The following is a 68,881-nucleotide window of genomic DNA, read 5'->3' on the forward strand; positions in this document are numbered from 1 at the left end:
AAAAAAAAAAATCACATCATATATTTTCTCACGAACTAACACCTAATACATATAAATGTTACAGATGTGAACCCACAAAAGAAAAATTATTTTTATAAGTCCAATCTCTGTGAAAAAACACTTTAAACTAAAATTTAAAATGTATTAAGTTAATATAAAAGAATGCACCTTTATGATTTCTAAAGAAAGAGATCAAGCCAAATCTTGGAAAAAAATTCAATCATGCTAAAAAAATACACACTTTAAAAAAAAGTTTTTCTTTTTTTTTTAATGTACTGATATCAAAATTGACAACTCGCTCGAAATGTGTTTGGATGTGATATTTGAAAAAGAAATTTTGTTTTCATTAAAATTTTAAAAAGATTAAAAATAAATTTACTTATTTGAGTAAAGAATATGTGTGTAATCGAGTCGAGTCAAGTTGATACAGTGAAAAATTCGAGTTCGAATTCGACTTTCAACTCGTCACTTGATACTCGGTTTAAACTAGATCGAGTTTTATTTTTTTAGCTCGAGTTTGATTTGTGATTAAATCGAATTGCTCAAACTCGTTTAATTAAGCTCGATTAATATATAAAAATAAGTTTAATTTTTATACTTGATAAAAGCTCGATTATTTGTATTCGAGCTCGAGCTTGAATTCGATATATTTTATTAATTAAAATAATAAAAAAATTAAGTATAAAAGCTCGATTAAGTTCGTAAACTACTCAAGTCGGGTATAAGAATACTCAAACTCGACTCGATCGATGAGTCAAATTACTCGAATTAGACTCGATAATAATCGAATCAAATTCAAGTTTTATTCGAATCGAATCCAAGTAATTTAAACGTATTAATATATCATTTACACTCATAATAAAAAAATAATTTTCTAAATTTTTTTAAAATTTTGTATCTATTTAATGCACAAAATCACTACAAAATAGAAAACTCAAATTTAAAATAATATTTTATTTAATTCTAATGTTTATTATATTATTAATAATATCTATATATTTTTACAAATATAACGTTATCAATATTACATATTTTATTTATACGTATATAATTTTTATTTTTAATAATATTATTATTTTATAATTATTTTTTATCTCGTCAAATTTTGATAGATTAAATTTTTGTAAAAAAATATTTGTATAAATAAAATAATGACAAATATTAATATTTTAAAATATCTTTATTTTTTAAATTTCTCTATCCAAGAGGTTTGATTTCATAAATAAAAGATCTAGATTTGGGCCATAAATGCTCTAACGTGGGGTTCAAATATTGTTAATTGATAGCGTCATTTGCCACAATGGTAAAGTCAATAGGACCAATCAGTTGGTGAACCCTCACACCAAATGTTAGTTTGAGTGAGTTATCAAACCCATCTGTTGGATACGAGAAGTTTTTATCATGGGCCTTGCCTACTGCCCTTTTTTTTGTTTTTTTCCATCGGGGAGTTCGATTAATGGCTAATTTTCAGTGGTCCTGATTGTTCGAACCTCCCCATCAAAACTCTCGCTATAATCCAACGGTTATTTATTCATTAATTAAGCTACTTTGGACCACTCTCCCAAGGATCAGGCCGATGGGTCCCGATCCTTTTTTTTCGTCATTGATTTGATGGTTTCTTTATTTCTCATTTATAACACTGATATTGATGTCCGAGAAAGAGCCCCACTTAGGTTCGGCCTTAGAACAGTTTTAAGTATTTACATCTACAAGTTTTACTATTTACTTAGAAATGAAGTTCTTTGATTTAAACAACTTCTTCCCCGTCTCTCGACTCCCGTGTTGTTTTTCAATAGAGAAATTTACAATCAGTGAATTTTTTCGGCCACAGCCAAGCAATCACTACTAAAATTTTTGTGATTGAACATAGAAAAATAAAGAAGAAATGAAGGGAGTAAATGCAAAAGTGAAATTGGTATTTGGTGGAAGAGCAAGCATAAATGATTGAGAAACGAAGAACCCATTTTTAAGCAGTAGAGTCGCTTGGGCATTGAGAGCAAATAGTGATGAGGAACTGATATGAGAGAGCTTTGATGCCCCATAGACTGGCACCAGGTGGCTTCAGGGTGTCAGTTATCAAAGCATTGAAACATCTACAAATGTCACATATCTTTCTTTTTCGAGAAATTAAAGCCTTATGCAACGGGCCAAGAACTTCCACTTATAATAGTAAAACTAGTGCTGTTTGTCATTTTCTTTTACCTGTAGAGTCTCCAAAATTGCAGGGCAGGCATGTAGAACAGCTGCAAAAAAAATAAAGTGTAAGAAAGAAAATCGAAAATGGTTGGAAGTTGAGGGTCAACTACAGTGGGGTTTTGGGAGTAGGATTTCGACTTTCGAGGGATAGTTTTTTGGTGTAAAGAAATCAGTTTTGTTTGGCATCATTAAATACTTTACTTTAAAGAGGTAATGTCAGAGTGCTAGCTGTGCAGGAGTTGTATAATACTGTACTTGATAATGTTAAGTACATAACATAACTACAAAAATCTTGAATTACAGAATATAAGACAAATTTCCCGTTTTGTTGGCATATTGGTGTTGCCATCTGGCCTTTAGCTAAGGGCTGTACTTTTTCTTTTTCTTTTTTTTTACTCCTTAAAAAGGAAAAACCCAGCTGCGATACCTTGAGCAAGGTCGGCCACCCTTGGTCACGGTCTACGGAGATTGTGTATTGGAGTTTGACTCGAATTGTAAATATTTATTATTTTAAACATGTGAGATGTTTATATATATATATATATATATATATATATATAAAATAGTGAGATTTATTAAATTAAAATAGATCATATTTTATAAATTTATGTTATCATGATATTTGATATCAAATTTAATTTTAGAGTATTAATGATATATATTAGAGTAAGAGAAAATATCATAATCTTAAAAAGTTATAAATCTAGCATTGATTATATAATAAAATTTGATTGATAATTACATATATTCATACCATTTGCAACCAATGATACTAATTTTATGAATAAAATCATGAGATTTGATAAATCAAATCCAACGAACCTTGTAAATTTGTATGGACCTGCCAGGATTATTGGCTTTGCTGCTAGTGCTATCATGTGTCATGGGAAGATCATGCTGAAACCTTACCCCATAATCTCTTATCACATTAAGAGAAAGCCAAGCATGATTTCTCTTGAAGATTTTGAAGCAACTATAGGCTCGCCTTTTATTAGTGTGTGTGTATATATATATATATATATATATATATATAAAGTCTTACCAGTAGTATAATTTGGGATGTCGTTAAGTAAATAGGAAGTTTAATTAATAGTATCTAAAAGTTAAGTTAATTTGAGATTAAAAAAAAAGCTGGTTTATTAAGTGATAAAAATGAAGCATAGTGCTACTAATTCAACAATACCAAAATCATGAACAACTTAAAAAAAAAAAAAAAGAAACTGCCTATGTTTTATAATTAAAAAAAGTTTTCCCCTCATATGATATAATCTATTCCTATTTATGTACGATTATATAACTTTTTTTTTGCATTATACTGTAATTATAAAAAAGTAATAGTGGGCCAGAAATGGTTAATGACTAAAAAAACTGAACTCTTCAAAAGCCCAATCAACTTGGAAAGGCTCAGACATCATTGACCAAATCGGGCGAGCTTTACAAAAGCCCAAAAATGTTCAAACTGCTAAAAACAAAACCCTAGCCCGATATCTGCACGGCTTCTATATTTGCCCGCTTTTGAGTTCATCCTTGCAAATGGCAGCTGAAACTTAAAATTGGTCATGTTTTGGCTTTGTTTTTATTTTCTGTAGCTGAAAATTTCTGCCGTGGTTAATATATTAATTTTTTTTTTTGGTTTTATGAAGGTATTTTAGATATTTTCAGTGGATTATTATTAGTATTATTAAGAATAAAAGCTGATGATGAGATGTGATTCATAAGGCAAGAGCTGCAACAACAAATAAAGCGCACCGTGTCGATCCTTTCTGCATGGGTGGTTGTTTGCGTTGATGAAAGTGCCAAAATGCTAATCTGAGGCTTTTTCTTAATTATTATTCCCCGCTCTTTGATCCATTTTCTTTCCCCTAAAAATTATTATCATTGAAGAATCAGATTTGTATCCTAAAATTTGTCAAATTTACAATTTTCAGAGTCCAACTGCCAGTTGGACAAGGTTTAGGATAAAAACCAGCAAAGACAACATCCGAGAGTGCCATGTCCTGGAGTACCAATTCATTCACCTTATATGGTTTCCATTGCTTTTGTTGTTTATACAGTGAATCGTGAATGTCTTTAACTCCAAAACTGTATAAGTTGCCTGGCAACTGGCAAATCACACAATAACATGTGAAGACCAACAAGAGAAATTGGCAAATTGTTAAGGGTTTAATTTTAAGTCAATGGTTTCTTTTTTTTTGTCAGGGTAAATGTTGTTGAAATGCGCGAATTTCGACCGTCTGTAGCTGCTAGGGACGGCAATCAAGTCCATTTTCGACAGGTTTCAGTTCGATCCGATTTTATAAAGTTAAATTTTTTTTTTGAATTTCGAATTTTGTGTCGGATAAAATTATATAACAATCGGGTTTGGGTCAGGTTTGGGTATGCATAAAATCCGACCTTACTCGATCCGATATTATTTAAAAAAAATTATTTTTTAATTAATTAATTATTTATATATATTTATATAATGATATTTTTAAATATTTATATTTAAGAAATAATATTTTTATTAATTTCGAATCAGATCGAATGCAATTTACATAATATCGAATCGAATCGAATTCGAATATTAAACAATTCAGATCGAATTCAGGTTTAATAAAACATAAACTCAAATCGGATTCAAGACGAGTTTTACCATCCCTATTAGCTGCAAGTGTGAATTTTGCATATTCGTTGATTGAAGCTCTGAATGATAGATAAAGGGTCAACAAGGAATAGTAGTTAAAACTCACCCCGAACCGACCTGATGCCATTCCTAGTAGCTGCAAGTGTGAATTTTGCATATTCATTGATTGAAGCTCTGAATGATAGATAAAGGGTCAACAAGGAATAGTAGTTAAGGATATAACTGACTTGACTGGTAGGTTTCTTGTTGTGGGAGACCAAACACGTATCCTTACAACAGTGCAGCTTAAACCTTCTCCCTTAAGTAAACTCCCTATTTCACATTATGAGTCCAAACTAGTTCGAAGACTTCGCAAATACCTTAAAAGGACGATCGGCCCTGATATTTCATTTCTGTAAGATACCTACGTTTCAAGACTGCAATTCTCTTCGGCAACCTCTTGCCAGTGGTGGAGATTGAAGACAGACTAGGAAGTTAGCCATGGGACCTGGCGGACCTGGAGGAGGACCAGGAGGACCTGGTGGTTGGGGAGGAGGACCAGGAGGGCCTGGTGGATTTGGGCCTGGGGGTCCTGGAGGTCCCTGGGGCCCTGGATTTGGAGGCCCTGGTTTTGGGCCTGGTGGTTTCTTTGGTGGCTTTGCTAATGGCTTGTGCAATATGATTTCTTCTTGGTAAGCGATCAATCTTTCCGAATTCTCCTCCCATGTCTAGTTAACTGCGCTTTGATTTTCTTTTCCCCACCTTAAATTGTTTTTGATTGCAGCTTCTACTGCCTGTGCTGTTGTTGGCTACTACAGGACTGCTTTGGTGGACCCCGTGGCTATGGCCCTCCCCCATTCTAATCTTTTGTGTTTGTTGAACAGCAGTCATCTGCTGGCTGCTGCTCCCGTTCTGTTGTGTCTTTCCTTAAACCTTACAATACAGTTCTACAGTTTCTTAATTGCTGTCCACTTTGTTTTGTTGTTTCCAATTCTCTTCTTATCTATTACCATGCACACTGGTATCAGAATTAATAAATGCTATAATCTGATTAATTGGCTTGCTGTTGCTCATTTCACTTGGGAAACTTAATCCTAACTTTGCTCTGCGTTTTTCAAGTTCTGTTATCGGAATTTGTGTTGTACCAAAGAATGAACTTCGTTTTTCATTTTATCCACCTCAGTACCAAACATAAAAACAAGTCCCAAGCTTGAGGACAGGCAAAAGATTAACCAAGAACTTGAACAGTAAATATCAACAATTATGCCAAACTGTTAGTAAAATGAATTTCTGACTAACATCTAACAGGCACAATTTGAAAAATGAGGAAGCGGACATCTAAAATGGACAAAAGTCTCCAACAGGGAAACCCCATTAGCAAATTCAAGAAGACATTAGACAGATTTTCTAGTTTCTTCTCGCTCAATGATCAAAGAGACAACTATGTTAGCAAAGCACGCGACAAACGTAGCGATCATGTCTCGCTCATAATACAAACAGTTATATGTACAGCAAAGAACTAAAATAAAATTTATACCCCAAACTGCTCATATGGAAACCAGAAAGCATTAAAGTACATAGAAACTTTGTAGCAGAACATTCCGAGTCCATAGCATGACTATTACTCTGCAAACCAACTATTTTGCATCTGGCAATACCTGCAGTCCAAAAGCAGGAGCTTCAACCACTTAAGATCCATAAGCAAATGTAGGAAACCCTAAAAGATTGATTATACTAACAAATAACTAAACAGATATAGAAAAGTTGAAATTTGGTATACCAACAGAAAGCACAATGGGCTTAACTATTTGTCTCTATCCAGAAAAATTAAAAAGGCATTGACAAAAATTATGCTTATATTGAGACTAATTTGTCAGAAGTCCAAGAGTTATGTTAGACTCATACCTGATTGCAAATCACTCACAAGCAATCTTGGTGTCAAAGCTACTAAGGCATATAGCAAATGCCTGAAAAGCTGAGATTGGATACTGATAATCCATGGTAAATACATCCTTTCCCACTTTTCCGAACTGGAGAATGACATTCTCATGCTCCTGCCCAGCAACTCCATTCTCTGGAGAAGCAACCAGCTGAAAATTTTTGACTGAAGCAACTGTCACCCGTCCATTGAAGTTCAGACACCAGCACTGGAGTTGTTCATGCCACCTGGGTGCCTTATTCCTCAACACCAGCATTCCATCTTTCTGGCCAGACAAAGGTCCAGACAGGAAACTCTCTAAGCGGGTTGATTTTGATCTAAAGAATGGCAGTGATGGGAAGGTATCCAGATTATTGTGTAGGAACTCAGTCTGAGTTGGAGCAACACCTCCAGGCTCAATAGAAGAGGCTGGGATTGCGTCCATGACGCATTGCATTCTCCTTGGACCTCTATTTTCCAGAATACATTAAGTTAAATGAGCATACAAAAACAACTGATGACCACCCCCAGATACAGAAAGAGAGAGAGAGAGAGAGAGAGAGAGAGAGAGAGAGAGAGAGACTTTCACTATACAAATTACCTAGAACCCAGGACATTCAACTCATATGAGATGTGGGCTACAGGATAGTTTCCAGCTGGGACACGAGGAGAGACTTGTTTCACGTTAATTAGCCTGGTGGAGCGACTTTTAGTTACTTTGGCTCCAGCATTTGGAGGCTGTGCATCATAAATTGTGAATTTGGTCCCCAAAAAGTTTGATCTGTTAAAGCTAATCAAGGTAAGTTTAGTTTTCCAAAATGATTAATGTATCAGCAAAATCATTATCCAGCTGACAATACCTCAATTTTCCAATGTAGGTACTGCTTCCTTTTGACACATCATCACCATTTAATGATATGATGTAATCTGTGCAGGTAGGACGGCGGCACTTCCTTGCAGCAAGAAGAAACTTTCCATCATCGTTTGAAGCTGCCAAGAAAATACACAAAGCAAAACATTTCACATATACATCTAAGGAAAGACACCCAGAGAGAAGCAAGGTGCTCATCAAAATAATCAAATAGTTAAGGCACTAACTTTCTATGAATCTAACTACATCATATATCCATCAACATTTTTAATTCAATCAATAAATATAAGCAAAATCCTGTCAGCAGACACCAGCACCAAGCAATACGTGATGGTAAAGCTCACAATACCAACCCCTCCCATCACACCCAACAAAAAAACATAATCAATAAAAAGAAGCTCACCATGATTCAAGCCAAGGTAAAGATAATATGTCTGGTTGCTACGATTCCGTTTTATATAGCATTGAAGGAGGGAGTCCCTTGGCCCAGGCTGCAAAAACAAAACAACCAAAGTCTGTGAACATGTGCCCTAACTTTTCAGTTACTTATTCACAGAAATTGATGAATAAAGAAAATTGTTTCAACTTCCAAGTACAAACAGAGAGCTTATAGTCTATTCCACATTAATTTAAACAGATACCTTTTAAGCAATTATACTGCCAAAAAACTCTCAAGTTCACAATTCATCTCAGGAGCACAAATAGTTGGAATATTAGGAGATTATGAAATAGAATTTCATGTTCGCAGTTGATCACTAAAGTTAAAATTTTATGATGCAATAACTTAACAAGAAAATTTTTTGTGATGCAGCAGGATACTGGTACAGTACCCAACATATTTCTAACTTCAGATTCCTAAACTTCCTAAAGAGTATTGCAAGGGCCAAGGCAATCCTAGAATGCAATACGGTTCTCAGCTAAACCAGCAGAAAGGACAATACAGCCCATCATTTTTCACATTTATCAGCACTGTTCAACCATTACTTATGAAATCACCACACAAATAAGAGAATACAACAGGCACATGGTATTGCTACTATTTTTGAAAATGCTACTAAATATTCTTGCTTCAATGATCAATCAAACTTGAAAAAGAAAAAAGAAGACTAAGAACTAGAGATTCAAAGCCAGAGTATAACAGAATTGCTTTAAGATGAATACATAACCAAATGAAAGCAATTGAATCAAATAGTAAATCAGATTGAGGAAGAAAAAAGTACAGACTGACATCTATTACCTGCTTCAATGAGATTGGATATGTCAACTTGCCAGAAATTTCGGGGGTTTTCACAATTTCCTTCATAATCTCTCTCCAATTCCTACATACACCAGCACAAGCAACCACATTCTTTCGTGGAGGCCAACTACTCTCCGATGCTTCTATTCTTATCAACACATCCCTCAAAAGCTCAGGAGGCATGTTTGCCCAACAACTCTGCTTGAACGCATCAACTGGAACTGAACTATCCTGAACTACCCTGTGTGACCTCGATCTCATGCCATACCCAAACTTAACATCAAACCCTTTTCGGGAGATACTCCCCAACTCCCCCTTCATGTCCTGGATAATACTCTTAATCGACATTGATGCCTCAGTCCTAATCGTCTAGAATCCAATGATAGCTTAACAAAGCACTTCACCTCTAAAATTTCTAATAACTCAACAATGTACTTAAAAACATCCAATTTTCCTCCAATTCTCTACACCAAACACCATAAAATGATCGCTGCTATCATACACCATAATAAACACTAATGATTTGAATTATGCAGTTGTATTATACAAGAGTATAATCAACCCATGTTCCAAAACCTCTCAAACTTCATACACAAATAAGCTAATAAGCACTAAACAACATGATCGAGAACCAGAAGTCCAATAAGATGGAAAAATATTCCACTAATCGAAGTGAGTCAGCACCCCACAATCACCAGTTCCCCTACAAAACAATGTAGATTACCATCACTCACACCTAGAAATAGACAGTAACACCAAGCATCAAAATCTTACAATTTTGCCCATACTACAAAAACTTACCTTTCACCCAATAAATCTAGTGACCGAACAAAAGCAAGCAATAAAAAAAAAAAAAACAACGAACTTACAAGAAACAATATTCAGACAAACCACTGCAGATCTCTCCCCTTATCCTAAGAAACCAAGACCCATAAAACGACCAGAAAACATAATATAAATTGAGACAATTTATCAAACCTTAAAAACATCAAAGAACATGCAAGAACATCCCGGGCCAACATGGATCGGATTTTCGGGTCAGATGGTCGACCCAGTTTTCGGGTTCAATGAAATCTTGAGGTCTTTGGACGGAGAGAAAGTGCTGTCTGCAGCCAGCAGATGCAGGAGAGGCAGAAAGTTAGGGCTTTTGGCGTTGTTGTTTAGGTTGCTTTTGGTGCGGTTTATGCGGGGAGCTTGAGTCAAGGCACCTAGACCAGAATTTCAATGGACAATGGGTCCCATCTGCTCCTTATCCAATACTGCCCTTTGTCCTACGCTAATTCCAAAGCCCATGGCCGCCCGATTCCGGTTTTGGTTTGGTCTTTGGTTTTACTTCACTTTCCACCCTTTTTTAGTTAAAAAAAAAAAAAAAAAAAGGTCTTCCGTTTACATTGTCTGTATTCTTTGGTTTCACCGTCGGTACATCTTTTTAAGAATTTTCTAATATGTTTTGCATTTTGAGGAATTTAATGATTTAATAATATTAATTAATTAGCATTAATTACATAATAAATTAAAAATATTAGGCAATTGATAGCAATATGCCCATCATTAAAATTGATAATGTACTTAATACATATAATATTTAAAAAATATATAAAATAAAATAAAATTATGAATAATATTCGTATATGATGTATTTGGTATATAAAATTATAATAAAAAAATAAAATAATATTATAAATATAATTAAATAATATAATATCATTTTATTTTGTATTTGATTTATGTAAATGTTATGATAGAATAAAATTTTATCAAAATTATCATTTCTTAAAGTTTATATAATTTAAATTATTTATATAAATTTTAAAATTATAATAAAACGTATAAGTCTAATCCTATGAATTAAAAATATTTTTTTATTTTTAGATGATTAAATCATTCTATAACAATAAAATGATTAATCCTCTTTGTAATTTCATCAATTTTTTAAAATAAAAACAAACATAATATAAGACAATTATTATTTTATTTTATCAATTATCATATGCATTAAATATGACCATAAAATATTAATATATACATGATTAAAAGTTAGATATGATGATTTTGTTTGTTATTAAATTTGAGATTTAACTAATTTTTAATAATTAATATTTGACAAATTTAAAATTTATAACTTTTTTATTTATCTCAAATTTTGATCTTTTTTATAAATAAAATAATCTTTCTATTTTTATTTAAAAAATGTATATTTTCAATACTAAATTGAGTCATCATCCTTCAAAACAAATAAATAAAATTGTCATCTCAAATAAACAAATAAATAAATACCAAACAAGATATAATATGGTTTTTATCCTATTGTAAAAACATAGTAGTGAAAAAATAATATTTCATTTAATTTGGACAACATAAAAAAAAAAAAAAACTTTTAATATAGTAATTGGTAAGGATACATAAAGAAACTTAAAGAGTCTAAAAATGTTTATTTGAGGATGCCTGAGTTAATGACAATTATTCATGTAATATATTTGGTAAAAAAGAGTTAAAAATTAATAAATTGAAATTAAAAAAAAAAGGTATTGTTTATATGGCATGATCATAGAGCATACTTCACATTATGAACAAAATGTATATAGTTTCATTATCTTTTTCATTAATCACGTTTATTTTGGGTGACAGCCAAATGTGAATTTGTCATTGGAGTAATTACATTTTGCCACGTTGTTTACTTTCTATGATAAAAAAAAAATGAAAATTAGTGCATTAAAAATTAAAAATTAAAACCAATAAAAATTTTAAAATTTACAAACAATAAAAAACATTAACAAAATAACACATATTTTTTAAAATGTAATATAAGTTTTTTTTTTAAATATATGGTAACCTTTTTATTAAATTAAAATATTTTACTAACTTCATGTAAAAAAAACAAACTCATTGGAAAATATGTGATAAAAAAGATTGAATGCTATTTTAGTATACGTGTATAATTAAGTCAACTGCGAGAGAGTGAGATTGGAGGAGTCTAATGGGCTAGCCCGCCTTAGTTTTGGATCAGGGTTTAACTTTATGTAAGTCCAATCCGAGCTTCTAGAATATTAAAATCAAGTTTACATAATGACTTTTATTTAAGAAAAATTATCACATTTATCATCCTTAAAACTTATCGGCGGAATTAGAGAGTTTTTTTTTTTTTTTTTTTTGGCCAAGAGTTAGAGAGGGATTAGAGAGTTGACGCATTAATCATTGGATATATTTTAAAAAATTACTAATAAATTCATATAAAAAGTAGTGAGACATATAATAATATTTTAACATAGTTTAAAAAATTTAATGATATTATATTAAAAATAAATTATTTTATTGAAATCTTAAAAGAAAAAAAAAACTCAAAATTTGACTCATCACATCAAAGCATGTGTTTAAATTTCTTCAAAAATAGTACCTGAATAATTTAACAGTATAATTTGAATTCAAATATCTCTATGAAAAATGTTTAAAGTTGATAAAATTTCTTCATACATCAAATGTAAGTATGATTGTGATTGGTTAAAAGTTATAGTTTGGGACTTACATGTTATATTAAGATTTAATTTTAAATTTTTTGTTGCGTTTGAAAAATTATAATTAAAAAAAGTACATTTAAAAATATGATTAGGAAAATATAGTTTAAAAAATTTAATTATAATATTATTGTGAAAAGTGCCATTGATGTATTAAAATGTAAAATATATATATATAAATTAATACAAATTTAGTTATAGGGGATAAAAAAAATCCCCTCTAAAAGTATTTTTCAGCCACAAACAATTTTTTGCGTTAGGTTTGCAAAATCGTACTTTTTTATAATAAAACTCAAAAATTTCACTCCAACTAACATTGAGGTTGTCATAAAAACAAAATTTTTAATCAAGAGCACTTTTAAACCTCAATAGTAAATGGAACCTTAATATAAGAAATAATTAGTTTGTTATTTGTGCGATGTACAAATTATTTTTATTTTATTTAAATTTAAATAAAAATATAAATTAATATTATTCAAGTTTTAACATGTTTAAAATATATATAAAATATAAATAAAAAACAAATCTAGCTTAAATTGAAGAATAATAAAAAAGTAATGTTAAACTTCGTGAAAATATGAAATATTGTTTGAAAAATAAGTTGAATGAAAATACGATAAATAATCAAGCTATATAATTTTATTTAACTCATAAATATATTTAAATAATTATTTTATCTATCTAATTATCTTATATTTAAATTAAATTTTCATTTAAATCTTGATAAATTTTAATCCATAAACATATTTAAATAAAAAATTTATTTATAAATAATATTTATTCATATAATAATATTTAAATTTTAGTATTTTATACTTTTATCTATTAATTTTTTTGATATTTTATATTTTAACTCTATTCACAATAAATATTTTAAAAATTTTATACTGCTAACATTTTTATTATAAAGGTTTGACAAAGTTTATAATCTAAATGGATTCCTAATAATTAATTTTTTAAATATATCATAAATTTATATTATAAAATATTCTTGCAATCGTATGACTAAATAGTGTAAAAATTATATATCAATTATATTTAGCTATACATAAAAAATTAAAAGATGTTGTAAATGTGAAAGTGTTATTGGTACATCTAACTTTATTTTATTTTTTTAATTTTGAAAATTATGCATGTGCCTTTTGACTAAGTTGATATGATCCACTAATTGTTAGACAAATAATTCTCATTTTGTAATATAGAAAATAATCTCTAGTCTTCATTTATGTCAAAGTTTATATGACTTTGTTAAGACATGTATTTATTTATATTTTATTTATATTTTTTGTATGAAATATATTTAAAAGTCGAATATAATATAACAAATATTTATAAAAAATATTAAAGACATTAAATATTTTTAAAAGTTGTAATAAATTTAAATATTCATGTTAATTGTAAATAAATTAAAAAAATAATTTACTTTAAAATTGATTTTAAATTAAGACAAAATGATGGGATAAAAATAATTTCATTAAAATTTAAATTAATTTTTTATTAAAATTTAAAATTTTAGATAATTTAATAAAATTTAAAATATATATTTTTAAAATAATTTAAAATTAATAAATATATGTATGTCATTATAATGAGAAGTTTTATGAATTATCTTACGTGTCAAAAAAAAAATTATTCACGTAAATGTCCATATCAATAATTACTTTTTAATAATTATATATGTTGTAATAATATATATATATATATATATATATAAATGATGTGCCAACCTCATTAATTTGCTCTCACGTTATCTTTGTCTCGCTGGTGTCAAGCTCTAGTTTTGCAATTATTTATGTATATTTTTTATATTTAAAATATTAAAATTTGATTATTAAAATAAAAATTTTAATAATTTTATTTTAAAATTTAAATTTATAAATTATTTTTATTTTATGATCTTATTCTTATGGAAGGTAAAATTATAATAGATTGTCTCATGTCACATACAATTGCAATTAATAAAAAATTATAATATTAAACGATCAAAATAATTAAATTATTTTAAAATGATGTTTAATAACTTGTGACGTTAAATTTAATTATTTTTACTGTGAATTAGATTGCATTTGTTATAACGTAGGTGCCAAATATATTAGCATACACATTCACAATTAAAACAACTTTCCCCTAATTATAGCTAATATTTATTTTTAGAAATAAAAGGCATAAATGTAATGCTTACCATTTTCATAATTACTTTCCAACTAAAAACAAAACAGGAAAAAAGAAAAGTGAAAAAGAGTCAGCAAAGTTGGGATGAAGCAAATATTACTAATCCAATGACAAATTGACATTTGTCGGTCTCCGAGGATAAATGGTTTTAGTAATTTTATTTGTGTGCAAGGCTATATTAGTAATTTTAACATCAACAATCAACTTCAAGCCTACAACGACTTTTTTTTTTTTTTTTAAATAGATATTCTTTACCGAGGGACAACAGTTGGCGCTATAGGGTCCCACATCAAAACTCATATTCTTCAGAATTCCACAGTCAGATTCGAAATCGTACGGTAGAAATCAACGTAACTCCACCGCCTCACGTGTCCGCAACTACACTATAAAATTCCATCCACATTCCCTCCTTTCGTAGTCGTTGCAATGTTTATATTCGGATTCTCTCCAGGGGTGGTTTGCCCACTTATTCTTTGCTTCTTTTTCTTTAAAAGCCCTATTTCCGCATTCCCCCTCTCCACTTATTCTTTTTCTTTAATTTCTAGCTTTCCTCCGAAGTTGCAGAGTAATTTCGTGGTAATTTACTTTATTGTTTCTTGTTTTCCTTTTCTTTTGTTTGTTTGGATGCTGGTGGAAGTGAAGTGAAGGGATACTTGGTCGTTAAGTTTCCTTAGTCTCTCTCTTTTTTAATGAATGAATAAATTTCAATGAGAAAGTAGCGTATAGAAAGTCGATTTATTTGCGTTTGATAAATCAAATTGTTGTTTTAGATTTTACTCGGTGAGTAATCTTACTAATTATTTCTCTTGTTTGGTTTTCGAGAAAGCAGTTGAAAAGAAAAAAAAGAATATTTTAAAAATTTTAATGTTATTTAGTTTTCTCTTGTTGTACTGTAAAAAGGATCTCCGTTTTAGGTCAAACAGTTTCATTGACTTCAGTCGACTTTTTTTTTTTTTTCAATTCCCATTGTTTAAAATTGTAAGCAAGAAAACAGAAAAATCCGACCGTTTCTTTGGTTTAACGGCCAATTTTATGCTAATGATTTGATAGCACCTAAAGATTATCAATGTTTGTTATTATTATCTTTATTTTTTAACGAAGAGTTGTTTTTGTATTTGAATTTATTATTTCTATGAGATATGATCAATTTCAATAACTAGAGAACTGAGTTGAATCTTTGTGTTTCCAACAGTGGAAATATTTAGATTGTGGCAGCTACTTTGGGGTATTTGATTTGAGGGCTCTGTTCTTCGCAAGCATTCAGTGATGACATTAGAGCCTGACCAAGCTCCAGTGGATTCTATTACTCTATTTGTGGCACTCCTCTGCTCCTGCATTGTGATTGGTCACCTTCTGGAGAAAAACCGATGGTTTAATGAGTCAATAACTGCACTTTCCATTGTGAGTTGTTCAAATCACTCCCTAAATAATTAACCTTGTTGTTATCTTAGATTTGGGTTGGTCTTTGATTTGGTTGTTGTTTTGTAGTGGGAAAATTTTTTTTTTTGACGATTTTTGGGGTGATTGCAGGGTTTTTGTACCGGAATTATTATTCTGTTTACCACTGAAGGAAAGAGATCACACATTCTAGTATTTAATGAGGAGCTTTTCTTTATATATCTTCTTCCTCCTATCATATTCAATGCTGGGTAAGTCTGACTTATGCCAAACTATGAAGTCTTTGGTTTTGTTGCCCTCAATATTTTGATTGTTGCTATTGCAAATATCATTTGAATATGATGCATCATGCATCTCATTCACTTTTTTTTGAGGTTAGAAAATCTTATGGATTGTGGAAACTAACTGTCTGGCTTGTTTATACTTTTATTTGCAACATTGTTTCTTGAAAATTGAAAGTATTCCTGCCCTTTTTATCTTTTTATTGTTGGAATGCTGTGTTTGATAATCTGATCTGTTTTAATCCACCAGATTCCAGGTCAAAAAGAAGCAATTTTTCCGTAACTTCGTGATGATTATTTTGTTTGGTGCTGTTGGTACTTTGATATCGTTTGTCATCATATCCGTAGGTATATCCAAACATTTTAACATTTCTTAGTGTTTAAGAAAATCCCTTTACTATTGTATAACATTCTGTTTAACCTAGATTTTTTAGTCTCCAAAATTTTGGACTATACAAAGACAATTTATCTAAAGATAATTTAACCTACTACAACTTAAAAAGTAGCATGAAACCTTAAAATTTGATGGCTATAATTTTTTTTAGAAAAACAAAGATTATCTTAAAGATTTGTTGGTTATGAAAAACTTAGAAGTTTGTTCTTCATGCAGATCACCCTGAAAGCATACAAGTATAACAATCCTCCAAGTGAATTGAGGATTAGAACTTCTCTGGCATCTTTATAAATATTCCTAGGATTTTCTTGCATTGCACTTGTATTGTCAGGATTTCCCAAGGAATATAACATGTTTGATGCTCTCAAGGTGTTCATAGGATAATCTTCAATTAAATCAACTAAGTTTTTTTTACACTGCATCTATAAATTTAATTGCTTGTTTAAGTTATAATAAGCATAGCATGATAAACTTTTTGTTGGAACTGAGGAATAGTTCAAAACAAAGATTGACTAATAATTGCAAGTTTCTTTGGATTGTAATACCTTTTGGTAGTTAATTTATCTTTTCGCTGATTAGTACCAGGAAAGAGTGTGTTTGAGGCTAATTGTGTTGTAACTTTTACAATTATCTCATCTCAGGTACCGTGCAGTTATTTAAGAAATTGAATATTGGTTTCCTGGACATTGGAGATTATCTTGGTAATGTCTGTGTCTTTAATTAGTAGTTTGCTGATGTTTCTTAGTTTAAAGCTTACTTTCAACTGATAGGCAGTTGCACATAGGAAAATACCGTTTAAAGTTTGGGTCAGATTGTTCATCCTTGCATTATGAAGTAGCTTGCATTATGAAGACCAGGAACAAATGATTCTCAACTTCTTTTCTTTTGAATCATTATTGGTATGCTGCATTTTCTTTTTCGTCTCATCTGAGGTGAGATAGTTTATTCAAAATACATGGATACACACACGCACAAAAACACCCATAACACAAAGACACATATGCTTTTCATAGAACCAGGTCTTATATTACTTTTCATAATGAGTTACTATACATTTATTAGAGGCATGACAGTTGTTATTTTTGGCTTTTAATGTTAGTTTCTTCTTTTAGCACTTGGAGCAATCTTTTCAGCCACAGATTCTGTTTGCACTTTGCAGGTATAAATATTTATTTGGTTTGTGAAAGTGAAAAGAATAGTTGAACAAACATTGTATTATAAATCTTGTATTCTGTACAGGTGCTTAATCAGGATGAGACACCTCTTTTGTACAGTATAGTCTTTGGCGAAGGTGTGGTAAATGATGCCACATCGATTGTTCTTTTTAATGCAATTCAGAAATTTGACCTCTCTCACATCACCTCAAGCATTTTTATGGAATTCATTGGGAGCTTCTTATACTTTTTTATTACAAGCACATTGCTAGGAGTAGGGGTGAGACCTTTCTTTCTAATTTTTGTATCTTTTCATGCGTGCATCTGCCGATTTTTTTTTTTTTTTTTATGGTTGCAAAATTATTTTCATCATTTGACCTTCTATTCTTTGTTTGCAAAATCCATACTTTAAGTTCAATGTTGTATTATGAATAATCTTCTTAGATCATCTATCTAATATTTACACATTATATCTTCACCTTAGCTAAAAGTTGTATCAGACCTATATGACCAGTCAGTTAACTGAAACAAAAAGTGCAGTGAACATCTTTATATTCCATTTATTGCCAGGGATTCAAAGCCGTTGTGACAGGGAGATTTCTAGTTTAAACTTTTAGTCTTTCCAAAATAAGACTTAAGAGATTATTAAGTCTGCGTTCAATACAATCTAGACTTGCTAGAAGATAAGATTTTTTTCTTCTAATCATTGTTAACATGTGATTATACATAATTAGGGTTTACTTATGTAAATAGTGCCAATTACCATCACAATGAGCTCTTAATCTTTTGATTATCAATGAATTAGCTGTTGGCTTTAAGCTTCTCCTTTGTTTTTCTCAAAGAAAACTTGTACTTTGACGATAAAATGAATATGCTATTGCCTTATTGCAATTTTTGTTGCGTCATTAAACCTGCTGTGTGGTATCTTTCATTTTCTTTCAAATATTAATAACTTTGCATATTGAGTCTTTCCCTTTTTGGTGGGTTTTGTCTATCTGAGATTAGAAACATGCATTTATTTTACATATTCATCTAACATAACATCAATTTCACATGCAGGTTGGATTAATAAGTGCATACATCATAAAGAAATTGTACATTGGCAGGTGTGTTAAGGGCAAATGATTACCTTTTCTTGTTGTCTCATCTTTTATGATGCAAAAAAAAGTTACTTTATTATCCCTGTTTATATATACATTCATCCCTTAATTGTGTTAAGAATGAAAATGCTTGCAACTTTTAGTCAGAAGCATTACAGCTCTATGTTAGAGTGTTTCAATGCATGGATTGGAGTTCCACAACTATGTTGGTAGGCATTTTCTGTTCAGAGCTTTAACAAGGTCTAATATTTTTGCTTGTCAAATGTTTGCGAATTTATTTATATCAGCAATTGTCAATTGAAATCTGATTAACAAAGTGATTATCACCAACCTAAATTTTCACATAATAGATTGTTTGTCATGGATTAACTTATGATGATAAATTTAGGTTATACTTGTTTTAGTACGATGTTTGTCAGAGCTCTGATGGCTCAAAAACTAAGAATTCTTACTACAATGCTACCTCTTAGGATTCTCCTCAGAATCTGTTGTTCTCTCTCTCTTTTTGCTGTTGATATCTTATCTTTCTGCCTGACATTAGAATCCTATAGCTCTATACAAATAACATTTCCTTTCATTTTAAACTAAGTAGCTAATATTCCACCAACTTTCAGGCACTCTACCGATCGTGAAGTTGCTCTCATGATTCTCATGGCTTACCTCTCATATATGATGGCTGAAGTAAGTATTCTCTTTAATAACTCAGTGCCTAAGGATCTAGCTTTGTAATATTCCAGGTACTGTTTGTACGTTGCATGTCATATCCCTATTTTCTTTGATAACAGTGTTGGCAATTGTATTCTGTTTTTCAGTTGTTCAATTTGAGCAGCATTCTTACAGTGTTCTTTTGTGGGATTGTTATGTCACACTACACCTGGCATAATGTGACTGAAGGTTCTAGAGTCACCACCAAGTATGTTAATTTGGAATTTAGTTCCCAAATGTTTGAAAGTTATTTTTTTTCCCCTCTTTAGTTACTCCCTGTCAAACCCAAATAGACATGTTTTGACACTATTGTGCTGATTATTGATTATTGCAGGCATGCTTTTGCAACATTATCTTTCATATCAGAGATTTTCATCTTCCTCTATGTTGGTATGGATGCTTTGGATATTGAGAAGTGGAAAGTTGTTAGCAAAAGGTACTGCCTATATTTTGGCCAAAGGTCATTTGCATTTGATCTTGTCTTGTCAAGTCTTACCCTGTTGCATATATAATTTTGACCTATTTACTCTTTGTACCCTTGTCTTTAACTATTTCAAGAAGTCCATTATATCATGTCAAGTGATGGAGATAGTACAATATAGTATGCATATCAGTTATCAATTTGGCATCTTGCTTTTCTTTAGATGGTATCAGTTTGTAATTTGCATATCAAAGCAACATGTCTCTTAGTAGCAATTGTTCATTCATCTGCATATATCGTGTGTTTTTGTAGTCCTGGAACATCTGCTGGGGTGAGCTCAATACTGCTTGCCTTAGTTCTAGTTGGAAGGGCAGCTTCTGTGTTCCCTCTATCCTTTTTGTCCAATTTAATTAAAAGGTCTCAGAGTGACAAATTTACATTGAAGCAACAGGTTGGTGTTTAGAGTCATGTTTTGAGTTTTCCTTCCCTTTGACATACTTGATGCACTGACATTTTCAAGTCAAACAGGTTATAATATGGTGGGCAGGGCTCATGCGAGGTTCTGTGTCCATGGCACTTGCTTATAATCAGGTAAATTAGGTAATAGGATGCATGACTACAAAACCTCTGCATTTTGATGGATTTATTGTCCAAAAATTGGTGAACATAAATAATTTGAAAGGGGTGTCTTTGACCTCAATATAAGATAATAGTAGCAAGACATAATTTTTATTTTCTTAGAATGAATTGGCTGGCTTTCTGAATTGCTTGCCTCGTGAGAGGAGATAATGTTCTGCAGTGTTGGGCAAAATATGGTTAAAGTTTTGAATCTGAGTGCCTGATCAAACAATGATGTATAATAAGAGGAATGATGCAGCATGCTTTTCTGTAAATTGAGAAATCTCTACCAAAAAATTGTGAATTGTTGGGCAACCAGCATGGATTTACTTCAGTCATTGGCAGGTGCATTTGCTTTGGCATGTTATACTGACATATTTTTTTCTGTGTAAAGGGTACTATCCTTTTCTATTTGAATGCAAGGAATCAAATAATTGGAGCATAGCCACCTGATTTGTTTTCTTGTGTTTCTTTCACTTTGGTTCTTGCCACCTAAGTTGAAAATTTTTTTTTTCGATGTATATGCAGTTTACCAGATCGGGGCAAACTCAATTGCGTGGAAATGCCATTATGATAACCAGCACCATCACTGTTGTTCTTTTTAGCACTGTGGTAAGGACTTATCTTTAAGTTGGGACTGTTTCTTAGTAATAATGATGAGATGTACTCTGCATAATTTTGTTAATAAAAACTTTATCTTGATTGGTTTGGGCTAATGCATGGGTTTCTCTCCACCTGTACGTCTCTCTCAAGTTTTGGTAGTATGGAAATTGGATGTCACATTTGGTTGTGATTCCTTGTAAAATGTTTTCCTCAATGGCCATTTTATTTCCTTGGCTTTAAGTCACTAACCATGCTTTTACTAGCATGCATAGATCAGATATCTTACAACTGTTTTCGGGGATTTTTGTATAGCGTTCAATTTTTTTAGCTGCTGAATAACTGTGGGCTACTGCTTCTCTCAAAAGCTACAATTACCCCATGCTATTTGCTGTGTTTGCTACCAAATCTTTGGAAGAATGCTCTACAATAATGTTGCATGCATCAAATTTAGCTTGTAACGTTCATTTCTTTGAAGTTTGATTTTCTTCATTTCAGGTGTTCGGATTAATGACTAAGCCTCTAATAAGGCTGCTGCTGCCAAGCAAGCATCTTAGCAGCCCCGTCTCCTCTGAATCTTTTGATTCTTTTCCTTCTAAGCCGGTGACAGATCTTCCACTTATTGCCAACGGGCAAACTGCAGATTCTGAAATGGGTGGTGACAGCATTCCCCGTCCAACCAGCTTACGCATGCTCCTGACAACCCCGGCTCATACAGTCCACTACTACTGGCGGAAGTTTGATGACAGTGTCATGCGCCCCGTGTTTGGTGGGAGAGGTTTTGCGCCATATGTTCCTGGCTCACCAACAGAACCACTTCTTCACTGATTACAAATACCATACACTGAATTTTGAATTTGAAAAAAAAAGAGATAGGGAGATTTAAGGATCGGCCTTATGCATATATATATATGTATTACTGATTAGAGTTATTGCATGGTGGATAACATGCCTTGTGTAAATAATACTGATTAGAGTTATTGCATGGTGGAAAACATGACGAGAGAGATGATGGTACATTTGTACCCTCTTCCTCAATTCAGAATCAGGTGGGTTAGCTTTATAATATTCCACCATAAAACATACAAGGAATGTCATATAAAGCCAGAGAGTCATAAAGTCTCCTGAGGAGTGGATGAGTACGTCAAGAAAAATCATTTGCAGGCATTTATCTGAGGTCAACCTCTCAACTGACAATAACATTCTTATTCTACCCCGTCAGGGAGCAGAAAAATGTGAAATATTCAATATTCTGCATGTACTTTTAAAACCCTTTTGACAATGGTTTTGCCACCAAGTATTATATGGATTTTTTTTATAGAGGAATTTCTTTTTCCAATTTTTTTTTTTTGGAAGAGAAAGAAATAGCAGAAGGTTCAGATATTTTCTAACGGGTTTTCGATGCAATCTGCTCCATTAAGTTCCAGATGTAGACATTTGTTTTTTGTATCGTCGACTGGCCGCGACTGTCAAAACCCATCATTGAATTTGTCTTCAGTATGGCATTAAGTTATTTTTTTAAATTCATGCCAGAGACTAGTTGTCACCATTTCTGGCTTCAGTTGGGAATCAGAATTGGAAGGTTCTGACGTCAGTCTGACATTTTCGACCGTTACGGAAAATCTATCTATTTTTTTTGGTAAGAAAAAAGAAGAAGAAAATCTATCTATATTTATAAGCCCAGCTACGCTCTGCATGATGTCCGCTGGGAACATGTCCATCCAATTCAATTCCGACACAAATGTCTGAATTACAGCCAAATTATTATAGGGGATAAAACCCTGAAACCCAACCACCAAAATAGACTTGCCCAATGCACGTCGTTCACTGTAGAATTCCACAAGATAGGGGTTTAGAATTTTTAGTAAGATCCACCAGCCGAAAGATAAAAAATAAAAGTAGTAACCGTTAACCTTACAGCCATGATATGAAACCTCGGTTGTTTCATCCACCAATGCCTTCCTTTTATATGGGAAAATAACAAAGCCAAAGCACTTTTTCATAGCCTAATCATACTTCATATTTCCATTGTTCTAGGTAAACCTTAAGATTTTATTAATTTAGTTATTATAGTACTAATATTTCCATCAAGTATACTCAATATTTAATAATAATAATAATAGTTGTTTTATAAAGAAAAAACAAGAAAAATTGCCTGACCAAATGTAAATAGAGGGTAGTTTGGTAAAAGCGAAAGTCGAATTAATTAATGGAGTTAAAAGGATTTTTTGTTTTCACGAAATATTCGGCGTCTAACACGTGGTGAAAGGTGATTGGACAGACCGCAATCCTAGCAATAAAAGAAGACAAAATGGAATTAGAAATCGGAGGAAACTGTATTTAAAACAATGTCTGTCACTTCATCTCTCAATTAAGAGGCTGAGGTCTGAGAGTGAAAAAAGAGAGAGACTAGGGAGGAACGCTCCTTCTCATTTCTCAACTTGAAAACCAACTCTTTTCTGGGTAACCTTGTTTTGTCTTTCCTTTTCTTCTCTACATTTTTATTCTTATTATACATCTCTTCTTCGCAACATGCTTTACAGTGTAGCAGGTTTAATTGTGTACAAGAGTTCCTTTTTTTTTTTTTAATATTTCCTGGTTTTATAAACTCGGATGTTGAAACTCTGTCCAGTAATGGGAGTTTTCAGTGAAGTGATTGTGTTTTATTTGAGGGAATAAGACTTTGTCTTCAGGGCATTTGATTCCTCATTACTTATTCTAATCAGAAATCTTCAAGGGGCCAGTGGGCCACTAGATTGAAGCAGAAGATCTCTTTCCATATAAATATTTTTCTCTTTATTTTTCTCTGATATATATGGCAGTAATAATTAGTTTCTTCTGTGTTTTGTAACTTTTTTTTTTTTATTGTATTTGGCAGGTTTGAATGTTGAAATTTCCGCCAATTGTTTTTATGTCTAAATTGACTATATTAGCCTTTTCTGTCTTATCTTTCATAAACGTTTCCCTGTTTTCTCGCCTTTGCAGGCATAAATAAGGAGGGGTAGTTCTGGTTCTTGCCATTATATCATTTTTGTCGTTCTTTACTGTAAAATCTGACACTTAAGGGTGTAGGCGTTGGTTTCAGCTTTTCGAGTTTTGACGTTTGGTTTTCAAAATTCTGTCAATTAAGGTAAAGAAGATAGACAAGAGGGAGATGGTGCAAATGATGAACAAGATGGAAACTTCACGTTGGTGGTGGTTTGATAGTCATCACAACGGCTCAAAGCGCTCTCCATGGCTCCAATCCACTCTTTCTGGTAAAACCCATCTCACTTTTTTACTTTATGTATATATTACCATCTCAGATATCTTCTTTTTCTTTTTCCCTTTTTTTTTGGGTGCTAGCAGTTCGAATACAAGGTTTCTTTATTATTGAAGCTTTCTTGATGTTTCCTGTTTCTTGACCGTTGGGGAGGCATGTGCTTTTTTTTTTTTTTTTTAATTTTTCAAAGTTTCTTGAATTGCTTTTTCTACAGCACTGTCACTTTTAGGTATGTAAAAAGATTTGACTTGCAAGTGAACTGAAATAATGAGAAATGCTTAACCCCCCCACCCCCGAAAAAAAAAAAAAAAAGAAATAATGAGAAAGACTGTGGGTTAACCTTGAGGTGATAGATCACTTTTTTCTTAGATAAAAACAAGAGATCTTTGTGGTGGGACTGCAATGGGTTCATGAGAATTGGATGGTAAAGAGTAAGGACTGAGAACAAGAAGTTAATTTATACTAAGTAATTTTAAAAAGTGTTTTGATGCCTGCCTAATGGCTGATTGGTAGGGCCTTATGTTTCTGATTACTTCACCTTATCTTGGTAACAGAAGGTTCCACCAGTAAAGCATTTTTGTTTTCCCCCCTGAGACACTAGTAGAGACTTAAGGGAAACCTGAGATGTCGTTATCTTAATGCGGAAGACATTTTTCTGTTCTCTCCTGGAGTGCAGTATGGGGTGGACAATAATTGTATACTTATTGTATAGATAATCTTATCTCTTTAAAAATTTCAACATTAAGGTTAGGACCTAGGAGTGAATCTAGTTTTAGGATTCATGATTCTACCTTTTGAAATCAGAGACCTTACAAGCTGGTGGACTGGGTAACAACCTGGAATTGCTTGGTACTGGACTCTGATCTTGAGCCAAAGATGTGCTGGTGGTTCAGGGGTCCAAAGAGATGGTAAGCGGGTAGTGGAACAAGTGACATATGGTTCCTGTATTGAGGGATAATATCTTAATCTTCATGACTTGGGTTCGGATGTTTATTCTAATTTCTATGGTCTAAGATCTGACAGGCTTTAATTTGTACATGTGTGTGGTCCTAACTGTACAGGACCCTGAAATTTAAATCTCGCCAAGCACTGATATTTTTCCCACTTTTTCCTCCAACTAACTTTTGAGATTACCTTTGCAGCTTAAGTCATTAGGCCTCTAAAGGCACTCTTTTATGAGTTAATAATGAATTGGACCCATTGCAATCAGGTTAATTACAAAAGGATTATTCTAAAGAACAAAGTATAGATTCTGTAAGAACTGAAGAAGTGGGTAGGACCCTGGACTCATATTTTAATCAGCAGTTATTTCTTTCTTTCTTTTGTTTTTTTAATCAGCAATTCTTTTGCTTTTTCTCCGTCTCTTGTATATACTTGACATCCGAAAGATATCTGCTTGATTGAAAGGCCAGAACATTAGGACATTACCGGGGAGAAACAGTAAAATTTACCAATTTATTGAACTTCCCTCAATTAATTTCTTTTAGCATGTTTTGTTTGTTCTCTCCATTTGCTTAAATGACGAAATGATTTACATGAATGTCAGAGCTGGACACGAAGACAAAGGCGATGCTAAAATTGATAGAGGAAGACGCAGATTCATTTGCTCAACGTGCAGAAATGTATTACAAGAAGCGGCCTGAGTTGATTAGCATGGTTGAAGATTTCTACCGAGCCCACCGTTCGCTTGCTGAGCGGTATGATCAAGCTAAGTCAGACCCTGGAACTCGTCTCATAACAGCATTAGGATCCCCATTTTCTTCCATGAAGTACCTCTCAGAGAAGACACCAAATGTGACAGATAAAACCTATGATAGCTACTCTGAGACTTTTGATTCTGAAGACTATGCTGAATCTGAAGTTGATGACCCTGAACATGAAACTGAGGAAGAAGTTGGGGATCCTGAGCAGGAAGACAAATGCGAAACCGATATAATAATAAAAGATGTTCAAAAGGAAGATGGAACCCTACTTGATCAAGAAGTAACAGAAGAAGTTTCAAGTGAGGTCTGTGATGAAGTAATGAAGCTAAGGGAAGAAGTAGAGAGACTGAAAGAAGAGAACAAGTTTCAGAAGGCTCAATTAATGCAGAAAGATGAAGAGAAGAGAGAGGTGATTAGGCAACTCAGTTTGGCTGTCCAAGTGCTCAAGGATGAGAATATGGTGCTCAAGAAGAGTATCGTGAAAGAATCCCCCAGGAAATGGAGTCCCCTTGAATTCAGCAAATTAAAGGGAGGACTTTTTGGGATGTTATTCAATGGATCTCTGAAGTCTCATGCTAGTGTTGTTGCTCTGTAGTTTTAGTTTGGTTACATTAAGGCAAGTAGCATATACATATATCCTGTAGAAACACAGCGGTCCAGATTAGCAATAGTGGTGTACATGAGAGGAGAAGGTGGGGGAATTCCCCTTTAAACTCATCTAATTAGTTATTATGTGTTACTTCTGAGGAGTGATCTGTTTTTATTATTTGTTTCTTTGATTTTTATTCTTCGTTTCCTTAATTTGACAGAAGTTTGACTTAATGTAGTCTTTGAACTAATTATATAAGCATTTTTGGAACAAAACAGAGCTTCTATTGGTCTAAGTAAAAATCTTTATGCTACATTTCTATTGATTTATGGTTCAACGTACATTAATGGAGAGGACTTCATTTGTTTATGACATTATTATCTAATCACAGCTTGCAACAATGCAATACACTTAATTTACCAAACATCACACTACAAAAAAGAAATACACAAAACATAAAAAAGAGAAAGTGAAGGCACTAGGAACAATAATTGCGTTTGCCAACAACAGTACCTCACACACCAGAAAGCTGCTGCAATAAGCAAAGCACCAGCAAACTAAGAAACAATGTTGATTTTAGAGCTCGAGCTGAAGTTAGAGAAACCGAAGTGGAATTTGGCAAAGAGTCAGATGGTGAAAGTGCGAAACCAGGACCAGGATCCAAAATATTATCCGGATTTGGAGGGCTGGGGCTTGAAGGAATTGTGGGCAGTGATGAATCAGTTGGAGAAGGTGCCATACCTTTAGGAGTAGGGAACAGAGGTTCAATATCTGGGGGTAAACTTGGAGAAGAGGCTAGAGGAGTACTTGGCAAGAATGCAGGTGCAGCTGATATGGTGGAGTATTGTACATGTATGTGAGATGAAGATAAGGCTAGTGAAGAAAAACAAGCCATGAAAACCATGAACAATATTCCCCAGGGTGACCAAAGCGAAGCCATTGAATGATGAATTGGTATAAATTCCCAAATTATGAAACCTCAATAAATGAATATATGGAGAAAGAAGAGAGTATATGCAAAAAATGATATTGAGAAGAATGTGATGAGGTTCATGATTAAGGCTTAAAAAGTTTAAAGCTAAGGAAGTGCTGGTGGGGACATGAGATAGAGAGAGAGAGAGAGAGAGCTGTATGTCAACAGATGATTTGGCAACTTTTATACAGGTCCGCAGATTGGCTACCAGACAATGTGGATATGTTATTTTCCTCTCGAGCACATGATGATAGCCGGGTGTCCTTTATCCTTTTCCACTGAATTGTTTTTGGCTATGTTTCATCCGTGACATTCTTGCTTTCTGGTACAAAAATAGAGAACTAAACCTATAAAAGAAACAATAGGTCATGACAATGGAGTTAAAAATTCGTAAATAAATTGGTTTTGAGTAATGCCTGCCCTGGTTTTGGAAAAGTGCTACATTTTTCCGTTGCCCGGAGTTTCTTTTCAATAACCTAAGAGAAAAACACAGTCAGTGAAAGCAACTGATTTCTGTTCGACACTTGAACATTCAAAATGAGTGGTTGAAGGAATTAATCATAAGGCCTTAATGGTCAATGATTACAAAAGTCCATTTTATGGGAAAGAGAGAAATTTTTCAACTTTTCGGCTTCTATTATTGTTTGGATTTTTGGACAGTTTCTAGTACTATTTGAATCGTAGGCCATTTTCAAACTTCTTAACATTATTATTTTTGTTTCTTCGAAAGATAATTAACATTAGTTTATGTGGTGGAAGGTTCAAATTTAGCCCTATTACTTCTTTTTATTGATAAAAAAATACCTCTTACTTTTTATATTAAAATTATTTTATAAATTTTTTACATTTTTTTACTTTAAAAACTATGGATCATCACTTTTATAACAAATTAAAATTTTACCATTAACTACACAAAAGTTAATTTTTTTAATTTAATTAAAAATAAATATGGAGAAAGAGTTAAAGACAAAAGAAGTAATTGAGAAGGAAAATGTTAGGCACTGATTCAGGTGATATTTAAAAAATATATAATTAAATACACTATTCTTCTTAAATTTGGTAAGATTAAACAATAAAAAAATTATTCTTTTTTATTTTTTAAATAAATTTTCATATTTTTATTTTACCCAAATAAGTTCTTAAGTCCTTATTTTTTAACTTGTTTTCAAATAAATCTTTATTTTAAATGAAACATGGATTTATGTAAGAGTTTATTTAAGTATAAATTAAAGATCCAAATTTTATTTTTATTTTTATATTTCTTCCATTTTATTTTCGTTGTTCATCCTTTTTCCAATGCTACAAAGTTATATCTTTTTTTTTTAATATCTAATTTATTTTTTATTTTTTTTAATTTTTAACAATAAAAATTGTGAAACTTTAATTTTATAAAAAATTAAAGATTTAATATTAAATACATTAAAGTTAACTTATTTTTAAACTCTATGAAAATTAATAAAATTTAAATAATTTGAGAAAGATAGAGAATAAATTAAAAGTTAAAGATTTATTTGAATATAGGTAAAAATTTAAGAATTTATTTGAATGTAATAAAAATATGAAAATTTATTTAAATAAAATAATAAAATATATAATTTTTTTTCTTTTTTATAATTTGAAAAAAATATTACATTAAATGAAATAAGCCTTAAATCATTTATCTTGATTAGAAAAAAATTCGAGGGTAGATAGATTGTTCAGTTCCTTAAATCAAGACAAGATATGTCGTACCTAATAGTTTAATTTTAACAAATAATCACAGATAAAATTTAAATTTAATATATTTTTATAAAATAGAACGACTTTAATCGATTGAATCAAATATTTGTTTTTAAACCTTAAATCATTTATCGTCACTGATCAATCGGATCCTTCAAAATTGACACTAACTACGTGGCTTGCGCTAATTATAGCCCTCAAGCTGTTGGACAGTTGAACACTTTCTTTTTTACTACCCAAACAAAAACTTTGGTCCAAACCCAAAAGCAAAGGTAGCCCATAGCCTACTGGGGTTTGTCCCAGTAGCATCGGCCTTATAGTAGTAAGGGGCTTGTGTGGACCTCAAGTGCTGGGTTCAAGCCTCCACCACCTCACGTAAGTATGCTAAAGAAAGCTAAAGCCCATCTAGCCCATGAAACTCGTTAACTTCCCTCAAACATCATGGTCTGAAGGCTAAGATCTAAACTTGTTTGATCTAAGAGGCTTATTGTTTTCATATGTCCCCTGCTTATTCTTTTTTCTTTTTTTTTTTATCCAATTTAGAATTATTTTGAGTCTTTACTTGATATTGCAATTTATTTGGGGACGCACAGACATGCATTTATATCATCTTGTTGGAATAAAAAATAAAATCAAATCAATTAAAGTGAAGGTAGTAAAATGAAACCCAACTCCGAAAATTCACCTCGAAAAATACAAACTCCAACAAGCCCTATTTCATAAAAAAAAAAAAAAAACAAAACATAAATGAATCCTAAAATAAAATTAAAGTAAAAAATAAAGATGTAATATTATTATTATTATTATTGAACAATAAATGATTACTAAATGAATGAGTTTTAAATAATCTTTAAATAAATTTTTTTTACAAATACAAACAAATTAAACAAATCCCTATTCGTATTCGGTTTGTTTAATAAATAAATACAAAAATATTACTTAAAATCATTTATTAATTAAATTTAATAAATAAATAAAAATAAAATATATTTATAAATAATTTGTCAAAAACTCTATTTTCATTTACATCCTCACTAATGATAGTACGTGATAATTAAAAAAAATCATTCATTTGAGTTTCATATATGATTGACGTGAGATTTAAGTTTAGAGTACTAATTAATTTTCTACTAATGCTTGTTATGTCATAATTCAACTACTCTCAAGAAATCTTTAGTATTAGACATCCTAGAAGTAAGGCATTAATTAAATATTTACTTTTCGTTATTTACGTGAATTAGATATGTTTCTTCTGAACTAATTTTGAAGAATGTTGATAAAAACTAGTTGTAATTTTTAATATCGATGACATCTAGGGGGGGAGGGGGTACTTAATTGAGTATGGTTTGCTTCTAAAATAAAAATAAAAGTCCTTGTTTCTATCTTTTGGTTAACTCGAAATATACCGCGATAATCCACAAACATGTATCCTTTACGTTGACTTTACAACACGTTAGTTTATCTCTATCTCATTTGTTTGGGAGCCAATTAAATGTTGATAATGAATTTGAAAATCACAAGCAATTGAATTTGAACCTGTCTAGATAGAATAAAGGAGATTACTAATGCAATCCTCTTTGTCAATAATATTTTGTGATTGGCTTTTACGGAAAGACCTCAATGTGTTGAAAGAACTTAAACAAACTCCTTAATTTTTCAACCTATTCACATGAGATAAGCTTTATAGAAAACAAAAGAAGCCCACGAGGAAATTGCAAAATCGGTTCTTGTTGGGTGAAACATGCGTAACATGCTTGGCCAGAACCATATTCAAATCCTGATATCATTCAATCAAGAAGATTTCATTGACCAGCAGGTGAATATACAACGTTTTCCTGCTACGAGATAACAAATTTCGTGACAATATCAAATCTCCTACATGTTCATGATTTAAGCCTCACAAAGAAAAAAAAATCAACACTCGTACGTTCTATTTCATAAATAGAATGGTTGATTAAAACTTAATCTTTACGACTTCAAATACTGAAAAAAACAAACAACTGCTTCCTAAAAGGAAATAATGATTTCTTCAAACGAACAGGGGAAAGGCGGTGCACCGAATTAAATTGCTGCAGAAATAGGCTGCAATTATTTTATTTTATTTTTAATCATTTTCCAGGACAGAAAGGTACCAAATTTTACTGCCAGGTGTTTCACAGAGTTGAAAGACTTCTATTAGACTCACGAAGAGGTGGGATTCTTCCATACATGGCATCCAGACCCACAAGAAACATGAAATTGATTATCAATTGTTAGGAAAATAGCTAGCAAAACAGACCATACCTTGAAAAAAAAAAGTTGATTTTGATAACTATATGGAAACGAGAGAGGGGAGACATTTTCTTGCTTCTCTTTCCACACCAAACCCCACACTTTCTTTCCAGCAGAGGACTCCTACTTTTGCAAAATTCAGTGTCAACTCAATCCCCGAATCATTTCACACTAGCTAGCAATTGATCATACCTTTGCCATAACCTCTACAATTTCGAAATTTAAAACTATTTATTTATTTATTTTTTTGTTGTTGTCAATTGTCATTGCAATTTTAGTACTATTCAATATACATCGATCATTAATTCAGTCGCTAGAACATCTCTGTCAAACCTTGAAGAAAATTCAACTGTATTAATAATCAATCGTCAGGAAGTTTCATGCCGTTATTGCTTTTGCCAAGAAAACAATGCAGTTTCATCGATATTTGGGCATTAACCATTTTCATGATTCTCATTATTCATTAACCAAAATGTTACATTTTGAAAGAATGGAATTACTATATAATTACTTCTCAATCCTCATTTTATTTATTTATTTATTTATTTTTACATAAAAAAAGTTCACAAAATTGAATTCGGAGCATATATCGATTTATATAATTATTTAAAAATCAACATTTTAATATATTTAACATTTAAAAATTGGAACTACTTCCAATTTTTTTCCCTTGTTTAGTATAATAAAAAAAGTCATTGATTGCAACAACATACATAACACACTTGCATTTGTATATACATCGTTGAGTTGACTACGTAAAAATAAATAAATAAATATTTGCATCCAAATATCATTTTTCATGACTAAATACAAAAATAATTTTAATTACCCTAAACGGTAGAGCAGACGTAAACTAGGGTTCATCATAGACGTCATGACAAGTGACAGCTCAAAAGGCAAATAATGCTTTATTTTCTGTCGTCTATCATGAAATGAAATTTTACAGCATGTCAACGATGTTGAGAGTTGAATATAGCTTTCATTTTAGAATGTTAGATGAATTTTATGTTAGGTTTTCTGTTTGAATTTTTAATATAATTTTTTTTTAAAATTTTGAATAAATATTTTATATTTGATTTATTGATTTAAAATGCCATCTTAATGTTAATATCGACAGAAAATTAAAGAGAGATGATATTTGATATGTTTAAAATTTAAATTTTGGTATTTATATATTTTTTAATTTTTAAATTATGATTTTTTTATTAAAAAAATCAATAAAAAAAGATGCATGTTAATCTTCTATTAACTTAAATTAGAACTTTTTCTTTTTTTTTTGTATTATTTGAGTAATATATATATATATATATATATAAATCAACTATTGTAATAATCATAATTTGATTTTATTTTTGAAAAATTTTAAAGTTTACAAATAAAATTGATAAACACACGATCTAGTATCATAATGATTTCAAATTAAATTTAGTTAAATCAAGTCCACATAAAAGTTTTACAAATGAATTACTTAAATAAGAATAATAAAAAGATAAATAAATTATAAAAAAAATAAATTAACACATCAAGTGAACAATAAAATATAATGTATAAACTTATATTTCAAATCCTAAAATAAAATTCACCTAATCGATTCAAACAAATTAAATTAACACACACAAAATAAATAAATGTTTTATTTATTTATTTTAATGATTTTATCAATGAATTTTTTTCCTTTTTTGAACCATTTTTTTAAAAACAAAAGTGTAGATTTAGTTTACAATCTAATCGATCTAAAAAAACCAAACATCAATAATATCATTATACAAAAGAGATTTAATTTCGTCGCCAGATTCCCTGACTTCATCAAATCTCTGGGTTCATTGTTTAGCATAAAATGTCATCCAATCGACACAAATTGACTTTTCAATGAATACGATGTAAATCTAATTTTTTTTAATAATACAATTCTTGTAAATTTGAATTAAAATTAAAATGAAGATAGAAAGCAGGAGAACCTCTTGATCGAACCATCATTTTCAATCAAAGCCCACCAACCAGAGCATACGTGGATCTGTATCACATATATATAATTATATGATATGATTTGTCAATTTGGCAGATGGATACATAAGCCTAAATTGCACGTCAAGTAACGTCACCTTTGCATTGTAAAAGATCTTTTTTTTTTTTTCCTTCTATTTTCTAACTTTTTTATATACGAAAATGGGATAATAAGTTTTGAAATTATTTAGTGTTTTAGCTACTTTCAGTTTCATTAATTACCAGCAAATTTACTAGTATTTTAGTTTTTTCTTTTTTAATTTTGTTTTAATTTTCAAAGCCGTACCAAGCTGAATCTACTAAACTATCTAAATTAAATGAATTTAATTTAATATGAGTATTAAAGTAGTGATAGAATAAAATTGAATTTCTATCTTTCTAGATAGTTATTGTTCCAAAATTAATTATCACCTACTTATCCAAAAAAATCAATTACCACCTAATTGGGAAGATTTAGATGAAGTTAAGTATGTGAAGTTTTCTACTAAAAATAATTAAATAAAATTTAAAATTTAAAATTTAAATAATAAATTAAAAAATCACATTACATAGATTAAATGTGCATTAAAAAATTTTAATAAATTTTTATATACTTTTTAGATAAATATTTTTAGTAAAAATATTGACACAATTTTTATGATTAATAAATATCAATTAAATTTAAATTATTGTTTTTTATATTAAATCTTATCAATCTTTCGATTTGAAATTTTTATTGAAATTTTTGTTAAACCATTTTCTAAAAAAAAAATAAAAATTTACAAATTTCAATTAAAAAATTTCATGTAAATTTTATCCTACCTAGTTAGACAGTCCCTACATTCTATATATAATATATATAGATTATGAATTTTTTATATATGAAAATACAAGATAATATAAATAACCCTATAGGAAGAGAAAATGGTCCAATGTGATCTTTCAAGTTTATTTATTATTAGGAAACAATGCTGTAATATGAATTTAAGAATTGAATCCAACGATAATGCAACAAAGTTTTCAAAAAAAGTTCAAAATAGTTTATGAAAATTCATATAAAAATATTACATTTTTTTTTAATTAAAACTTCTTACCTTTACAACTCAACCAAACTTTTCACCACAAAGAGAATGACAAACTCTAGTGCTACTTATTTACTTAAAAAAAACAAATATTTTTTTAGCGTTTTTACAAATTCGTCAAGTTTTTCAAATACATGTTTTTATATTTAATGTTGTTAGGATATAAATTTTAATAATTTAAATTAAGAATTTAATATTTTATCAATATTCTGCACAACTTATTTAATAAAAATAAAAGATACATGTACTTTATTATTGGACCAAATACCTAATTTTATTAAATTTTAAGAGTTTGTAACTGAGAGATTCGTTAAAGTATAAAGAATAAATTGTAATAATTAAGTATTTGTCTAATATTATTCTTAAAAGGATGGTATAAATCTACACCTCACCCCCCCAATCTCTGATTCCATGCCCTGAGAACCATTGTGCTTCTTATTTTGGCACTACCAAACTGAGAGAAACAGTGACTCGAGCGATGCAAGAACAACTGGTCATTATCGTCGGAGCCGGCCCCTCTGGCCTGGCTACAGCGGCTTGCCTTAATCTTCACTCAATCCCTTACGTGATCCTAGAAAGAGAAGATTGTTTTGCTTCTCTTTGGAAGAAATATGCCTACGATCGTCTCCACCTTCACTTAGATAAGCAATTCTGTGTGCTTCCTCATCTTCCATTTCCCGTCTCTTATCCAAGATTTATCTCAAAAGAACAATTCGTAAGCTACTTGGATGATTACGTTTCTCATTTTAAGATCAGTCCTTTGTACCGGAGATGCGTTGAGTTGGCCAAGTTCGATGAATCAAGCAAGAAATGGATTGTTAAGGGCAGGAACTTGGATTCTGGTGAGATTGAGGAGTTCACAGGGAGATTTTTGGTGGTGGCTAGTGGAGAAACAAGCAACCCTTACACACCTGAGATCGAAGGATTAAATACTTTCCCTGGAGATGTTCTCCATTCAACCCAGTTCAGAAATGGGAAGGCCTTTAGAGACCAGAATGTTTTGGTTGTTGGGTCTGGCAATTCTGGCATGGAGATCGCACTGGACCTGGCAAATCACGGTGCCAAAACATCCATTGTTGTTCGCAGCCCGGTAAAAAGATATTGATCTCATTCCTCTTCATTAATTTGATTACTTTCGAATCAAACTTGACTCTCTTAACGCATTGGAGAGAATACAAAATCTGCATTTGTTTACATATCAATGATTGGTGATCACTGTTTGTGACTGCAGGTTCACATTCTTTCGAGGGAGATTGTGTACGTGGGGTTAATTCTGTTAAAATATATACCACTTAACGTGGTGGACTCGTTCATGGTCATGCTTAGCAAGCTTGTTTACGGGGACTTGACCAAGTACGGAATCACAAGGCCTAAGGAGGGGCCATTTTTCATGAAAGTGGCCTATGGCAAGTACCCTGTTTTTGATGTAGGAACCTTTAACAAGATCAAGTCTCGGGAGATTCAGGTGATGTAATTAGATTATTTCAAGGAATATAATACTTAATATAGAAATTTCCTTTCTTTGTTTCTTTTCTCTTCTAAACTAAAAATCATTATAAAATATCTATTTCATAAACGTTTCTTGTATTCTAAAGAAAGAGTAGTCAATTGACTTAGCCGTGAAGGTATTTCAGTTCATTGTTGTTTATTTACAACTGCTTAATTGCTTTAGATGGAACTGTTACCTCGTTAGAAGGGTTGGAGATTGACTCCAATGCTTCATTGCTTGTTGATGGCGGAATTAAGGCTCTCATTCTCTTTTATCTATGGTTTGGGTTTGTAGCTACGTGAACCAACAAGTTGGTGGTGAACAATGAGTTTGACTTGATGTCCACCTTTATCATGTCATTTGCAATCAGCAAATGGCGTAATTAGCTTAAAATCGAAGAGTCTCTTTTGCTTTTCAATTTCTTTTTCTATTTATTAGTTTCGCGGTTGGGGCAATCAACGATTAATAGATACTAGTTTAAAAGCAACTGTGGCATGGATCTGTCCGTACAAGATTGGAGGATAGGAGTTTTTGTTTTGTTTTTTTTTTTTTTTGAAATAATAAGTCGACAAAAGGAGAAAGAACCACTAGTACTGGCCCCAATTTTTTTGCTTTCTTGTCTTTGAAGTTCAAATCAATTGGATGTTAATCGGCGTTATTAAAATATCAAAACATGCAAACGTTGCAGGTGTTGCCAGCTATATCGAGTATAAGAGGCAATGAGGTGGTGTTCCAGAGCGGCAAAACACATCCCTTTGACGCAATTGTCTTCTGCACTGGCTTCAAGCGGTCCACAAATATCTGGCTTAAGGTAACATAACAATTGAGTATGCCTTTTCAAAGGGGAAAAAAAAAAAAGCCGTTAATAGTTAGAAATAAAATCTAGAAGTTTGTTAGTATTATCATGCATTCTTAGAGGAATGATTGAACACTGCCGCTATTAACTAAAACAAGTGTATTTTTTGGAGCAGGGAGATGAGTACCTGCTGAACGATGATGGAATTCCGAAACCGAGTTTCCCGAACCATTGGAAGGGAAAGAATGGCTTGTACTGCGCTGGATTGTCGAGAAGAGGATTGTATGGGGCAAGTGCTGATGCAAACAACATAGCCAGTGATATCAAATCACTTCTGTAATGAAACGTTTCCTTTGAACAAGGAATTATTATACTATAGTTAATTCATATGTAACCTTTGAAATTTTCTTTCTCGTGAGGTTGCACTCAACCAGCTTTTCCTCAAATAACTGTCATGGCATTGGGAAAAAAAATTGTTTGTTACAACTTTTATAGCTACAAAATTCTGGAAATTACTTACCGTGTCTGCACAGTTCAAAAATTTGCTTCTCAAACCTTACATGACTAGCAAGATGGACAGGTAACTTTACAGTCTAATACAAAAAGATCTTTGGAGTAGAATACAAGTAGTTATGACATTGTGCCTATATACAAATGCATGCGTCTAAACGATATTTGAATGCGTGTCGAAAGTTGTAATAAGATGGAGGCAGGCTGCTTCAAGCGAACTTAAACGAATAATCACTCAAACAAAATAGTTTTATTTTTCTCTGTGATCCGAAAGAGATGCGATAACCACTCAATATTCTAGCAATGAGGAGGCTATAGCCTCAATCATCCTAGAACTTGATGACAATATTAGGGATAATATCTTTTTATATTTCCATTTCATTTGAGTGATGACAATCTAACCTCCTTTTTTTTTGGTTTCAAAATATTTGCATCAAATGCTCTCCGCTCTCGAAGTTTACTGCAGCCTAATTCTGATCCTGGTTCTGTGCATGCAACCACGCTCCCCTTAATCAATCAAGAATTGTGGAAAACTGTTAAAACCAAATTATAAAACTTGATAACCCACGGGACGAGGGGAAATGTAAGATATGGCACTCTGCTATTTTGATACGGGCTTCAAGGAATCATAAGCTATTGAAACTTTGGCGTGGCAAACTGAAGCTTTCAATCATAATTTCCGAGCCAGGATTTTCTTTTATCCCCTGACCATTGATAGCCAAGATGATCAAACTGGATTCGCAACTGTTAATAATTACGCCCAAACGAGTCCATCAAAGCCAATCTCCAAATTTGAAACAGGACCATCCCCAAAATCCTGCTCTATTTGCCTGGTTGTCTCCAAATGAGTCAACTTATAGCTCTAAAAGGTCATCAGATCTTTCAGACGGAATACCATAATCTTTGAGAATGCAAGATGAGGCAGCCATAGTTGCTTTCCTCTTCAAAACAGCTAGGTAAGTTTCTTCAAATTCAAAAACTAGATACTTGTCCTTAAAACCTGACCAAGAATACAGGCTGCCATGGGAACTACCTAACAGAAAGATGATGAAGACTAGATATAATGGATGTTAGCACTTACAAGCAACAAGGTGTGGTAGGTGACGAATGTATTTTACTCAAGCTCCATTGAACTTTAAAAACTGAAACTTTTAAATTTAACACATGCAAATAAATTGGCAGAGGCAAGTTGTAATGAGGATCTATAAAAACCACCTGCTGCTTGCCCATGTCTCAAGCTCCAAAATAATGTTTCAAAATTCCCGTGAAGAAAAGTCATGCTCTGTGATATGATAAAGTCATATTAATGGAATGAAACTCTTCTTTAGGGGTTTATGAAGACTCATTGGGCCTTGGAGGTTTGAACTACAAAACAAGAGATAACCAAGTGTCATCTCATAAACCCCACCCCCCCTCTTCCAAAATTTTGAACTAGAGACCTCCAAGTTGAAATTTCCCCGTTCTAACACAAGCACATTATTATGACAGTCAGAACAATGGTTATGACAAGAGATAACCCTGCCTTATCTCATAAACCCCCCTATTCCAAAATTTGAACTAGAGACCTCCAAGTTCTAACTACTGAGGTTTTCCATTGGCAACACAAGCATATTATTATTGCATTAAGAACTAGTTAGAAGGTTACTGCAGAAGCATATTCTTAAGTAAGAGTTTGCCTTTAGCTGTCAATGTCAAACTTTATATCATAAGCAGCGCACCTGTGATAGGATCAGATTCTGTTCTCCTTTGAACCTTGCCAAACAGTACCATGCCTTAGCTAGCAGTTTCAATTAAGAAGAAGGAACCTGTGTACATGAACTTGTCAAACCTCAAAAGCACTCTGATATCAAAATACACTGTATTAGTAGAATATCATGCTTCATTAGTTTTTTAGAATTTACGACTTACCCCTATAGACTCTTTGCACTCCTCCCCGAAAATTGTACATGAACTTCATGATCGGCATTAGTATCCCATTATTAATCCATTCATAAGAAGAATTGAATAAATTGCGGGAGTGACTGGAATAACACACTTACTCTATTAATGGTTCTGAAAGTTGGGTAAACACCAAACCAGCAATAATTCGATGTGAAGGTTGACCTCCATCAATATGATAGCAAACCTAGAAAGCCACACATAAGGTGATCTAAATCATTAGTATCTAAAATGACAGCAAATGTAACAAATATAACAGGACTTTAATTGCATACCAAATGTAATCTGGGGTTTAAAACTACTTTATCTTTCATGAATTTGCCTGCTCTAATAATACCAAGCTCTGTGACATCACCTGCAAATCTGCAAAAGAGCTTGAATTGGATACATGACTAACTTATACTACAGGAATATAAAATGAATACCTAAAGAAAAGAAAGGATAATATAAATCATGGGAGATTGAAAAGACTGAAAACACAAAATATAAGAATGGTCATTCAGCAATATATTTGCATAAACTACTAAATAGAGTAGAAAAATATGATATGCAGTTTTTAATGCGATTTTTGGCAGAGAACAAGGACCCATTACTTTTGACTGATGAGGTAGTGGAATGCAATGTGCTCACTTGATCTCAATGGAACTGTTCCTTCAGAACCCACACGAACATCATCAAAACTCACAATCAAGTCCCCTAGAAATGTAAAACAAACATTTATCATCCTAACATATAGTTATACACAATGTCTAAAGAAGGCCAAACAAATCCTTATCATTAGGCTTCTATTATCATCTGTGAGGAAATCGGACTCTAATGACAACAAATAGAAATAAATAACAAAACTCAAATTACTAACCATTTATGGTGTAAGCACAGAAAAATGAGATAATAAAATGGAACTAAATGTGCAACACGCTTTGATACTTGTGAACATTGCCAGCAAACCTACTGTGTAACATTATTTGCATCCGAAGTACTTTCAACCCTTCGAACCTGTGGAAGTCAAATTTTATAATGGAAACATATATGGAAATGAATTACTCAACAGACATGACAATGTCAAGTTTAAAAAAGATTAGAAATAAGTATTGCAAAATTGTATCAGATATACCAATGGAAAACAGGTAATTTGCTAATCAAATGAGGCCTGATAATGAAATTCAGGAGAAACAAAATTGCTTTGGGCAGTCTACATGGACAACCCGGATAACAACCACTCATATATGATTCCATCTCTAAGTTCACCCATTTCTGAATGAATGCTTTTACATTTCCATGTTCATTTGATATTGATAACTGACACTTAGCAAGCCTTTTCGCCAAAACTTTAACAAATTCTTGCATGTTAGACAGCACATAAATCATGTTCTCAAACCTAGTCCGGAACTTCAACAAATTATAGGAGATCAGAACAAAAAGCATAGCAATTAGACAATTATAATAAACACTACACATAATCTGGCCTTAATTTAAATTTCTTTACAATTTCCCGGTACTGGTTCATTGCTGAACATGTTTCAATTTTTCAAGGCTTTATCTCTCTCATACCCAGTACCCTCATACACAGCTTTCACATCAGTCAGTTTCCACCATCTCCTCCAAAGCTTTAGCTTTAACTCTCTTCCACAGATCTACAACACAATTCTGATATCCAACTCCTACCATGCAATCCTTCTTGAATCCACCATCCACAAACAACAGTGCAAAACATGTGCACTCCAGGGAAAATGCAAACAAGAATATATGTGTGCATGTAAGTACAACTGCACTTGTGCATTGAGCTTTCTATGCTGTGTAAGTTGTAGTAATAGTACTTCAATAGACTGAACTTGTAAGCATGCTCGTAGTGCTGGATTCTCTGACTTCTGCAGCAATACACCAAGGCAAGGGAAACCAGGAACTCAATGAATGGCTTTTATTTGTTTATTTTTACTTCTGGAGAAAATGCCACATCATGTTGATATTCATCATTCACTACTTGTTGTGAATCACATATCAATAACAGAATGATAGTCAATGATAGAAGAAGAATATTAGCGTAATGGTTATTCAGGTAAGTGGCAGGCAGTAAGAAATAGCTGTACATCCAAAAGTCATTCATGGAACATAAACTACACAGAGTGCAAAAGTCATTGCACTCTGTTAAAAGTATCTTTAGTTCATCTTCCAATTATGTGCAATTATAAAAATAGGCAAACATTTATATGATGACATGAAAACCGTGGCAAAAGTCTAATCGTAGCTCCAAGTGATGCTTTGGTTGGAAATCACATGAACCATTTGCATCAAATCTAATTGTAGCTCCAAGTGGTGCTTTGGATGCATAAGAACCTTATGCATCAACATCTTTGAAGGATGTGAACAGATATATTGATACTACATCTCTAAAATTCACAAGAATGAATTTGTATCATAAATTAACAATAACATAAACGATGTCCCCTGTGCAATACTGTGAAAGGGAATAGATACCTAATGCACTACTTCTCAAAATCTAATAATATGTGGACAGATTTAAATGCACGCATAATACAAATTTCACACACACAAAAGTACCAAAAGTGCAAGTTAAGAAGAGATTCTAGCCTCTATATTTCCCATTCGTCTCATAGTCATTCAGAAAATGAGATACAACCATAGTTGGTATCACATAGCCAATATTTTCAGCCTCCTCGGATCAGTAAACCAAAAGGAAGTCTCCCGTTAAGACATAATTTAATAAGTGGCAGTTAGGAGGAGGGAAAGATTACCAGGGACAGAACATAGCATAAGCAAAAACACATGAAAAGAATAATAGTTGATAAAATAAAAAGTGGCCCAACAATGTGTCAAAATTTGAAAGGAAACAAGTTTAAAAAGTACTATCACCCCTTGCCACATAATGTTATTCCTCTTTGACATATTTACAAATTTTAAGGAATGCATTTTACTTTTGCAAGGTATACATTTTGCCCCTAAATATCGTTAGTTAACTTAATAATTAATTCAACTAAGAGAAGGATACGACACCAAAAGTCAACAATTAATTCTTATTTAGTAATGAATAATCATTTTGGGTTATTTAAAAACAAGAGTTATTTTATACAGATTTTGGCATAATCCCAAAACATTGAGTTATTTAAAAATAGAGTTATTTCATAACAAGGGAAAAATGGAAGGCAGTGGCATCATGAAGCAAAGGAAATATAAATTACACTAAACCAAATAAATTATTTTTTAAAAAATAGTTATTTCATAACAGATTTTGGCATAATGCCAAAATTTTGAAGTCAAACATAATTGACAGAGAAGATGTACCTGAAATGCAACCCCAATGCACTCTCCCTGCTCATTGAATGCAGGACCACCACTATTACCTATAATCTACCAACTATAAGCAATGATTATCATAATGATATGGGTAACACCTTTCAAAAAGGGAGATGATGCAAGGCTTAGATATATAAATTTCAATGACCTACCGACCAGGATTTATTGCTGCATCAATTTGAATGCCCCAAAAATCAGCTGAGCCATGTGCATATGATGTGACCTGAAGATATAATATAAGAAAGAAACTTGATAGTGTTATTCATTTAACATGTCAACAAAAAAAAGGATATGAGCATCAAAGTAATAACAAGGCAAGGTGAAATCTGATAGATGCTTGTCATTATCACTTTGAAGGGGTGAATCAAACCTCCATACATGATACAACTCCCGTTGTCACCAAAATGGCATCTCCTCTTAGGGGATATCCCACAACAGTTAGTGCATCCTGCTGATAAAGTAACAGAACAGAAACAGCTCAAAAAACTTGAAATGAAAAAGGTTGGCATAACTACCCTAACATGATTCACTAATGCTTCAAAACCTTGCATCTAACTTAAGATAAAGCATAACGATGAACAAACTTTGAATGCCAAATTGATAAAAAGCAAAATGGAACAAATTTTATGTTACTATTCTGAAATTCAGTTGAAGCTATGAGGGACTTCATGCCGTCTAAAGATTATGTCATATCTCATGCCTGATACAGATTAGGCAGGTATGTAGAACTTCTTACAATGACATTACAGATACACAGCTTGGTACAACCTTAGAAGACCATGAAACATGAAGTAACTACTTAGTGTGGTGTTAGACTTTTAATTATTCAGCTATAATCATTTGGTTTTGATAGCAGATCATATTACTGACCCAAATTAAAAACATGGATAAAAAATCAAATACAATGGGAATTTCTTTTATCATAGTTTCCCTGCTGAATCCAAAAAATTGCTTATTTCATCAAGGCAATTAATCAACTGGACTGTCTTTAAGATTCATGATGAAGCATAGGTATTGTAAAATGCATTGAGAGAATAGTTCTATGCTCAACAAAAAGTGAAAGGGCTATTCAACACCTGAAGACGCGGCAAGTGTCCCAAGCGGAGTGGCTCAGCTCCTTTCCAAAATTCCTCACTCTCTACTGAAAGCAAAGCTATATCACAATCAACACCTCTGACTAAAACCTGTTCATAAATCATGAGAAAACACTAAGCAGCAAGATCTTAATAATATTGAACAAGCAGTACAACTCATGATCTAAACAGCTTAGAAATTTGTTATATTTTCAACTGATACCTTGCTGCCCAATGGTGTGCATAAAAATGCCTAAATCTTCATTTGATATAGCTATCCCTTGCATCTTAAAGAAATGTCTTAAATTTGAATTAGCAGGTTATTATTTAATGAGAAAACCATATAGGTTACTTAATTTGCTTTCATTCATGCTTTTATGGCTAATAAAGTACTAATAAAATTTAAGACACTGCCAACCAAACATTCTGAGAAAGCATTAAAAATTTATTAGGAGCGATACCTTAGTGATGTATTTGGTATCATCTCGCCTTCTCTTTACCTTAACCTGTTGTCACAGTAGATAAAAACAAAGATGATAATCAACCGGACATAACAGCAAAAAGCAATCAAAGCAGATTAGAAATATAAACAAATAAATAACAGCTCCAAGTTACTAGGGAGAAAATTGAAATGGTTAGTATGTAAGTACTGATGATTTATGTAGACTTCAATTGACAACAAAGGTCAAGAAGTCCATATGACATGGCTCATCTGACTAAAGATAACTTTAAAATCCCAATCTATATGCATCTAAATCCACAGTATGAAAGCATAATGCAACTACCCAACTAACAAATTGGGAACTAACAATAAATGAGAACTATTAATTATTAACTCTCAACATCAATCCAGAAATGATCTTCACTTTCCTTGAGATGTCATTCTTCTTTGACATTTAAATGTGCATACAGAAGTAAAGAAGATGCCAAAGATGGTGATTGACTGATAAGGTTTATATTCTTGGTGGTGGGTAACTAAAGCAGGCCCGTTTATGGACAGTAAATTGGGAACCTGAAATTTGAAATCGTCCAACAAATACCATCCAAAAACTCCCTTAAAATTATATACTAGCCTCACTTCCATGTTGAAATTGGATAAGAAATGGTACAAGTGGCTTTCTAGGGTCACATAAACAGTATAAACTATGACAATTGGTTTAGAAAATATCTCCAGCAAATTCGAAAGCTTTATTATTCAGCTACATGATGATTCAACTGTATCCACAAAGTTTTATAGATAACTTAGTATCTATTATGTACTCGAGAACTTTAATGGAATACCCGTGTATCATGTGCCACACTATGCACATTTGTTAAGAGCTTCCCATCCCCAATCATGAAAGCACTGCATGATGACAAAAAGGAATATTAACAGTAAATTAAATTTTAATACTTAATATACAACACAAGATGAATGACAGACAAATAACCACTTGAATGGAATTAGAAAAGCTTGAGAACCAGTTACACTCTTTTTCCTAAAAGCTGTCTATATGCTTCAGAACCAGACACAGGTTAGAATCTTGCCTTCCGGTGCTTGTATACTGTCTTTGCTTTTGCCAAGGAAAGGAATAATCAGGTGCAGTATGGGTGCAGTAAACCTAGATCAGATATAAGATAAGGCTTATCATAAACAAATAGCAAATAAGTTCTTTAAATTAATGACTTCCAAGAAATTTACTTTAATAACCATTTTTTCTCAAAAAAAAAAAAAAAAAAGAAAAACAACAACAACAAATAATAATAATAATAATAATAATTAGTATGGATTTCTACCTAAAGTGATATGCATCGCTTGCTGCTTGAAGATGCATCCAAAATGCCTGTTTAGATAAAAACAATTTCTCCTCTTATCTATACGAATATCAAAGGCATTGGTCCAAAATGAGCAATTGTCTACCCAATGACCTAGCCATCTAAATTTGTCTTAGCATGGGTGCGTTTGACACTTTGGAAAAGAGCAAAGACAAGGCTTCGTTGTGGCACAAGAACTCAAAGGCTAGGGACTATATCATCTACAGAAAGCATTGACACACAAAAATGCTATTTAGATATGCACACCAGGCACTCAAAGATGCAACAATTAGAAATTTAAAGTATGATAATGCCAAGATGGCACTCTATTGTTTAACAAACTAATTAGATTGAATATTTTAAACATAACAATTTTTTTGCTTTAATCTTTTCTGAACCTTCACAACAGCATTGAGAAAGGTTGCATCCTGAAGATTCCCTGGCTCAACCTGAAATAAAATGGAAACAGGTGATAACAAATAAAGCGTTACAGAAAGTAAATCAAGTGAACACAAAAGATACAGAAGTGAGTATATGATGAGGCAAACCAATGTAGTATTTTATAAAATGATAAATTTGCTAAGAGTATTAGTAAGCACACTTGAAGAAATTTTGAGAAACAAAATTTCAATTACAACTGTTCCAGATGATGATATAAAAAGTTCTCAGAAATTTTCGAGGGCTTCCAACATTATCATGATTAGCACTTTGTGCATTGTACATGTTGGGTGTCATGCTTATGATGACTGGAGTCAAGTGACTTCGCATACTGGCCTTGTTAACGATTAATGTGAAAGTCATAATAAGGTCCAGGTTTCTTGAGTAGTATATGCCCAAACTCATAAGATAATTGTTTAGACCCCAGGTGTCATAAATGGTTGGAAAATGGGGTTTCTGTATATGCAAAACCATATCTTAAATTTGTGGTTTCTACTTTAGAAAATAGCCAAGCAATAGATGAATTAAATTCAACCCAATCATGTAAGTCTGTAGTCAAAGGACTTCATGTTCCGCAACAGTTAGAAGTACAACAAATTCCTTTCAAACTACAGGTTTGCAAATGTACCCGTTGCTCCCTTGAGTCAAGTTGAATCTCCTTCTCGTCTTTTCTTTGTGCAACAAATGATTTAAAACCACTTGAGAGGACGCCCCCTGTCCCCCCTACCACTAATTCCATCAGCATATAAACTGGACTTTTCATCTTTCGATCTTCCAAGAGGTTTCTTCTGGAAAACAGAATCTTTCTGAATATGAAATATAATACATCAGTGGATTAGTTAAAAAGGATCAAATTGATCTGAGAACCACGGTGCTATAAAAGAAACCAACTGTATAAAACTTACTTCTAATCTACAGAACGTACATAAAAGGTTCAGACAGGGAGCACTCTCTTATTAACACCAATACCAAGCATGCGATAAAATGAAATTGCTATATTTGTCTTCTTCTATCGATAAAACCTTTCCAAAACCTACTTTGCAATCGCATACAAAGTGGTTAATTAAAGGGGAAAAAAAATAAAATTTTATTGTTGCAACATTTGATGGAGCACTTCACTTCGATGAAGATGTTTATAATTCAGAAAAATCAAGCAGCCGTTATCCTTAAACCCTAACAGAGTATTTCCACAGCCTCGCGCAAATCAAATTACACCATTAACTGATTTATAATGCTAAAGACTCTCCCAAACGAGAGAAACGAACCACAAACGACATTGCAAATTGCCTAATCTTAAATGACGAAATCGCAACTTGAAAAAAGTATACGTTTAAATAAACTAGAAAAAAATAATGAGCGACTAATTTATGAAGCCATAAACAAAAACATTAACACGTGAAGTATTAAGAAATCAAAAGGCACCAGTTTAGGCAGAATTTGAAAAAAAAGAAACCAAAATCAAACGTAAAGAACAGAAAAGAAGTGTTAGTGTTTACCTTAGCGTTGGATTTACGCGGAGATGTCGACGAGCTACTCTTGAGAGCGCGTTTCTTATTATTGTTGGCTTTAGAAGAGAGCGCGTCGAAAGAGGCGTGGGAAGTGGAGGTGGAAGTGGAAGTGGCGAGACGCCGGTGATAAGAAACGGAGTAATGGGATTTAACGGTGGGGGTGAGTACGTAGATCCAGCAGTTGACAATTGTTATTGCCATAATAATAAGATACTGAAGCGGTGCAACAGCTGCAAGGAAAATGACGAGGAAAAGGAGATTTTTTATAGAATGTGAAGATACGCTCTCTATTCCTTGTACAAGCATTCACTGTAGAATAACAGTATGGCCGCCATTGCCAATATTATTTTGATTATAATCACATTGCATCTTTCAAGATAAAGATTTCAAAATTAAATTTCTTATCGTATTAATCTAAATGCAAATAAAAATAATAATAAATCAAAACTTTATTAGTGAGTTCAAACTAAAAAATCCTAGATCCTAACAATTAATAAAGTGTTAATTAAAATTTAAATGGTTCATTTAACTTTTTATAAAAATCAAATTTCAAACATGGTTGAGACAATATATTAATATATTATATATAGATTTGCAATGATCAATCTTTATCCAAACTTAGTTTTTAACTAAATTGATTTTAACAATTTTTGGGAAAAAAATAACAAGCTTGATAGTCAGTTATAAGCCAGTTTAATCAACAACATCCAGATTAGCATTGGAATACACATACTTACACAATGAAATACTCGTATTTTAGGATATTCTCCTCCGATCATACATATGATTTCAAATCTAAAATCAGATTTACCAGGCATGATTAAGGTTCTAATAATCAGTTTTTTTATTGCTAACATTCATAATTGTTTTGCCAAAAGAAGTCAAACAGAGTTTAGGTAGGGTGATAAACTGTAACGCCATTTTGAGGTAAAAAGTGCAGCCAATGGGAACAAAAACGCGAGGCAGAGAAAAAGTGAAGAGAAAACGAAACAGTAACAGGCTAATACCCTTGGCCCATTCTTTCTTTTAATTAAATTAATTAATTTCACCCCTGGATTGAAGTTCGTAGGATGGACCCATGTCCACGTGTCATCCTCGGAACTAGCCTGTTTGTCGAACCTGTTTCGTTGCAGCTCCTAGCAGGCAAGGTCGGTGCCCATCGTCAAGCTTAGAGTGACGGCGTTACGACGTAGCTTTCATCAATTGGTTACTTTAACTCACTCCGGTCGTTGGAGGCTGGTCCTTGTTTTGCGTTGCCGTTAAGGTTTAACGGCCGCAGACCTTAACAGTAAAGGCCGTTAAAACAATGACGAAGCCTCCTTTTGCATTTTACATTGAAACAGTGACGTTAGACGTGTCGTTTTCACCGCTGTAATTGCTCCATCTTCTTTGTCCTTTCCTCTCCCTCGACAACTCACAAGGTCCGTTCTCTTCCCTTAACAGCAAATACAATTTTTACATATATATATATATATATATTTCAAATGACATGCAACAAAATAAATTTTAAAAATATTTAAATTTTTAAAAAATAATATTGATAAAAAAAGTAAATATATCTTAAAAAATTGAGATTAACTTAAAGATTGTTATATTAATTTTGTTTATTTCAATTAAATTAGTTTTAATGAATCGCTTTGATTTTATGTATTTATATAGAATATTAATAATATATTATGTTAATATTTTAAAATTTTTCATTAATACTATGATTATCATCATAAAAGAAAAACTTGTTAGGACATAATACGCATATACATTGGTAGTTTGCAATATTTAAATGGAATTAAATTCAAACATCTGCATTTTTTTATTATTTGAAATTTTAGAATTTACTTAATAAGTAAAATAAAAAATTTATTAATTTAATAAAAAAATTATAATTATTTATTACTTTATTAACAAAATTTTCATTCTTTCCAACGCTAAGAAAAGGGTCGGAAAAGAATTTGGTCGCAGCTTGATTTCTAGATGTAAGGCATGCTAGAAAGTTGAACCCCCCTGGATGCTTAACAAATCAGCATTGGACACATAATAAAGCTAAAGCCAGCTGTCCTAAAAGTATGATTAAAAAGACAAACCCACCACGCAGCCTACTGCCAAGCTAGTGTTCACTGATCCCATCCCCATCAGGCCTCAGCCCCATCACAATCAAAAAGAGTAGTACTAGGAGTAGTACTCCGACGAGACCTCCAACCCTACGATCTTTAGCTTGACCCATCTTATATGATCAAAGGATCATCATGCTAGATCAACGGTTGTTCTTTGTTAATATATAATATTAATTGAATTTTCCTCAAAATTTCGAAGGGAAAAAGGGGAGGCGGAGAATGACATAGAGATCCAAGCAGCAAATGTGCATGAAAGGGCAGAAATAAAGCGCCTAGGATATATCGGTGCCCAGAGTAGCAAATATCGCCAGAGATCAACAACCCCAACGACAACGAGCCACACTTCACCCCAAAAAAAGAGTACGGGGAGTGAGAGGCAGACACATACAACACAACAGCTGTGCATCGTCAATATCTCTGAATATTCAGACAACGAAAGAAAGAAAAAAAGAGAGAGAGAGAGAGGGAGAAAGAATTAGTGTAGAGTTTAAAGGACGATATCTTCAAAACGTTCCTGTCACCTCTCTCCTCTTGCATGCACTTTGGGCACACGATGAAAACATTTTTGCATTAATAACCATCGTCACAAAAACGGAGAGTGGGGGGGGGGGGGGGGTACCTGGTGGTGTGTTTCTGTGATGACACGGGACCGCCTGATTCTTGAGAAATCTTTCTGTCAACTTTTGTCATTTTGTTAATTATTTACAAAACTTAAACATATAAACACCTTTGTCTTTGCCGTTTCTTTTCCTTTATTTCTCTCTTCTTCTTATTAGCTGCGTCTTCCTTATTCCAGGAAAGGGGTTTCTTCTTCTTTTACATATATATATATATATATATATATATATATACACACACACACACATACACATATAAACTCCTTTTGGTTTTAGAAAAGAGAGAAAAAAAAAGAAAGAGAGATGGATGGTGAACGGAATGTTTTGAAGGCTAAGGCTCCCTTTCAGTCCAGAAGACGCATCGACGTCGATGGCTTGCGTCCTCCAAACAACCAAGGTTATCAGTTTCTTCACATTTTATTACATTCCTTTTCAAACTCTTGTAAATTTTGGGTTTTGTATTTTACCCTTGACTGTTTATTCGAACACTTGTTTATTAACCATGTTCTGCTAGCTTCTTCTATTGTTCACTGTAGAATTATGAGATCGATGTAATAGTATATCTTCGTTTTCTTTGCTTGAACTTGTTGGACGAAGATTATTCTTCGTAGAAGTCATAAACCGCATTGTCTTTTATTCTTTCTTTTGTGTTTTGTTTCAACATCAAATGTACTACGACGCACAGTGGAAATTAATCAATCATCTCATATTTTTTTTGGTCCCAACTCTAGGCTCTTTAAATCTATAGAGCGGGACCCCAATGTTTCAATTTGTTCATCACTGATCACCTGAACTGATTTCTTTCTTTGTTGTTTTTTTCTTTGTGTGTGTTTTGAGTGCCGTGGTTTGATTTGTTGTGAAATCAGGAGAAATAGATGATCTGTATATTAAACTATGGCATCTATGCGCGGGTCCTTCTGTTTATGTACCACGCGCTGGAGAAAAGGTGTTCTACTTCCCTCAAGGTCACTTGGAACAGGTTCTCTCCCCTTCGTAGCTTGCTTTTTTCTAAATAGTCGGTTAAGCAAATTTTTAAGTCTTCTTAAACCACTAATTAATTAAGGCTTTTTATTTTTCCCCTTAAAACTTGAGACAACGAAAAATGGATGCATCCCATTTTGCTAAGTATAAAAAAGTCACAATTATAAAGTTGATTCAAAGCTCTGATGACTATTTGGATTGATTTCCTTTGCAGCAGCATCTTTTTTTTTTCCTTGCGTTTTCCCAGTTACACTTTCACACTAATAGAGTAGTAATTTTTTTAAAAAAAGAAGAAGAGTTAGAGGTCCTGCGTTTGATAAAAAAATTTTGCTTGTGTATTGATGTGTATATTTAATGATTAAGCTTTTGACGCAGATCGAGGCATATATGAATGAAGATGGGACAATGGAAATGCCCATCTACAATTTACCTTCCAAGATCCTCTGCAGGGTGGTGCATGTTCAGCTTAAGGTATCCATTGCACATGTGCATTTTATTGTCTTCTAGTGGACAGGTTACACTTTCAGGAGGTTTTATTTAGCTGCTCATCATAAATTGTTGTTTATGCTACTTCATTGTGGCTTTGCAGGCTGAACCTGGTACAGATGAGGTCTTTGCACAAATTGTTCTGCTTCCAGAGGCAGAGGTTAGATATTAAGATGCCGAGAGTTTCTTTCTTTTCATTTATTTTGCTTTAGACTCACCCAGGTTATTTATCCTTTTTCCTTTCCAGATGAGGGGGGATTTGCTTTTCCAAATTCCATTTAGTTCACATTCATTTATTTTCTATATCTTTTGTATCATAATTTCATTAATGTTGCTTTTTTTTTTTTTCCTTAACAGCAAGATGAGCTAAGTGTGGAGCATAGAAATTATCAAGCTTTACCTCGGAAAGCTTATTCACGGTTTTTTAGTAAGAAACTCACTCCATCTGATACAAACGCACATGGTGGATTCTCTATTCCAAAGCGACATGCTGATGATGGGTGTCTTCCACCTCTGGTTGGTTTCTTTATGTGTTTCTTCTTTTGGGTGCATTCATGTTCAAAATAAAATACTTTTGAAAATTTGGAGATGAGATACTATGCATTTAAGAAGCTGCTTTAGACTAATTGAATCAGGGTTTTCTTGTTCTTCAAACTAATAAAGAGTGCAGAATCAGGTAACTTGCCAGTCTACCATTTAATCAAATTATTTGTGAAAATGAAAATAGCAAGACTAATGTTTCCAGTCTTCAGGCATATATATTTATGGTTTTCTGCAAGATTCCTTCACTTCTGGAACCAGTTTTACAACATCAAGCAAGTCTTAACTTATCTAGATAGGCCATATAATTCATGATTTTTAAGTTGTGCACATTGTTGCAGGACATGTCTCAGCAAACCCCACAGCAGGAATTGGTTGCAATAGACTTGCATGGTTTTGAGTGGCACTTTCGGCATATTTTTCGTGGTACCCTAATCTTTCTTCCACTAATCTACATTTAAACCTGGGATGATCAGCTCATTGCAACGAGAAAGTAACTATAGATGTCTCAAAAATATCCATATTTTGTATTAAAGGAGCATGGTATTTTTTGTAACCTATTTCATATAGTTAGTTTCCTTATGGACTGTGTTCCTATACAAATGTAGGTCAGCCAAAAAGGCACTTACTTACCAGCGGTTGGAGTACATTTGTGACTTCAAAGAAGCTTGTTTCTGGGGATGCATTTATCTTTCTTAGGTTCTCTCTCTCTCTCCCAAAAAAAGTGTCAGACATTTCTGCGCAAGCTTTTATCTTTTGTGTTCAATATACTATGTGTTCTAGGCATAAGTCTAGTTGTATATCATATGCATGCTTACGTTCACATGATTCAATGTTACATGGACATAGTCTTTTGGAAGTTATGAAGGAATTTATTTCTTTAAAATGTTGATTTTATGGCATATGCTATACATTAAGTGATAGATAAAACAAATAATTACAAGAAAAAATTATTGTTCTGTAGAGGGGAAAATGGAGAGCTTCGTGTTGGAGTTCGCCGAGCAATGACAACACTGAACAATACATCAACATCTGTCATATCTGGCCACAGCATGAGACATGGCATACTTGCTAGTGCTCTCCATGCCTTTTCTACCAGAAGCATGTTTACTGTCTACTACCGTCCTTGGTGAGTTGTGACATTCTAATAGAGGCTAAGTTCAATGTAATGTACAACTTTACTTGTCATACTGTAAATGAAAGAGCAAGGCATTAATTATTGCATCTTTGCAGGACAAGTTCTTCTGAATTTATCATCCCACTTGATCAGTATATGAAGTCAGCTCAACTTGACTACTGCATTGGGACAAGATTTAGGATGCAATTTGAAGGCAAAGAGTGTGGGGAAAAAAGGTACCCACCTTATCATAATCTTTCATAGAACTGAAAGGCATAGTACTACAATTTGGATTAGTTTCCTTGTTAGTATTTCAAAACCTAGCAAGTAAACAATTAGTTGTTGCATATGATTTGAAATTTGAAGTATGTTTTATTTCCTAGCTTCCTTTAACCAAATGCACTCTTCTTTTTAACCAGAGCTCTCGGCACCATCATCAGCATTGAAGATGTTGATCATATTAGGTGGCCCAATTCTAAATGGAGATGTCTGAAGGTAACATGTGCTCTTTTGCATGAGTGATTGCATGACCTCTTGATGTATATGATTTCTAGTTTAATATTCATATATTCAATCTATTCATAGACTTTTACATTTTCTTAGGTGAAATGGGATCCCACCTCAGTTGCAGTTTTGCGTCCTGAAAGACTTTGTCCTTGGAACATTGATGCAATGGAATTCACTAATAAAAAAAAACCTATCATTCTAAATCGCCCAAAGGCAGCTCGTACTGATGATGCATCATCTCCTGGCTTTTCTAGCCTGCTTATGGATGGTCTGTAATCTATATTCTTGTCTGGATTCAACATATCCTCTTTAAGGAGATTCCTTTAAAGCTGAATCTGGAATATGATCATATTAGTTTTCCTGTTTATAAAATCGATGGTAAACTCTGCAGCTACTGATCTTAATTTCTTCTTTACTAGGCATGTGGCATGGTTCAGTTAAATATGAATCTCAAAGTAGCTCGGGGGTTTTGCAAGGTCAAGAAGATAGTGACACAGATGCGAATCGATCCAGTGCACTAAGACAACCATTACCACATTTTCTCCCACTAAATCCTAGTTGGGCCTCAATACAACAACAGATGGAGAACCAACTAGAGATTCAGATTCCGGTATGCAATTCATTTTATCAATGTACCAGCAGCACAACACTCTTTTCTGGTGGAAATGTAGCTAGTTTGGGCCTTCATAATAAGTGGCCCCCAACATTCTCCTGTTATGGAGTTCATGACAATGTTCTTGCTAGCAGAAAAGTTAGAGTTCCAAATGTCAATTCTATGGAATGGAGAACTTTGGAACGAAGGAATGAAAGTAAAACTCCATTGTGCCAACCAAATGGTGGTCACAGTTACATGCTTTTTGGAGTAAATTTAGTTCATGGTCCACCGGAGCTCCCTTCACCACAAGTTGTCACTTCTAGTGAGCTTGGAAGTCTTTGTTCTATTCCTCCAACATCTCAGTCAAGTGTTTCTGAACCTTCTAAGGGTAGATCTAGCACGCAGTGCAAGAACTGCTGCTTTGTCAGCAATCGGAGTTGCAACAAGGTACTGCTGCTTTTCTAGATAATTCTACCTTTTTGTGAATATAAAAGAATGAAAATCACCTGTTTTGCATACTTGTTTCTTCATGCTTAGATAACATTTATTCAACAGGAATTTCTCTGTTTAAGTTCAATTGCATTTTAAATTGTTAGATGGCCTATGAAGTTGGTGATTATAGCTCATTTTTCTTCAGAATTTTCATTTTGCAGCCTGAACTATCATTAAATTGATTGTTTCCAGAAATTGATTCTGAGAACATTCCTTTCTCTTTTAGGTGCTCAAGTATGGAACTGCTCTTGGAAGATCGGTTGATCTCACTCGATTTAATGGATATGAAGACCTCATATGTGAGATTGATCACATGTTTGATTTTAAAGGAAGATTGATTGATGGAAGCAGCGACTGGCACGTAACCTTCACCGATGATGAAGGGGACATGATGCTGATTGGAGATTACCCATGGCAGTTAAGCGCAAAACTAAATACAAATTCCATTTAAAACACCCCATCCCCAACTCCCAAAAGAATGTGTGTCCTCGATTTTAGTATGAGGTTTGCTTTATAACTAGATCTCCCTGCAATTACAGGAAATTCCAGTACGAGGTCCGAAGGATGCTCATCTGCCCAAAGGAAGAAATCAACAGACTAAATCCAAGCTCACCAAATTCAACATCTCACTAAAAAAGACTTGTGCGGAAGTCTTTTAAATCATCAGTGTGGTCTTTTTAATACAACGGAAGGAGAATTGCCAACGCACACTGTATGAACCAAGTTGTTTGTTCTTCAAATTATGATGTTTTAAAAGAGATTCGGTCTATGGACACTGCATCTCTGAATACTGCCCTGTCATGCACATTACATAGATACATGCAGCCATGAACTTTCTCCAAAGTTGGTATGGATAATGGTCTTTTATGGAATAAGGCAATGGGTATAAAGCATATGATATCTGTAGCTAATATGCTTGTTGATATTGCTGCTTAGAAATCCTGTAGCTATCTTTAAATGGTTTGTTTAGTCAGGCTAGCTTCAGAAAAAAAACACGGCTAATATCAAGCATACATTACTTTTGATAAAAGGTAATGAAACTATCTGGGAGTGATTAATAAACGGTGTCGTTTTTTTGCAGCAATGGTGGATGATATTTGTCATCGACAAGCTCCTGTCAACTATCAACTAAACTGAGTAATAATCCCGTTTTCCCGTCACCGCTCAATTTTCCAATTTCCACCCTTGTGAAACAATAATAAGCGCCGAACACAAACATTTGACAAATAGATATTGTTAACCAATCAATGAAATCAATGTCTCTCCTCTGGATCTGCAGCGGCGACTAACTCAAATTCCTATTATTTCGGTCGGTCATTAACTCGTAATCCCCCGTCAATTCCAACCCGTAATTTTCCTCTCAAAAGAACCCAATGTTCGAAGTTCGATCATTATTCTAAGATCTCAGTCTTCTTCGGAGCTTCGAGGGAATCAACATGGACAAGATCCAGAAACCCTAGTCCAGAACCTGAGAGAGTTGCGGACCACTGGCTACCACCTTCCAACGCCTTGGAGGTACCCAGTCTTGAAATTTCACTTTCACTTTACTCCTTATAATCGGAATTACTGTTTTTTAACCAATTTTGGAATTAATTAATTTTATTTCGTAGCTGTTTGTGTGAACTGTCCGACGGGGCTAAAAATCTGAAATCATAAGTTCGGAGGTCAATTAAAAGTAAAGGCTGAAAATTTCTTGGACATTTGTGCTTCCACGTCAATGTTCCAAAAGAGAAAGAACAAGAGAAATCCTAGGAAGTGAAGTAAATTTAATGCCGGGGTTATTTATACTTATAGGATTGGAACGCCGGGCCTGAGTGGCCCGAATTCTGAAAGTCGAGTCCAGTTCAGAGCTGACAATGCTGGTCGGATCTAACCTGGCAAGTGAAAGTCCAACTGAGGCTGACCATGTTCAGACCAGGACTAGAATTATTCCTGGGTGTTACTCTAAAGCTGGTGTTTGATGGTATGTTCAATGAGCCAATCAAGGGAGGCAGACTGAAGGTGAAAAGAGAACATTAATGAGGACATCAATTATGTTGGCTTATTGCTACAGAGTAACTTGTGAACATAAAAGTGACCTAAATACAAAATTAAGGCTTTGTTTGGTTCACAGAAAGATTGAGCTGGAAATCTGAGAATAAAGAAATATGTAAACACTCTCTTATCAAACTTTTTGTGTAAAAAAGAATTAGTTTTATTTTTTAATTCTCTTAATTTCTTTTCTTTCTCTCTTTATTTAAAATTTCTTTCCTTTCAAATTCTTGACCTTAATGATATCACTTCGATTGATTCCAAATTTTCTGGTTGAACTTCTACAAGATTTTGCAGGTGCTCTAAAATTTTGCAGGTACTCTAAAATTGACTTCTACAAGGGTGAGAGTGGCTTTCAAATCAGGTATCATGACCTCACTATTTCTGTGTGTGTCATCTTGTTGAAGTGGTTTAAGAGGGAGGGAGGGAGGGAGGAGGGGAAGGATGAAGATAATTGGGAGAGAATGTTCAAAACTACAGGTTTATTGTAGTTTGTGTTTGTGACTATTAAGTTTTTTCATATTCCAGAAAATGACCCATTGTGGTTGTAGTAGTTAAAAAAATTCATTTAATAGTATTCAGACATCTTTAGTAACTATGATCTAGAAAGATAATTTTTTATTGAGAGCTACATCTTGTATAAAGAGGAGGTTCTGAGTGAGGTTGGGTAGAGACTGGAAAACCATATGCCCAATGAGGTGGGGGTAGATTCAGTTTTTTCAACTTTGGGGCATTTGCAGTTGTTTCGTTGCAAAGATGAACCTCATTTGTCATTTTGGTTTGTTCTGCAGGTTCAAATGGTAATTTAACTATTGAGGATTAAGTATGTGTTGATAAGGTAACAAAATTTGGTCTATACTTGAGTTAGGAAATTCATTATATCTTAGATCAAAGGAGTTTAAATCCTTTTTGATTTTCAATAGCAATGACATTGATAATTGATTTTATTCAATTGTTTGTGAATTTAATTTTGTCATTTTATGATTTCAACATTGTTATATTAACAAAGTGATACAATGATGAACATCATAAAATACTCGGATGCCATCAAAATGATTATCTTTTTTTTTTTGACAGAAACAAGAGCAAGTATCTAAAATCAAAATTGTTATAGATAATCTGTTATGGACCTTCATTTCCTGACCACAAAAGACAAATGCATCATTTTTTTGCGAGTAGGATTCCAGGTGCACATTGACAGAGAAATTTGATTCCTAGTTCTGTCTCTGGAAAATTGAAATTGGAATGGTTCAACTTGGCCAACAAATATTTAATCACTTCTCAATTGAAGAAAATTCACACACGAAACGGATTGTATAGGAGGTTCAGGTGAGGAATTAAAATCAAACCAGGTACCTTACAAGTTAACAACGGAGTTAAGACTTATCACCCAAAAAAAAACCAATGGAGTTAAACATGGCTCTGACTTCTTCAAAGCTGAACTCGTGCAATGCTCAGCACTCCGTTCAGATGCAAAATGCATGATCCATCATTACAAACACCTCAGTTCCATTAAAAATATTGAGAATATTTTAACGTGAGCCACTAACTTGATTCATTTAGAAGGTTTGAGACTGGCTAGAGTTTTTGAGTTAAGAGTTTATATTTTTAAAATTATTTTTGTAAGTTAAACTTATTATATATTTTAAATATATAGTTTTTACATTTTATGTTATGTATATATTTTTATTTTTCAAGTATGAAATTTTTTATAGTATAATTTTATTATTTATCACATAATGAATTAAATTTTTAAAATATTTTTATTGGTTCAATAATTGACACTGAATTATTGATTCAGTCACTGATACTTTAAACAGTTCATTATCCCTATTCTGATAACTACGCTTGGAAGATGAATATAGGTTCTTTTTTTTTTTTTTTTTTTTTTTTGGTTCAGTTTCTAAGCAGCAAGGTCAGTCAATTCTTTATTTTAGGAAGGCTCCCACGTGCCACTGATTTAGCTGAATTAGCTCTTGTTGTTGTCGCTGTTCTCTTACTGAAGCAACGGAGTAAGGAAGTTACTCCACTGTTAAGTGGAGGAAATGGAATTCATATGTCACACAAGAACTGCTCAAGGTTGGAGGGAGGGCGACAGGCGGCTAGAAGAGATCATTCCACATAAGGAATAGAGAGGAATCCCCTAAAGAGAAATGGGAAAACCTATGCTGCTAGAACTCCGAGTGAAGGCAACTCTATGCTTGGGAGACGAGTAGTCTTTTTTTTTTTTTTTCAGTTTCTAAGTTGGAAGAGAAATGAGAGTTCCAGGCTTTGAAACATAACCTCCAGTGGGAATCTATTCCAGCAAAAAAAACAAAAACAAAAAAAAGAAAGGATAATATTGGCAGGACCAAACCTAGGTTTTTTTTTATAAATGGATGTAGGGTACCTGATCAGCCGATGTTTTTTCTGGTGGCCAAAGAAGTTTCAAACAATAGGTGAAGGTGGTGTCATTCATCATTGGAAGGATTATGCATTGAAATTCTATTATAGTAAGTAAAGTTTTTGTTTTTGATTAATCTAAGAAAGTAATCTCATATTCCCTCCTCACAAATTATTGGAACAGTTACGCTCGTCTCATCATCTATAACCCTATCATCTGGTTCTAACTGGTTAAATCTCAGAGGTAACTATCACGTAGAAAATCGTTAAAAAACATCAGAGTTCACACTAACGTTGACTTGCATCTGCAGACTTACGAAAAACCAATACGTTAGCGTTAAGCAAGGTTTCCCACGATTCATGTTTGTAGAATATAAGGTGAGAGGGACATGTATCTTGACAATGTTCTAGACAAAAATTAATGTTGTATGTCCGAATGCGTTCTTGGGACATTTATTTCCTTCGGCTGGAAGGGATATTGCTTTTTGTCATACCTAGAGCAGAAAACTGTATTATAGCTTTTGTCATCATTAAATGATTGAATACCCACAAATATCGATTTATGTGTAAACCTAAAACTTAATTGTCAATCAATCAACTTATATCTTCCCTCAGCCAACTTCCCCATCAAGCTAAAGGGAGATGTTGATTTGGCGTTAATTGTATGTATATCTAATCAAGTTAAATCTATTTCAATGCCTAGCTTGAGCTTTTTCTTTTACTTGAGTTTGGGAATTAAAATAGCGAAAGAAAGGTAATGAATCAAAGGTAATTGAATTTTTTTTGTTTTTTTTTTGGCATTTGATTTAGATTGGAGTAGTAGTTACTCCATTCAATAACCTACCATTACTGGCATCAATCATTGACCCCAACAAGTGATAAAAAAGAAAGGTGTGGGGATGTTGTTTTGTAAAAATAAAGAGGGAAGTGATGTAGCCATAAATGGAAGGGGTGGGATATAATGAAAAGTGCGTCGCTGGGTTGACAGGGACGGCACTAGACTAGAGAGTTATGTAAATGTGCATAAAGGAAGACTGCAACCGCAAGAGTGGCGAAGCCTGGCCTGACTGTCTGCCTGCTATCCAAAAGGCCTTTCTCTTTTCTTTTCTTTTTTTTTTCACATATGAGGTTTATAACTTCATAATGTAAAATGGAATGGACATGATGATTAGTGTGGTCGTATTTTTGGTTGTTGTGTTTGGTGCATTCCATGCACTTATCCCCATTCGAAATTAAAGCATCTTGGGACCAAAACCAAACAAAGTTGGAGGAGTTTGAGTTGGGGTTGCTTCTCTTATCCGTATTTTACCTGCAGCAGCATATAAGCTGATGAGAGTTTAACGCTTCCTTTGTGGTTTTTGTGGACATGATTTTGAATCTTGTTGCCTGCAAATCTCACAAACTTCACCTTTCATTTAAATGCCTTGTTTTCTCACTACTACACATTATTTATTTGCGTGTTTTGCTTTGCCACATTTGGTTTCCTCGATGAATTTACCTTTTTTTTTTATTGGAGGGGCTAAATGCTAATTATGAACTTTCTATTATTGCTTCCATCATAGCTTCATTAAATGGGTAGCATCATGAAAGTGCATACAAGGCAATTCTAAAATGTATCTTAGCGGAAAATTCACCTAAGTAGTAATCTTTTCGATGTATTCTGATATAATATTTTGTCATGACGATGACTTATAACTTTCGAATCTTAATTTAAAGTTGTATCTGTCTGCACCAACCGACTTCACACACACATATAATATATATATATATATATATGTTTGAACGCAAATTCATTTACCACTACTTTGTTACAAGAACCCAAACCCCAAAAAAGGGTGCAGATGGCTAGCGGAAGAACAAGGGTTTGTGCTGATTAAACTTTCACCAAAATTACCCCTTCGCAATTTCCGTCATCACTTTATTTTGCATCCCAAATTTCGTTTGTTATTCTTCCTTTGGGACAAGAAAAGGTCAGTGTCATCTCATCTGTCATGTGCTTAGGCCTCGGAGCATTTTGCCTCCAAAATAAACATGGCAAAACACAATTTCACCTCCACAAATAAAATAAACGTAGCATTTCTGTGAATTTAATTAGGCCTGAAAATATACATTATTATTAGAAATAAAGAGAATCAGCTGGCTAATCCACAATCTACAAAGGGTAAAAGACAGTATGTGTTTTTTCATATTACAATAGTCAATGGGAACTGGCAGACAGGTTCTCCTTTTATGCCACTTCACTTATTGATGACGTGTCATATCCTAGCTGGACATTACCACCCTGTCAACCTTTTTAATTAAACCTCTCCCTCACTTTAGTGTCACGTGATCCCTGTCTCGAACCACCGCCCCTACCTGATGATCTGTCTCTCGAACCTAATACTTTACCTGCCATGTAGGCTCGGACAACCGTTTATACCCGAACCTACCCCAAAAAGAAACAAAACCAAAAACAGTAAACAATCAATAAAAAACCAAAAACAAACTAATAAAACCATACATTCACCGATTCACGCTCTTTGTCGATGCCAGTTTCATTCATCAGTTATTTAGAGCAAGGCGTCAATGCTCTGCATCTTCTCTAAGAAGCCAAAATCATGAAAAAGTAAAACCCACACAAACCCATCGAGAAGAGAAAGCAGAGAAGCAATAAAAAGAAAGAAGATTCAGAAGCAAGAATCAAACAACAAAAATAAGTCTTCTGTCTTTCTTTCTCTTTGATCTTTGCTTCTTTTACAAGCCAATCTTGTTTTCTTTTTATATATATTTCTCTTTCTATAATCTTTGATGCTGATCGTTTCGCCATTAAAAGTTCTCATGGTGTGTCCCACGAGAAACCGGTAGTCTTCTCTCACGTAAAAGCTACCTTCGCCAACCCAAAGCCTTCCCTTTTTGTCCTTATATAAACCATTCTTCAACTTCCCACCTCACTGCTTCACTTGAAAACCCGGTCTTTTTTGATCGATGGGTAAACAAGGAAGAATGAGAGTGGTTCCTTGTGCTCTGTTTTTAGTTGCTCTGTTTCAGTGTAGATTCTTGGCTTTTGCAATTTTAGACCCACTTGATTTTTTAGCTTTACAATCCATTAGAAAGTCTCTCAATGACTTGCCTGGCTCCAATTTTTTTGCTTCCTGGGATTTCACCTCCGATCCTTGTAACTTCGCCGGCGTTTACTGTGAATCCAATAAAGTGATAGCTGTTAATCTGGGTGATCCTCGTGCTGGTTCGCCGGGTTTAACTGGAAGGATAAACCCGGCCATTGGTAAACTGTCTGCTCTCGCCGAGTTATCTATCGTTCCGGGTCGGATCTATGGGTCGTTGCCGCAGTCAATCTCGCAATTGAAGGACCTTCGGTTTCTTGCAATCAGCCGGAATTTCATCTCTGGGGATATTCCGCCGACTCTTGGCCAATTGAGAAGCCTTAAAACGCTTGATCTTAGCTACAATCAGCTCACCGGAGAAATCCCTCGCTCCATCGGAACCTTGCCGGAGCTCACCAACGTTATTCTTTGCCACAACCACCTCTCTGGTTCGATCCCTCCGTTTCTCTCCCAAGTCCTAACCCGGCTGGACCTCAAACACAATGCTCTCACCGGGTCGCTCGCTCCAGACTCCCTCCCTCCTTCTCTCCAGTTCCTCTCTCTCTCCTGGAACCAGCTGACTGGGCCGGTGGACAGGCTTCTATCCGGGCTTGACCAGTTAAACTACCTAGACTTGAGTTTGAACCAGTTCACCGGTCCCATCCCGGGCCGGTTGTTTTCATTTCCTATTACAAACCTTCAGTTGGAAAGAAACTTGTTTTCTGGTCCAGTCCAACCGGCTGATCAAGTGACAATATCAACCATTGATCTGAGCCACAACAGACTGTCAGGTCAGATATCACCAATGTTCTCGACCGTACAGAATCTTTACTTGAATAACAACCGGTTCACTGGTGAGGTCCCGGCCAGCTTTGTGGACCGGTTATTATCCGCCAGCATACAAATACTTTATTTGCAGCATAACTATTTGACCGGTATCGAGATTAATCCGACGGCCGAGATTCCTGTAAGCAGTTCTCTATGTCTACAGTACAACTGCATGGTACCGCCCGTACAAACGCCGTGCCCATTGAAGGCTGGGGAACAGAAGACTAGGCCTACTGCCCAGTGTAACGAATGGAAAGGATAGATCGGTAATTTTGAGGATCATGTGAGGGGTACTTTTGAAAGAAAAGTTACAAAAATGGGAATTTAGATTCATTAATTTTGTGGGTAAATGGTGAAATAAGAGAGTTTGTTGATACATTAGAAATTGTAATTTGTAATTTTTATTTTGTTGTTTGTTATGACCATAATATATTAAATTAATACTATTAATTTTGGGTGACAAGGACCGTTTGGGATGGTTGTGAAATGGGTATGCCTTTAATAGCGTTTTATTTTTTTAATGCCCACATCTTTCTACCAAACAAAAACTTTTATTTACTTCATGTGCCTTTGAATTGTCCTTTTTGCATTTGGCGAACAGACCAGAATCAATATTTCAACATTATGATATTAAATTTTCTTCTTTCTCCATCAATGACTTATTACATTGCTGTGAGTCCAAATTAAAAATTCATTTTTTTTTAAATCGAAGAAGTCTTGCATTTGTAATACATTTTTTTACAACAAAAAAAAAGTTGTAATTTGATAATAAAAAAATTTGTGTGTTAAAATTTAAATATCAAATTTATTAAATATTATTTAACAATTAATTAATTAATTGAATTAAATTTTAAATTCATTTATATATATATATATATATTTTTCGACATGTGAAAACCCCTATGACATTAAGCAATATAACAACAGCCCACTCACTCATGTTTTTATAAACTTTATCTCTTTGTGAAGATTCCAATGCAATATTTTTAAGGGTTTTAACTTTTAATACCAAAACAAAATTCACAACATGAATCTCTTACCAGGTACCAGTAGATTATAAAATAAAATGCCTGATGCAATAGAATTGGTATGGTCACTTTGGAATTAGGACATTAGTATTAGCACGACAACTACAATGGTCACATGTTCCACAATTTGCTAGCCGTTTGATGTGAATATTATTGGTTAGGCCCATAAAGATGAAAGCAGTCATGATTTATCAGCGATTGGTCTCTTTTAAAACTGGGAGCCACACTTCCATGTTCCATATTTGGGGGATTTCCGTACCAAGAATTGGCCTTTCTTTGATGGGTAGCTGAGTTTGCTTTGTTTTAAGGTTTGATGGTATGCATTTGTTTCTTGTTTTCTTTTCTTTTTAGAAGGGACGTGTGGGGTAAAACTCATGCTTCTTTTGTTTTTGCAGCTTTCCATTTGCACGGGCCTGAGAATGGCAAAAAACAATACAATCATCTATCTACCCATAACTCATGAAAAATATCATCATTGCCATTGAGGCCAGCTTAGCTACACCAATGCACTAGTGTTTATCACACTCTTGGAGTTCTCCTTTTCACAAGCCCTATCATGAAAAATTCAAGGTTTGATTCAACACACTTAGCTATTTAATTCATCAATTAATAGAACGAGCAGATAGTGGTCCTAGTAGGTTAGTTCCCCTTAATAGTGAGAAAAAAGAATCAAAACCATCTCTTTCACCATTTTTATTTGCTTGGTTCCTTTGGCAATTGACAAATGAGAAAAAATAAGAGTAGGTGTGATTGAGACTCGAGTTAACATTATAATAATGGACAGTTTATGGGCACATGGAGCAGAGCAGATGTTAGTCTGTAAAACTCAAATTTTAACCTATTTGTTTTACAGGTTAGTTGGGGACGGTTCTGGTTGGCAATTGGCAAAAGCCAGAAAGGTTAACACACATTTTCCATGATGGATCTTTTTTGACACACTAATAAAGTCAAATGCTACCACCGTCTACTTCTCCCTTTCTGTTGTTGAATTTCTTATAATCAGAAATCTTGCAAATGATTTGGCCAAACAAGACCTAAAATTCTTTTTATTTGCCTTTTATGTGTTTTCATATGGATAATCTAACAAATAAAAGACATGGAAATACACAGTAAAGATTATACCATTAGGTAGATGCCGGACCATCACATTTACCCAAAAGTCAATCAGATAAAAAATCATAGACAATGACAGAATGCAAGTCTGAAAATTGGGTATATGGACTGTGGAGTTGTTGTTGAGATTTAAAAAAAAAATTGGGACAAAGATAATGTCCTGAATGGAGTGGAGGCCTTGAACTAGCTTCTCTCAGGAAATTTTGTCAACCTGATTAAATGGTGGCCCTCATAGCTGTTTTCTGGTGTAATTATCAAGTAAAGCAACTCTTTGATTATGTTATTATCCTCAATCTGCCTAAGTAGGGGCCCTTATTTCTTACATGTTCCCTCATCATTTTAAGGTCCCCTAATGATTTTCAACCCCGTAGCTTTTAAACAAAAATAGGGATACAGCTGAAACTGATGACCAATATCGATATGCCATTAAGACACAAAGAAATTGAGTACCCAGTGCTTGGTTGCTGCTCTCAAAAGTTACAATATTCTTGTTGCTTTCAATGAGAAAACACTCTTTTTCTACATGTGCAAGAAAAGAGCTTTCTAAAATTAAGCTTGCTAACACATACTCCTTAATCAGAAGATCGTTCAGTTTTGCAAGTAATGAAAAAAAAAAAAAAAGTTATACTAAAATAAAACTGAAGGGATTTTTTTTGCAGAGAGTGAAAATCCGCTTACTCTATCCAAAGTGTCTTCTTTCAACAGTCTACCTAAAACAGTAGAAGCAGACAACAGAAGAGATAATTTTTAAACTTGCATGTATATTAGGTATTGCTTTCTAGTAAGTGTTATACCTTTGGAGGGTGGGGGGGTGACTTTACATTATATTCAATAAATAAACTACGATGCTATGATGAAAGTATTGTTTTTATCAAATAGGTAAATTGTATACCAAGAAGGAATGATGAGGCATTATTTTCCAAGGAACTAAAAGTTAAACAACATGTGCCTATGTAATATGTGTGAGAGAAAAGAAAGTGAAGATTTTACGATACCCAAAGATAGGGTATGATGAGCACTATTTTGCAAGAACTTTAGTTTTTCTTTTAAAGAATGCCTTGATGATTTTGCCTGGTTTGATCCACTGTCCATGGTTACGTTTTCTGGCGTTCCCTATACACAGACCTGATTGGGATTCTTGAAAAAACAAAAAAGCATTTATTTTCCATTTTTTATGGCACCCAAAAATGTGGCGAATAGTAATAGTAGAAGTTAGTAGCCTGCCTTATGGAAAGAATACAAATCTGGTATCAACTTATCTTAGGGTTTTCTTTTTCTTTTTTTGTAAAACTTGGAAAAAGTAATACCAAATTCTTGTGATGAAAAAAGGATAAGTTTCCGAATATCTTAGATTCAATTCCCAAACCAATTTGAATGAGTGTATTGTTACATCAAAAGAAAAAAAAAAAAAAACTTTTTTCGGTAGAAAATTTCTTGGTTCTTGAATTGAATGAAGTGAATGGTTTTAATCTTTTAGATCATAAATTTAATGATGGAAAAAAGATTGGATAAAATTTTAGTACTAACAAAAAAACTTAAATGGGCCTGAAAGCTGGAACCCATTTGCATTACTAAGGTACATTTTTGCCGTTTCTTTGCAAAAGGTGCTTGGCATATAAGGCCCACCACATATTGTTTGTTCATTGAGGCCGAGAGATATATCCACATGAATCCAAACAAATATTCGTTTCTTCCTCGACAAAACCTCAAGAAATTGAGAGGGGCAGGCGTCTCTTGCAGGCTTTACACCTTTAACCAACAAACACTAACAGCTAGCATTCAACGGACATACATACAATATGGTTCCACCTTCTGCTTTCTTTTTCTCTTTTTCTTGGCTTCATTGGTGTAGTTGAAAAGCATTAGTTACCACGAAAGTTCATTTGTTGAAAGAATTCTACAAAGCACAAATATGTCATCATCATCACAAACTTACTTCTGATCGAAACTATAATGTAATGATTCTTGTTTCCACATTGCAGAACGAGCTCGTTGCATTCATTAACTTGTTCTCAAGGAATATACATCAGAGTGGGAAAAAGATGAAAGAGACCAATCCACCACGCAGCACGATCTTCGTGCAGAATCAAGGAAGAAAAACAGAGAGGGTTTGGATGAAGCATAGATAAAACTTACATAGAGAGTTGTATTGTTTATTTACGTACAGCTAAAAATTTGAATACATGGAAGTGCATTTCATGTTGTTAAACAATTACACCTTTTTCAATACTGCAAAATAAACCATAGTTGCTATTTAAAACAACATACAGTTAACAATAACATATATATAGTATGATTATAGCTTACGGATGATACAGGTGGCCTTCAATAGTAATATCGCCTCCGGATTCTCTTCTTGCTCACAGAAGCTGGTGCTTGTCCATTATCAGGGAATTCCCACTTAACCACATCCCCATCCCAAGAAGAGCTGACCAGCATGGGGTAGTGTGGGTGCCAACTACAGTCTCTTACTGGTGAGGTATGGTGCTTCAGTACTGCAACTTGGGCTCCCGTTGCCTATAAGGTATAACCATGTTATTACTCTCAATAAAAGAGAATTTTCTAGTATAGTACTGCTCACACATTTTTGCTATTCATGCAATGGCTTAACACATTATGCTGCAGTCTTTAATTTACATTCATTTGCCAGCATAATCACTGCATGGCATCTTTATCATATGGCAATAGGCATTTTTGTAAAATACACAATTACACCTTTTTTCTTTTTTGTAACTCAAGATAGTGCACATTGGAACTATAGCTGATCGGCATAAAACTCCGGGTAACAAATTGAATCCAACACAGAGCATCTTAGTCTTATATCTACACAATATGTCAATGCTGCATGCATTAGCGACTCTAAATGCAAAGCTATACGAAAAGCATACCAGATTTGGTTACTTACCACATCATAAATATAAACCCGAGAATCATGAGATCCAGTGTAAATGTACTTCTGACCCGTGCTGCAATAACAGATTCAAGAAATTGATGACATGTTAATAAATGCTTTATCCCAGAGCCAACAGTGAGATAAAGAAAAATATCTCGTTAACTGAGAAAAGAATTTAAACACCACTTATTCCTAAGTTGATTCGACAAAGTATTTGACTAATACCAAGCAAACAGCTTTCTATCATTCAAATAATCACCCAAGTTTCGGCTAAAGATAAGGAAATACAGTAACACTCACCTGTATTCTGGGGAAAAGTAACAGCGAATAAGAGTCCGCAAGACTGAGTGACCCTTATAAGTAGCCACTGATTGGTCACATGGGTGTTTCAAATCTCTAGCCTGTGGTGGGTAGTCCATCCATCTGTAATCCCATTCATAATTCCTAAAACCTAAATT

At 33.3% G+C, this 68,881-nt stretch overlaps 9 protein-coding genes and 1 long non-coding RNA gene across 33 annotated transcripts in view; 6 read left to right on the plus strand and 4 right to left on the minus strand.

The window, feature by feature from the left end:
- Nucleotides 1-5,144: 5,144 nt before the first annotated feature.
- Nucleotides 5,145-5,856, plus strand: LOC111305125 (uncharacterized). The gene is made up of 2 exons (XR_016331336.1): nucleotides 5,145-5,493; nucleotides 5,586-5,856. It is a non-coding gene; the product is annotated as an uncharacterized LOC111305125 (long non-coding RNA).
- A 173-nt stretch (nucleotides 5,857-6,029) lies between these two features.
- Nucleotides 6,030-10,005, minus strand: LOC111305124 (tubby-like F-box protein 3). The gene is made up of 7 exons (XM_022902349.2): nucleotides 9,806-10,005; nucleotides 8,828-9,530; nucleotides 7,994-8,081; nucleotides 7,580-7,709; nucleotides 7,321-7,500; nucleotides 6,707-7,189; nucleotides 6,030-6,459 (listed from the first exon to the last, which is right to left on the minus strand). The coding sequence occupies exons 2-6, from the start codon at nucleotides 9,173-9,175 to the stop codon at nucleotides 6,718-6,720; spliced, it is 1,218 nt and encodes a 405-aa protein (XP_022758084.1). The 5' UTR covers nucleotides 9,176-9,530; nucleotides 9,806-10,005; the 3' UTR covers nucleotides 6,030-6,459; nucleotides 6,707-6,717.
- Nucleotides 10,006-14,849: 4,844 nt separating this feature from the next.
- Nucleotides 14,850-22,573, plus strand: LOC111305126 (sodium/hydrogen exchanger 1-like). Of its 3 annotated transcripts, none has more exons than XM_022902351.2 (15): nucleotides 14,850-15,087; nucleotides 15,704-15,912; nucleotides 16,042-16,160; nucleotides 16,441-16,538; nucleotides 17,226-17,285; nucleotides 17,697-17,743; nucleotides 17,824-18,018; nucleotides 18,798-18,844; nucleotides 19,453-19,519; nucleotides 19,651-19,751; nucleotides 19,878-19,979; nucleotides 20,277-20,415; nucleotides 20,493-20,555; nucleotides 21,111-21,194; nucleotides 21,681-22,573. In XM_022902351.2, exons 2-15 carry the CDS (start codon nucleotides 15,778-15,780, stop codon nucleotides 22,008-22,010), a joined length of 1,587 nt encoding a protein of 528 aa, XP_022758086.2. In that variant the 5' UTR covers nucleotides 14,850-15,087; nucleotides 15,704-15,777; the 3' UTR covers nucleotides 22,011-22,573. The 3 variants fall into 3 exon arrangements, with proteins under 3 accessions (XP_022758086.2, XP_022758087.2, XP_022758090.2); XM_022902352.2 differs by lacking the exon at nucleotides 14,850-15,087 and adding an exon at nucleotides 15,144-15,291; XM_022902355.2 differs by lacking the exons at nucleotides 14,850-15,087; nucleotides 15,704-15,912; nucleotides 16,441-16,538 and having other exon boundaries at nucleotides 16,047-16,160.
- A 918-nt stretch (nucleotides 22,574-23,491) lies between these two features.
- LOC111305128 (protein NETWORKED 3C-like) lies at nucleotides 23,492-26,913 on the plus strand. Of its 2 annotated transcripts, none has more exons than XM_022902359.2 (3): nucleotides 23,492-23,645; nucleotides 24,313-24,439; nucleotides 25,991-26,913. In XM_022902359.2, exons 2-3 carry the CDS (start codon nucleotides 24,337-24,339, stop codon nucleotides 26,740-26,742), a joined length of 855 nt encoding a protein of 284 aa, XP_022758094.2. In that variant the 5' UTR covers nucleotides 23,492-23,645; nucleotides 24,313-24,336; the 3' UTR covers nucleotides 26,743-26,913. The 2 variants fall into 2 exon arrangements, with proteins under 2 accessions (XP_022758094.2, XP_022758095.2); XM_022902360.2 differs by having other exon boundaries at nucleotides 23,493-23,645; nucleotides 24,168-24,439.
- An 84-nt stretch (nucleotides 26,914-26,997) lies between these two features.
- On the minus strand, nucleotides 26,998-27,830 carry LOC111305129 (classical arabinogalactan protein 26-like). Its single transcript, XM_022902361.2, has one exon. The coding sequence runs from the start codon at nucleotides 27,674-27,676 to the stop codon at nucleotides 27,251-27,253; it is 426 nt and encodes a 141-aa protein (XP_022758096.1). The 5' UTR covers nucleotides 27,677-27,830; the 3' UTR covers nucleotides 26,998-27,250.
- Nucleotides 27,831-35,031: 7,201 nt separating this feature from the next.
- Nucleotides 35,032-37,573, plus strand: LOC111305127 (putative indole-3-pyruvate monooxygenase YUCCA10). Its single transcript, XM_022902358.2, has 4 exons — nucleotides 35,032-35,854; nucleotides 35,996-36,229; nucleotides 36,942-37,064; nucleotides 37,225-37,573. Exons 1-4 carry the CDS (start codon nucleotides 35,243-35,245, stop codon nucleotides 37,387-37,389), a joined length of 1,134 nt encoding a protein of 377 aa, XP_022758093.2. The 5' UTR covers nucleotides 35,032-35,242; the 3' UTR covers nucleotides 37,390-37,573.
- On the minus strand, nucleotides 36,849-48,229 carry LOC111305130 (protease Do-like 2, chloroplastic). Of its 17 annotated transcripts, none has more exons than XM_089750221.1 (17): nucleotides 47,611-48,221; nucleotides 46,075-46,125; nucleotides 45,410-45,483; nucleotides 45,164-45,227; nucleotides 44,344-44,388; nucleotides 43,886-43,993; nucleotides 43,180-43,260; nucleotides 42,966-43,032; nucleotides 42,798-42,856; nucleotides 40,450-40,493; nucleotides 39,773-39,860; nucleotides 39,599-39,684; nucleotides 39,468-39,510; nucleotides 39,278-39,364; nucleotides 38,775-38,841; nucleotides 37,237-37,498; nucleotides 36,849-37,086 (listed from the first exon to the last, which is right to left on the minus strand). In XM_089750221.1, exons 1-14 carry the CDS (start codon nucleotides 47,926-47,928, stop codon nucleotides 39,350-39,352), a joined length of 1,143 nt encoding a protein of 380 aa, XP_089606347.1. In that variant the 5' UTR covers nucleotides 47,929-48,221; the 3' UTR covers nucleotides 36,849-37,086; nucleotides 37,237-37,498; nucleotides 38,775-38,841; nucleotides 39,278-39,349. The 17 variants fall into 17 exon arrangements, with proteins under 17 accessions (XP_089606347.1, XP_089606343.1, XP_089606354.1 ...); XM_089750217.1 differs by having other exon boundaries at nucleotides 37,237-38,592; XM_089750228.1 differs by lacking the exon at nucleotides 38,775-38,841 and adding an exon at nucleotides 46,743-46,920 and having other exon boundaries at nucleotides 37,237-38,592; nucleotides 43,180-43,257; nucleotides 47,611-47,856.
- Nucleotides 48,230-49,928: 1,699 nt separating this feature from the next.
- Nucleotides 49,929-57,271, plus strand: LOC111305131 (auxin response factor 2B-like). 3 transcript variants are annotated; one of them, XR_002691951.2, is made up of 16 exons: nucleotides 49,929-50,747; nucleotides 51,217-51,329; nucleotides 51,707-51,802; nucleotides 51,921-51,977; nucleotides 52,175-52,333; nucleotides 52,699-52,783; nucleotides 52,966-53,056; nucleotides 53,322-53,486; nucleotides 53,591-53,710; nucleotides 53,894-53,969; nucleotides 54,078-54,249; nucleotides 54,401-55,023; nucleotides 55,295-55,485; nucleotides 55,608-55,780; nucleotides 56,150-56,583; nucleotides 56,679-57,271. XR_002691951.2 is itself a non-coding variant. In XM_022902362.2 (14 exons), the coding sequence occupies exons 1-14, from the start codon at nucleotides 50,654-50,656 to the stop codon at nucleotides 55,699-55,701; spliced, it is 2,136 nt and encodes a 711-aa protein (XP_022758097.2). In that variant the 5' UTR covers nucleotides 49,929-50,653; the 3' UTR covers nucleotides 55,702-55,979. The 3 variants fall into 3 exon arrangements, 2 of the variants coding, with proteins under 2 accessions (XP_022758097.2, XP_022758098.2); XM_022902362.2 differs by lacking the exons at nucleotides 56,150-56,583; nucleotides 56,679-57,271 and having other exon boundaries at nucleotides 55,608-55,979; XM_022902363.2 differs by lacking the exons at nucleotides 51,217-51,329; nucleotides 56,150-56,583; nucleotides 56,679-57,271 and having other exon boundaries at nucleotides 50,583-50,747; nucleotides 55,608-55,979.
- Nucleotides 57,272-61,583: 4,312 nt separating this feature from the next.
- Nucleotides 61,584-63,924, plus strand: LOC111305147 (uncharacterized). Its single transcript, XM_022902392.2, has one exon. It carries the CDS (start codon nucleotides 62,446-62,448, stop codon nucleotides 63,649-63,651), a length of 1,206 nt encoding a protein of 401 aa, XP_022758127.2. The 5' UTR covers nucleotides 61,584-62,445; the 3' UTR covers nucleotides 63,652-63,924.
- Nucleotides 63,925-67,639: 3,715 nt separating this feature from the next.
- LOC111305140 (LEC14B protein-like) overlaps nucleotides 67,640-68,881 on the minus strand; it is a 6,352-nt gene continuing 5,110 nt past the window's right edge. For all 3 annotated transcript variants that reach the window (XM_022902375.2, XM_022902374.2, XM_022902373.2), the window contains 3 exons: nucleotides 68,724-68,881; nucleotides 68,436-68,496; nucleotides 67,640-68,047 (listed from right to left, as the gene is read on the minus strand). The exon at nucleotides 68,724-68,881 is cut by the window's right edge and continues 1 nt beyond it. In XM_022902375.2, the coding sequence (XP_022758110.1) occupies nucleotides 67,856-68,047; nucleotides 68,436-68,496; nucleotides 68,724-68,881 (411 nt within the window). In that variant the 3' untranslated portion in view covers nucleotides 67,640-67,855. The remainder of the gene's footprint in view (nucleotides 68,048-68,435; nucleotides 68,497-68,723) is intronic.

The sequence above is a fragment of the Durio zibethinus genome, chromosome 21, assembly GCF_047325235.1.
Source record: "Durio zibethinus cultivar Kanyao isolate XHJ-2024 chromosome 21, ASM4732523v1, whole genome shotgun sequence".
In the NCBI taxonomy this organism is placed as follows: domain Eukaryota; kingdom Viridiplantae; phylum Streptophyta; class Magnoliopsida; order Malvales; family Malvaceae; genus Durio; species Durio zibethinus.

Excerpts from the sequence above, each read along its gene's own strand:
- LOC111305128 (XM_022902359.2), top strand. The coding sequence starts at position 24,337 with ATGGTGCAAATGATGAACAAGATGGAAACTTCACGTTGGTGGTGGTTT. Across the intron at positions 24,440-25,990 it reads GCTCCAATCCACTCTTTCTG|AGCTGGACACGAAGACAAAG; the intron begins GTAAAACCCATC and ends CATGAATGTCAG.
- LOC111305129 (XM_022902361.2), bottom strand. The coding sequence starts at position 27,676 with ATGGCTTCGCTTTGGTCACCCTGGGGAATATTGTTCATGGTTTTCATG.
- LOC111305131 (XM_022902362.2), top strand. The coding sequence starts at position 50,654 with ATGGATGGTGAACGGAATGTTTTGAAGGCTAAGGCTCCCTTTCAGTCC. Across the intron at positions 52,334-52,698 it reads ATGGGTGTCTTCCACCTCTG|GACATGTCTCAGCAAACCCC; the intron begins GTTGGTTTCTTT and ends ACATTGTTGCAG. Across the intron at positions 53,487-53,590 it reads ACTGTCTACTACCGTCCTTG|GACAAGTTCTTCTGAATTTA; the intron begins GTGAGTTGTGAC and ends GCATCTTTGCAG.
- LOC111305130 (XM_089750219.1), bottom strand. The coding sequence starts at position 47,928 with ATGCTTGTACAAGGAATAGAGAGCGTATCTTCACATTCTATAAAAAAT. Across the intron at positions 43,994-44,343 it reads ATACCAAATACATCACTAAG|GTTTTAGTCAGAGGTGTTGA; the intron begins GTATCGCTCCTA and ends ATTTATGAACAG. Across the intron at positions 39,511-39,598 it reads CTTTCAGAACCATTAATAGA|TTCATGTACAATTTTCGGGG; the intron begins GTAAGTGTGTTA and ends CCGATCATGAAG.
- LOC111305124 (XM_022902349.2), bottom strand. The coding sequence starts at position 9,175 with ATGTCGATTAAGAGTATTATCCAGGACATGAAGGGGGAGTTGGGGAGT. Across the intron at positions 7,710-7,993 it reads TTACCTTGGCTTGAATCATG|CTTCAAACGATGATGGAAAG; the intron begins GTGAGCTTCTTT and ends TTTTCTTGGCAG. Across the intron at positions 7,190-7,320 it reads TTGAATGTCCTGGGTTCTAG|AGGTCCAAGGAGAATGCAAT; the intron begins GTAATTTGTATA and ends TCTGGAAAATAG.
- LOC111305126 (XM_022902351.2), top strand. The coding sequence starts at position 15,778 with ATGACATTAGAGCCTGACCAAGCTCCAGTGGATTCTATTACTCTATTT. Across the intron at positions 15,913-16,041 it reads CAATAACTGCACTTTCCATT|GGTTTTTGTACCGGAATTAT; the intron begins GTGAGTTGTTCA and ends GGGTGATTGCAG. Across the intron at positions 17,286-17,696 it reads GGACATTGGAGATTATCTTG|CACTTGGAGCAATCTTTTCA; the intron begins GTAATGTCTGTG and ends TTCTTCTTTTAG.
- LOC111305147 (XM_022902392.2), top strand. The coding sequence starts at position 62,446 with ATGGGTAAACAAGGAAGAATGAGAGTGGTTCCTTGTGCTCTGTTTTTA.
- LOC111305127 (XM_022902358.2), top strand. The coding sequence starts at position 35,243 with ATGCAAGAACAACTGGTCATTATCGTCGGAGCCGGCCCCTCTGGCCTG. Across the intron at positions 35,855-35,995 it reads CCATTGTTGTTCGCAGCCCG|GTTCACATTCTTTCGAGGGA; the intron begins GTAAAAAGATAT and ends TTGTGACTGCAG. Across the intron at positions 37,065-37,224 it reads CCACAAATATCTGGCTTAAG|GGAGATGAGTACCTGCTGAA; the intron begins GTAACATAACAA and ends TTTTTGGAGCAG.